This window comes from Solanum stenotomum, chromosome 10, assembly GCF_019186545.1.
Source record: "Solanum stenotomum isolate F172 chromosome 10, ASM1918654v1, whole genome shotgun sequence".
Lineage (NCBI taxonomy): Eukaryota > Viridiplantae > Streptophyta > Magnoliopsida > Solanales > Solanaceae > Solanum > Solanum stenotomum.
In genome coordinates this window covers 9,827,454-9,899,542 of record NC_064291.1, presented here as the reverse complement: position 1 = coordinate 9,899,542, position 72,089 = coordinate 9,827,454, and the positions used below count along the sequence as shown (strand labels likewise).

At 33.9% G+C, this 72,089-nt stretch overlaps 2 protein-coding genes across 2 annotated transcripts; one reads left to right on the top strand and one right to left on the bottom strand.

The window, feature by feature from the left end:
- Positions 1-19,943: 19,943 nt before the first annotated feature.
- LOC125842429 (proteasome subunit alpha type-5) lies at positions 19,944-26,093 on the top strand. The gene is made up of 9 exons (XM_049521724.1): positions 19,944-20,143; positions 20,263-20,344; positions 20,437-20,517; positions 21,650-21,763; positions 21,856-21,957; positions 22,546-22,604; positions 25,303-25,405; positions 25,655-25,720; positions 25,807-26,093. The coding sequence occupies exons 1-9, from the start codon at positions 20,130-20,132 to the stop codon at positions 25,897-25,899; spliced, it is 714 nt and encodes a 237-aa protein (XP_049377681.1). The 5' UTR covers positions 19,944-20,129; the 3' UTR covers positions 25,900-26,093.
- Positions 26,094-28,715: 2,622 nt separating this feature from the next.
- Positions 28,716-32,356, bottom strand: LOC125842422 (potassium channel KAT3-like). Its single transcript, XM_049521719.1, has 11 exons — positions 31,994-32,356; positions 31,615-31,830; positions 31,344-31,496; positions 31,197-31,254; positions 30,782-31,099; positions 30,455-30,694; positions 30,271-30,369; positions 30,155-30,187; positions 29,883-30,068; positions 29,280-29,775; positions 28,716-28,888 (listed from the first exon to the last, which is right to left on the bottom strand). The coding sequence occupies exons 1-11, from the start codon at positions 32,119-32,121 to the stop codon at positions 28,746-28,748; spliced, it is 2,070 nt and encodes a 689-aa protein (XP_049377676.1). The 5' UTR covers positions 32,122-32,356; the 3' UTR covers positions 28,716-28,745.
- Between the last annotated feature and the right edge of the window lie 39,733 nt (positions 32,357-72,089).

Here is a 72,089-nt window from a genome sequence, read left to right as displayed (position 1 = left end):
GAGTAATCTCTTGGAAATCATCCAAATAGAGATGTATCGCTCGCTCTACTATGAAATCTGAGTTTATCACTCTAGATAATGCCGGTAAAGAAGTTGAATGACTCCAAAATTTCTTGAAAGATTTTTGGCCCAAACCTTTTAGCTCCAGTATGCATACACTGTGAGAGTTAATTTGCAATAGATAGAGCATGAATCATGATGTATAACGGAAAGTCTCGTCATATATGACGTAGACATAATATCGTTAGAGAACTACTCTCTAGTGGAATTATCATAATTGACTATGTAAAGTCAAAGGATAATGTGTCGGATCCACTTATAAAAGGCCTAACTAGAGAGAGAGTTGATAGATTATCAAAGGGAATGGGACTATGGCCGAGAACAAGTCATTGTGGCGGTAACTCTAACTAGAAGACTAGAGATCCCAAGATCTAGGTTCAAAGAGATCAAACAAAGTCATTGATGACGGTTCAACATTGTCAAAATATTTTTTATGGTCCATTCTCATGATAAGACAATGCTCAATAACAAGGATAAATGCATTAGGACTTTTTAATGATTTCTAAGTTTGATACAGGGTATACCAAATGGTGTATCTACGGGATAACACATGTAGAAATCACCTATGTAAGTGTGAAGTGTAAGCCGCTTCAAGGAGAATCCGGTAAGGCCAATTCTCTACGCACTTATAAATCGAGACGTGTTCATGGCTGAAACGAACAAAACAGTGAGAACCAAAAATAGTTCAAGGGTTGATTGTGTGACTTATGTTGTCTAGGTATACACCAAAGCTTGACGGTTCAAAGATATCAAATTTACCGATTGACCGAGTATATCCGATATATGTTCACTATGGAAAGTTCAAAGGGAAACCCACTTATCCAGAGGCAATCAATCCTTAATTACGAATCACACAGTTTTTCATGCATATGTTTTAACAATAGCCATTCCCTATTCATGTGGGGGATTGTTGGGTTTTAAAGGTGTGAACAGGAAATGAAGGGTTGTGACTCTCCTGAAGAGTTGTGACTATGCCGAAGGGTTATGACCTTTATGAAAGGTTGTGTCCTTTCTAAAGAGTTGTGACTGTTTGAAAGGGTATGCCTTTTTCAAATTGTTGTGACCTTTCTGAAAGGTTGTCTACTTTCCAAAGGGTTGTCACCTTTACCCTTTGTTGGCTATAAATGAGAGGTTTTCTCTCATTTTTCTGCATCGAATTCTTTCCTTCTTTTGTACATATTTCTTACAAAATAAAATCGATCGATCTTGTTTGTATGTGTGATTCGTTGCTGTCATTTTGAGTTCGTTGAAATTATCGAAGTTTGAGGTACCGCTACTTCTTTAATGGTTAATCCATTTTATTTTGGGAGGAATTAATCTGCAACCTCAGGTACTTGAGGGGATTAAATTTCTTAAGGACACACAGTGGGTTCTATGGACTCGGATAGTTCTTTGTGTTTTTCTTTTCATCTTTTATTATTTCTGGTTTGCTAAACTGAATACAGGAGACAACAACCGCTTCAATGCTGCATTTGTCTATTTCAATTTGTATAATTATAAAACCTTTTTGGTACTTGCGGGGATGAATATATCTACTTTTAAATACTAAAATTTATTTTCTTGCTAATGTGATGAGTTTTTACAGATAATTGATGCGATTAACGTGTCAGATGAAAGTTTTCTACGAAAGCAAAACTTGTGTGTCGTGAAGAGAGATTAGTCCCAAGAGTTGGTCGTTTCAGAAGATATTGCAAAAGCTAATGAAACTGAAGTATGAGCTTCCCTCTGCTTACTCAATGTTATTAGAAGGGATACCCAAAAACTTGTATCCTTATTTTGACAAAATATTTAAGAGTGGGACATGTTTGATGTTGCTGCAAACTCAACACTATTAAATGCATCTTCTAAAGCAAGAATAATGCTAAGATACTGTGCAAGATGCAAGGTTTGAAGTTTTGTTCAAACCTAATGATATATGTAATAATCATGTGAAATGTTGCTATATATTCTTATTAGCCTCTCAAAAGGCTTCTTGGCTATTCAACATGTCAAAATATTATTCAAGTGCTAATAGCTGAATTGCTCATATTTACGACTTGGGCTTGATATATCAATACCACAATAGTTGTAATTGTACTCTCTGAGCTCTTTGTTTCAACCATTTTGATATGATATTCAACATCAAGCCAAAGATGAACGAATGTAGTGCAATTGCTTGATATAAGCTATGACAATAATTAATTACTTAGTGTTGGGACCATGCTCAACACGGGTCATGGCCATCTAATATATATATAAAAAACCACACATGTACACACAATTATATCCTTAATGAATTTCTTTATATATATCCCCATTTTCCAAATCAAATTGTCACTTTATTCTGACAACTATGAATCCTTAATGAGTTCTTTTTTACTTTGGTTGGTCAAAACTAAAATTTTATGATACAATCTTGTGGGGTTTTAACTAACACAAAATAAAATATTAAAATTTTATACTGAGAAGGTTATAAACTCACACATTAAAATTTGATTATTTGTCAAAAAAAAAATGTGGAGGTAATAACCTCTTAAATGAAATTTAATAATTTTGTCAAAAGTAATTGCTAAATGAAATATTTTTGAGGATTTTTTTGTTGTTCATCTTGTATTCCTAAGATACTTAGAACAAAACTTTGAAGAACTTGATAAGAAACAACAAAGTTTAAAGAGTATTTTCAAACTAGAAAATTAAAACTAGTAGAGAAAATAGAATCAGAAATATATTAGAAACAATATAAAAATATTTTTCTCAAAGAAATAAAATCGAGTCCACTAAATGCACAGTGTTCCCTTAAGGAAACTATTTCCCTCAAGTACCCGAGGTTAATAGATATATCCTCCCAGGATAGAACGATCTTACTCACCGGTGTATCGGTATCTAAAATCACGGTGTCAGCGAACCACTCAACGGCAGTAAAGTACACTAAGAATACTAGATTTAGTAGTAGTAGAAGAAGTCCAGAAAAAATCGTTCAACTAAAATGAGAGGAAATCCCTCAATTTATAGAAAACAAAGGGTAGTGTGAAAAGATTCTTATTGTGCCTTACCGGAAAGGTCACAAACCTTTGGAAAAGTCACAATCTTTTGGATAGGACACAACCTTTCATAAAAGTCACAACTTTTCATAAAATTCGCAACTTTTCATAAAAGTCACAACTCTTTATCAAAGTCACAACTTTTCATAAAATTCGCAACTTTTCATAAAAGTCACAACTCTTTATCAAAGCCGCAACTTTTCATAAAAATCACAACTCTTCATAAAAGTCGCAACTCTTCATTTTCCATTCACACCTTTTAAAACACGAACATTTTTGAAATCATTGTAACGGTAAATCGTGGGTTTTTCTTTATCTCAAATTCATCGAAGATGTGTCCCTTGATGAATTATTTTATACCTACAAGAAGTCTACCTAAGGATATTGTTAAATTCCGTAAAATTTCAGGCTTATAATTTTAATAATTATGAAAATCGAATATAAAATATGAGTTAATTTAGTTTAATTTAATTTATATAGAATAATTATTTTTTTTCATGTTTAACTTTTTTAATTACAAATTTGATTAAATTATTTCACAAGAGAAATTTCTTAAGTTGAATGATCTTTTTAACGTAAAATTAAATTAAATGACTTTATAAGATAATTTCTTAAAATTAGGTGATCTTTTGAGATGTTTACTCTTAAAACTGAGAAAAATGCATTATTCCCTGATATAAATAGGAATTATTTTTTTAAAAAAAACATTCCAAATTAATTCAAATACTGTTTGCGTAATTTATATATAAATACTTTAAAGAATTATTTTTATTTATTAAACATGAAAACATAAGGAATGAATCCATTTACTTTTTTAAAAAAAAATAAAAAATTGTATAAGCTACTACAATTATAAAATTTTAAAAATATGAGAATATGTTTTCTCCATACCAAGCAAACTCTTATAAAAGTACAGTAATACCAAGTTATTTGACATGTGTGTTAACATATTATAGCACACGTTGCAATAACCTAGAGGGTATACATCTACTCTAGTCTAGATACTATAAAGATGTTAAAAATTTCTTCTTTATTATTTGGAAGTTTGCAAGATTTTTTTAATCAAATAACACCTTAATTTGTATCTGAGCAAATCCTGAATAGGAAAAGTTTGCTTAAGTCACAAGAAATGTGGAGTTAGAGACAAACAATTAGGGAAATAAAAAGAGTGAGGAAGAATACAAGAGTGTGCTTCTAACAACTCCTTACTTTTAGGAGACTTTTTTTTTTTTTATCAAAATAGTTTTTCAATTTTTTTTTTAGAATAATAATTTTTATTTGACAATTCAAAAGATACTATTTTCAAGTAGTTGATAAACATATTATTATTACTATTATTATTATTATTATTATTATTATTATTATTATCTCTAGTCAATGTTTTAAAAAAACGTATTTTTAAGTGTAAACTTATGAAAAAAAAGAAGATCTTATCAAAGCTCATTTCACAACTACATACATAATTTGAAGTATTCTATGGAACACTTAGATCAAGTTTTCTATTTCGATTTAGTTAAAATATAAAACATAAAATTTTGAAAATATATTACACTTTTTAAATTAAACAATAGAAATATAGTTAAACTAAATCAATAATACTGGAGATCCGGCATGCTAATATACAATATTCATTATAAATGAAAAATACACTTTGTAGCCCAGAGAAGAGAGGTTGCAAAAATAGGTAAAGATAGTATAAAATAAAGACTATAAAGTAAATATGAGTTAATATCTCAAATGGTCATTCAACTTTGAATTGTTCTTTTAGAAAGTCACTCAACTTTGAGTTGCTCTCTTAAAAAGTTACTCAACTTTATTTTATAACTCAAAAGTCACTCAACTATTGATGTTTTACTTAGAAAGTCACTCAACTATTGATATTCACTTAGAAAGTCACTCAATCAATTCAAATATATTTTTTCATAAAATTTTATTGAAATTTAATTTCTATGTTAAACTACTTTTTTAAAGAAATAATAAGATATTTATTTTAATTATTTTGTTAATCCAAATTATTTAATTATAATTTTTTTGGAAAACGTACCGTAGCAATTGACCCAAAAAAAAAAACTTTTTCCGTTTTATCAATTATATAACTGGAATTAAATATGTTAAAAAATGATCCAAAAAAAAGAAGTTGGAATTGATAAGAAGTACAATAAAAAATAAAGACGCACCACAGTACCCTTTTTTTAAAAAAAAGAAAAATTATACTTCAAAAAAATTTAATAAAATAATTAAAATAAGCATCTTATTATTATTTTTTTAAATAGTTAATTTTTTTTGTATTTTACAAAATTTAATGAAAAAATTAATTTAAATTAGTTGGGTGATTTTTTAAGTAAAATATCAATAGTTACGTGACTTTTTAAGAAAACAATTAATAGTTGAGTGACTTTTGAGTTATAAAACAAAGTTGAGTGACTTTCGAAGGGAACAACTCAAAGTTGAGTGACTTTCTAAGTGAACTATTGAAAGTTGAGTGACCATATGAGATATTAACACAAGTAAATATNAACTATTAATAGTTGAGTGACTTTTAAGTTATAAAACAAAGTTGAGTGACTTTCGAAGGGAACAACTCAAAGTTGAGTGACTTTCTAAGTGAACTATTGAAAGTTGAGTGACCATATGAGATATTAACACAAGTAAATATCAAAAGATTTAGAGAAGCAAATTGAATTTCTTTTCTAGTATTCATATATAATGATTCAATTTTCATGCAAGAAACCAAGAGATGTCTTATCAAAACTAGAAGTTGCTAACTATGGTGAAATCTTAATCAAGTTAATTATACGAAAATTACAAGAATTATAATTAAATCATATGATCAGATTATAATCAAATCATATCAATCACTTGAGAATAAGATGATATCCTTATAAACTCCCTCGAGATGATGATCGATCAGAAACATCAATTTTGCACCTAAGATATGCAAATAGAGAGCCAGGGAGAGCTTTTATAAGTAAATTCATAAGTGATCTTTCTCAAAATGATATAATCAACCAAGAGATGCTTCATCTGGAATGAAAGACTGAATTAGCAGCGAGATATGTGGCACCCAAAGACGATGAAAATATTGTGCTAGCTTATTTACGACAAAGGCAATATCCAATATCGTCAATGCCAAATATTGTAAACTATTAACTACAATATGAAAGAGCTTAAAACCATCAAACTGTGTGTTTTTCTCCAAGCACGATGAATTTCTAGTAAACATGGAAGTATTGACTACTTTCGCACCAACCATTTATGTCTTGTCAACTGTGTCATTTTTATTTTTATTTTTGGATAAAATGGAGATATTATATTAATAGAAACTAATGTGCATTATTACAAGGGAATGGAATGGCAGCTAGTCTGCTAGAGCTATTTTCAGGGTAGGCTTCATCGTTATTACAATTTCCAGGATCTATTAGAGTCCTTTTCAACCGAACAAAAGGAGTTCCTACTTTATCTGCTTCCACCTTAGTAAGTACAAACAAAGGTGGAACTGTCCATTGCACAAAACAGTTTGCTTGTTGCATCTTTGATCCCTCTTTAGCTAATGCGTCTGCTACTTGATTTTCTTCCCGAAAGCTATGTTGGATGAGGGGGTTCCCTAGTTGGTGAAGCAATGCCCTGCAATCATTCAAAATATTGATATAAGATGTGTGATTAGTTGCAATCAAATTAATGACCTCTGTGGAGTCCATATTGATTTCCAATGGTATTAACTCATTTGAGAGAGCAATATCAAGGCCTTTTAGCAGCGCCGTGATTTCAGCTTTGGTGGCCGTTTCCGGCTTTGTCTCTGATTACTCCTCCAATTCCTCCCTTTCCTGGGTTTCCATTAAATGATCCATCAGTATTCAACTTGTATCCATTGGATGGAGGCTTCCATTGTACGTGTACAATTTTGGTTTTGTTCACTTTCTGATTTTTCCCAGTTAAATGCATGAACTCCATAGCATGGTTAAAAGGAGTATTCATTTGAATGTTGTTTTTTTTATGTTATTATGCTATTAATGGTTTCAAGCGGTTGCAACTATTTTAGTTATGGTCTTGTAAGTAGTATTGCAAAGGCCAATTGGCCGGTAATCCTTTAGGGTACATGCATTTTTATTTTTTGGTATTACAAATATGAGTCATATTAATTTCCCTAGGAATGCATTCGTTTTTTAAAGCATTCTTGCATAGGGAGATGACAGACTCTCCAACTATATTCCAATATTTTAGGTAGAAGAATGGGTGTAATCCGTCAAGCCCTGGTGCCTTCAAAGGCTGAAAAGACTTTATACCACTAACGATTTCCCATTCAGTGGGAATTTCTCCTAGTTGGGAAATATCCTCAGTTTCTAGTGTATTCAGACCTACTTCAAGTGAAGTTTTAAGGGACCTTGTATTAGTAGTCCTAAATAGATTGGAAAAATGGGAGAAAATCAGCTCTGTGATGTTATTGTGATCGTATAGCCATTCTCCAGATTCGTTTTGTAAGGCAATAATTCTGTTTCTTCGCCTTCTATTAAGTGTGGTAGTGTGGAATTTTTTTGTGTTGGAGTCTCCCTCGTTTAGCCAGTTTACTCTGGACTTAAGCTTCCAAAAATCTTCTTCCAATTTTAAGATATTATTATATTCATTAATGAGCTCGTTTTCAAGTTTTGAGAGGAAGGAGCTTGTTGTGTAGTTTGGAGAAGTTTGAATGCCATGTATGCGCCTGCTAACTCTCCTCTTTTTATAAAAAATGTTTCCAAAAACATTGAGATTCCACCTTGTAACATTTTTAATAAATTCAGGTATTGCATTAGTGATGCTTAGTTTGTTTACCCAACTGTCATTGATGATGTTGACTAAGTCAGGGTGGGAGACCCACATTGATTCAAATCTGAATATTTTGTGATGGTTATTTCAATAGTCTTGGAATAGGGAGATTAATAAAGGACAGTGGTCAGAATGGGTACGGGGCAGATGACGTACTTGAGCATTGGGAAATTTAAGAAGCCACTCATTATTTGCAAAGAAGCGGTCAAGACATTCAGAAATAAGTTTTGACCTATTTTTAAAACGTTTATTTAACCATGTGTATCGATTTCCCTTATAACCCATATCGATCAACTCACAATAGTTAAATACATCCCAGAAATCGTTCATACGGGGTGTACTAATAGGCTTCCCCCTGATTTGTCAGATTTATTCATAAGTTAATTAAAGTCCCCTCCAATAAGCCATTTACCTATATAGTTATCTTTAATAATTTTGAGATTTTGTCAGAGAATTTTGCGAATGTTTCGGTGATTGCTAGCATAAATACAACTGAATAACCATGATTCACTTGTAGAACAAATTTTAACCATGGTGTAGATTTTCTGGCTAGTAGTTGCAATGTTATCTAGCTCCAGCAAATTGTCGTCCCAAAGGACAACTAAACCACCTGATTTCCCCACTGTTGGGATTTGAATCATTCTTGTAAAAGGGAAATCATCAACAAGAGACTGATGATCTTGCATTTTGGTTTCTACGAGAGCAACTAATGGAGGTTTATGCCAGTCGTTCTAAAATTCCTCCTAAAATCATCATTATTACTACCCCTACAATTCCATATTATTTGATTCATTTAAATGTTTAGGTTTGGTGGTGCTATCCATGGTAAGTTTATCTCCAAAAGTGTTGAGCTCTCCATCTCCCTTGAGGTTGGGTTCGTCATTAGTACATGGTTTCTTGTCATTGAGTTCCACGGATGTCTTATAATCTTTGAGGTTTTTAACAGATTCAATGGACAAATAAGAATGACTCTTTTTTCAAATTTCCCCTCGAATATTTTCACCTTTATTCTTTTTAAGATTGCTTTTTCTGTTATTATTTCTATCATTAATTCTAGCACTTCTTCTATTTATTGAGTGTGCATCATCTTTGATAATAATGGGTTTATCTCATGGGTCTGGGTCTGTGTCTATGGGTTTCATTGTTCGATCATGTTCTCTCGTGCCCGAGGGGGGAAAACAAGGGTGGGAGGGGGTCCCCATTCATTATCTGGTTTAGCTAGTTGGGTCTTGGCGTCTCCCATATTGAGAGGATGGAATGAGATGTGTGGATGAGGAAAATTTGGAGGGGCTTAGAGTAAGCTCAGATTGTTTTGAGTTTGAGGATTCATCATGATTCTTTAAATAACTTACATTGTCAATTAAGTCTAAGTCAATTGGGGTAGACTCGATGGGAATACAATGTAAGTCGATCGATATACATTTGATGGGAATACATGAGGTATCCAAGGAATTGTCTCCATTCTTTGTAGTATTTGTATTAGGAATAATTTCTTTTTAGAGTTTTGAGCCATTTATTATCTTATTTAATTTAAAAAGATCATCTTCGAGGCATTGTATATTTTGTTTTGGGATGTGTTTATCATTTAAGATCTTTTCCGATTTGAAGGATTTCTCTACATTGTTTAAAATTATATTATCCAATGTAGATGTGTCACTTTGGGGCAAGGTGTTGTTATTTATGCTTATAGTTGTAGAATGGATGTCAGGTTGGTTGGATATGGGAATGGCCAGCAATGCCTTATTATATGTGGGTAGAATAGTCTTTTCCAAGCTATTGTTTGAAATACTTATAGGAGAAGATTCATAATTAGCCTTAGGGGGCAAGTCTGTAGGGGACAATATAGGGGTTAATATCTTAGCAACTACTGTTGTTGCCACCTTTGATTTTCCATTTGTGGTTTTTCATTTATTTTTTGGTTCTTTATTACGTCATTGATGATGTCATTAATCTGAGATCTGAATTTCTGAGAAGTACGTTCTAGTTGACGATCCTTTGAGATTGGTTTTGATGTTTTGTATTGGATTGTTCACTCTAATGGTGTGAGCCTAGATTTTTGTTAGAACTCTTTTTGTATTTAAAAGTTTGCGAGTCCAGGAACTTACCTGTGGTGGCATGGAACATATTGACGCTAATACCTGTTTCGATCTCTTGATTTTTCGGTGTTTGACGCTTGCTCTGTTGTTCTTCGTCTTCATTGGCTACTTCGGCTACCTGCGCTGAGACACTCTTTCCAATTATAGTTGTGCTGACTTTGCTTGTGTTAGTAGTTGGTGTTACCTTAGTTGGGATGGAGCAATTTAGAAGGGTGTGTCCAAGAACACCACATTTAACATATAAGACATCAACACCTTCATAGACAATAGATTGTCTATGGTGTCCAATAAAGACATGTTTTTTAACTGGTGTTCCAATGGGTACCTCTTCACAAATTCTTGCATATCGCCACCTAAGAGTTGTTGAAGTACACACATCCATTTTGACTAATTTATCCAACTTTTTCCCCACTTTAGGTAGTATAGATTGGCCATAGAACTCTGTAGGCAATTCTAGCTATTTAACCCATATTGGTGAGAAAATTTCCTTTGATTCGAGGCAACAACATTTGGGTGCCATCTTTTCACCAATAACAACTATCTCTATTCATTACAATAGCCATTCATTTCCCTTGAAACTCTTGTGACTATGGAAACTATGAAATCCAACACCCCCCTCAAGTTGGAGGGGAAGATAACACTCCCAACTTGTGAAGAAGGTTATGGTGAAAAGGCCCAGCAAGAGATTTTGTGAACAGATCGACAAGCTGAGAAGATGAACGAACATAAGAAAGAGAAATGAGTCCGGCGAGGTATTGTTGACGAACGAAGTGACAGTTGATTTCGACATTCTTCGTTCGTTCATGAAACATCGGGTTTTCAGCGATGTGGATTGCAGCTGAACTATCTGACTGAAGAGGAGCTGGTAAAGAGATCGGAACAGTAAGATCGTCGAACAAACGAACCAACCAGGTGAGTTCTGCCACTACCCTTCTCATTGATCTATACTCAGCTTCAGCTGAGCTGAGTGAAATCGAAGCTTGCTTCTTCAATTTCCATGAAATCAGAGAAGTACCAAGGGAGATATAAAACCCACTGACTGATTTTCGTGAATCCGGATAGGTACCCAGTCAGAATTGCAGAAAGCCAACAACTTATATGATGAATCATTGTTCATAAAGAGACCAAGACCAGGGTCCTTCAACAAATAGCGGAGAACTCGTAGGGCTGCAGTAAAATAAGAAACCCTTGGATCTTGCATATATTAACTAAGATGCTGCACGGTGAAAGAAATATCTGCTCTTGTGTGAGTAAGGTAATTCAATTTTCCTAATAAGTGCCTATAGGAAGTTGGATCTTTCATGGGGATACCACCATTTGCCTTTAATTTGACAGTAGGATCCAATGGCGCGGAAACAGGTAAAAGATGCAAACAATCAAATTCTGCTAATAGGTCTAAGGTGAACTTGCGTTGAGACAGAATCAAACCATTAGGTTCGCGAATAACTTCTAGTCCTAAAAAGAAATGCAAGTTCCCAAGATCCTTATCTTAAACTCAGCATCCAAAAACAATTTTAAGTCTTGTAAAGCTGCTGCATCATCACATGTTAATAGAATATCGTCTACATAAACTGCAATAATAGAGATAGAGTTGTCTATTTTCTTAAAAAATAAAGAATATTCATTTAGAGAATGACTATATCCTTTGAAACTGGGAGCTGCAATGAGTTTGGAATACCAATGGCGAGATACCTGCTTAAGACCATAAATAGACTTCTTTAACAAATAAACATGATTAGGTGAAGGAGGTGTAATCCCAGTAGGAAATTTCATATATACTTCTTCATCAAGATCTCCATGTAAAAAGGCGTTATTGACATCCAAATGAAACAAATCCCATCCTTTCTTTACAGCAAAAGCAAGAATACACCTAATAGTAGTCATTTTCACCACTGGTGAAGATGTCTCATTATAATCCACCCCTTCTTTTCGAATATCACCTTGAACAACCAGCCTTGCCTTAAGTCTTTCAATACTACCATCTGAATGTTGTTTCACTTTATATACCCACTTACACGGTAAAGCCTTTTTCCTATGAGGTAATTCAACTACATCCCAAGTTTGTTCAATTCTAGAGCAGATAATTCTTAATTCATTGCTTCCTACCAAACTGGATCATGTGCTGCCTGTTCATAACTAACAGGTTCATAGACACTAGAAACAAAGGTGAGTAGGACTTGATTAATAGAAGATAATTTGTTGAAAGACAAGGAAATAGGGGTAACAAGACTCAGGAAACACGTTGAACTCACATCTGTGAGTTGAAGGGCATTACAAACATAGTCTTTAAGATATGCAGGTGTCCTAGTAATTCTAGAAGACTTTCTAAGCAAATCATCAATAACATGATTGTTGGGAGAAATACTGGAATCCCTAGGTGAAGTAGTCAAAAGAGAATCAGAAATATGAGAAGAAGGTTCTGAAACAGTGGGATCTGAAAGAATAGGGTCAGAAATAGAAAAGGGAATATCAAAATTGGAAAGAACAATATAATCATCAGAATCAGAAGAGGAAGTGGAAACACGAAAAATCCTTTGAGAAAGATGTGATACATCAGATGAAAAAAGGAAGTACTCTTCATGAAAGACAACATTTCTGGAAATTGTTATTTTCTTTGTCTTTAGGTTTAGAACTTTATATCTTTTTTTCCCATAAGGATAACCCAGAAAAACACAAGGTAGAGCCCTTGGGTCAAATTTTGTTCTGTGAGGAGGAAGAGTAGAAACAAAACATAAACACCTAAAACATCTTAGAATTGAGTAAACATGATTAGATTTAAAAAGAATTTCAAAAGGTGTTTTATGGTCTAATACTTAGAAGGAAATCTGTTTATGATGTAAGTGGTTGTTAATAAACATTCCCCCCAATAGATAATAGGTAAATGAGACTGATAAAGTAAAGCTTTTGATGTTTCTAAGAAATGCTTGTGTTTTCTTTTCACTATCCCATTTTGTTGTGGAGTGTAAGCACAAGTAGTTTGGTGGATAATTCCTTTGGATAGAAAAAAATTAATTTGCAATTTCCCACTTCCCAATTCAAAAGCATTATCAGTTCTGATTATTTTAACCTTGGAATTGAATTGTCTTTCTATCATGGAAATAAAAAATTTGAGAATGGGAAAAGCATTGGATTTAGTGCTAAGAAGATGTGTCCAAGTATCTCTACTAAAATCATCAACAATAGTTAGAAAATATCTAAAACCATCATGTGTGGGAGTTTTGTAAGGTCCCCAAACGTCCACATGAATCATATAAAAAACAGCTTTAGTAGAAACAAGACTTTTGGGAAAAGGTAACTTAGATTGTCTTGCCATAGGACAGATCACACATGGAGAAGAAAATTTAGAACAAGAAGATGAAACTGGAACAATTTTCTTCATATTACTCAAAAGTATATGGCCTAATCTATAGTGCCATAACTTTTCTTTTACATTAGGATCAAAGAAACTAGAACAAAAAGTAAAAACATTTGCTACTGAACTAGGAAAAAGAGAACAATTAGAACTAGAACTAGAAAGACTCTTTGTAGAAGCAGCTGCTTGGGATACACTCTTGGTACTAGCTGTTGATTGAGATGACTTGAAAACATATAGACTACTTTGTTCCTTACTAAGCAAGGGCTCTTTAGTGAAGGGCCTTGCAACATGAAGCAATTGTTAGGAGTAAAAAGAAGAAACTTCTGAAGTTGATTGCACAATTTATGAACAAATAGGAGATTGAGCTTAAAGGAAGGAATGTAGAGGACATTATGTAGAAGAAGATCAGACAAAAGATGAGCATATCCTGAATGAGTAACAGTAACTCTATGAGAATTAGGAAGGGTGACCAAATAGGTTTGGGTAGAAGATTAAAACTAGAAAAAAGAATTCTATCAAAAGTCATATGCTCAGATGATCCACTATCTAGAATCCATGAATTACTGTCAATTTTAAACAAGTAAGCATGTGAACTGAGAAACTTAGCCTCACCAGCACAGGTAATGTTTGCAGTATCATCAATCTTTCCTCTAGCCTTCTGATTCATCTTCTGTAAAAGATCTAGAAGTTGTCCAACATTTTCTTGACTAAGTGACTTTGGATCTGTAGAATTTTCCATCACCTAATTGCCTCCTTCATTAGTGTTGAAGGCATTGTTGACCATAGCTCCTTTCTGGTACCTTTTGTTCTTGGTGAATTTAAAATCCGGAGGAAAACCATGAAGTTTGTAACATTGATCAATGTTATGTCCTACTTTCTTACAATAGTTGCATGTCATAGTGTTTTTCTTAGAAAAAAATTCCTTTTTGAGCCTTATAATCATCAAATCTCCTAGATCCTGCATTACCAACAAGAAAAGATGTTGATTCTCCTGGGTAATTGGGAGAAACATGAATTTCTCTTTGTTTCTCATCTTGAATAACCAATGAATATGCTTGACCAATGTTGGGGAGAGGGGAAGATAAAAGAATGTTACTTCTAACCCCTATGAAAGTCTCATTGAGACCCATAAGAAACTGTAATAATCTCTCATCCTGATGAGCTTTCACTCATTTCTCCTTAGCACCACAAATATAGTCACAACTACAAGCAGTAAAGGTATTGAGAGCATCCATTTCATCCCAAAGGCTTTTCAATTTTGTAAAATATGTAGAGATACTTGAGTTTCCTTGAACAACAACACTTAGATCTTTCTATAATTGAAATAATTTTGCTCCATTAGCATGACCAAATCTATCTTCCAGGTCAGACCACAGAACTTTGGCATTTTGAGAATACAAAACAAATTCAGCAATCTCTTTTGAGAGAGAATTCAAAAGCCAAGAGAGGACCATGTCATTACACCTTGACCAAGCTTTTTGAAGGTTTGTATCAATAGGAACAACTAGGGATCCATCAATGAATCCTAGTTTGTTCTTTGCTGACAGAGCAATCATAACAGACCTTCTCCAGCCTCCATAGATTCTGCCATCAAAGGCAGTGGAGACCAGATTCATGCCTGGATGATCAGAAGAATGAAGATAAAAAACATGTGAAGAATCCACTGTATATCACTTGCTTGAGTAGTTTGAACCAGAGGTGAATATTCGACTCTAGTCATTTCAGAAAAAAACAGAGAAGGAGAAGAATTTTAGACGAGAGATTAGCAAGGAAATTCAACCTTGCTCTGATACCATGCAAGAATTAAACAAGACACCAATAGAAAATTTCCTTCTCTGTATTTCTTGATGATGAAACTGTACAATTGGTGTTGTATTTATACAAATGTTTGAAGAATCTTTCTACTAACAAACTAGACAGGTGTCTATTTCTAACAAACAAAATAAATACAAGAAATAAAAGAAATATTGCAAGAACTGAAAAACCTAATGATATGTACAAATTTGTTTATTGAATCTGAGTGTATGCTTAAGCCCAAAACGTTTAGGCCCAAAGTTCAGCTGGTAGAAGTCCAAATGAGTCCCACAGTCTAAATATCTCTTTCACCAATAACAACTATCTCTATTCATTACAATAGCCATTCATTTCCCTTGAAACTCGTGTGACTATGGCAGCTATGAAATCCAACAAAATAGCCATTTACGAACCATGGGCCATTTTGTAAGTTTTTTTTGTAGATTTTCCTCCTTTAGGAACTTGACTATGAAGTAGTCATGCCCTAGATCAATCAATATTATTTCTTCCGAGACTTTCCACAGTATGGTTAATTCTTTTTTTAGATATTGGTGGCTTATTCTTTTGCCAAATACCTTGACAATAATGGAGAAAGCCCATGGTTGGTAGATTCTCAATTTCTCCTCCGACGATAAGTAGATGCTATCCTCTTCGTCTTTCTCTGTATCTTCCATACCATCTTCGAGTCGACTCCTTCCTTTGAAGGAACTTGATTCTGTTTCATCAATCATCATATCCGTTAGTTGGTTCATTGATTGGTTTTGCAGGTGTATGTTAGATTGGGGGGGGGGGGTAAGGTGTAAGTAACATATTCCTGAAGGATGTTTTGTCTATTCCAGATTGATCTTGGACAGTGACCATTATTGACTCCTTTCCAAGAGTTGAATCAGGTGGGGCAGGTGGGTTTAAGGTGTCTTGACAGGTATTCATAGCTTGGATGGGATTAGTTTGATAACTTTAGAGAGAAGGTAGAGCTTCTCTCACTAGAAGAGAGAGAGAGACAGTTAGTACGTAGAAGAGAGAGAGAGACGGTTGAGTCATTAATATACTCCTTTTGTGATAAGAAAACCCTATCAAAAGTTCTCACAACTTGAACGCCAAAAAATAATTAAGAGAGCGAAAATTTTTGATAGAGAAGTATTACCCAAGTCTTAAAAATAAACTTATCAACAACATTTTAACTACCCAAGTAACAATCTAGTCATCAACATAAATGATTAAGTAAATAGTGATATCAAACTGATTGTAAATGAAGAGACAGTAATCATTATGAGAAACTTGAAAACCCAAGATTAGAAGATATATAGCAATGTAGTTTTGAATACCAAGCTCGTGGTGCCTAAGTAAGACCATAAATTATCTTCTTGAGTTTAGAGGCGTATCTAGAATTTCGGAATGATGGATGCTGGGGCGGAGGCAGCATATACTTAGGGATGAACCCCCTCGACGGAAAATATTACTATTTATACACTGTTAAAATTATTTTTTAGGTATGTATAATAGATGTCGAACCCCCTTCCACTAGTTCGTGTGTTTACTTCTCAAATTTTGAACCCCCTTATTAAAAATTCAGGTTCCGCCACTGGATGGGTGCACTATTATGAAAATATGAATCTAATCGGTTTGACATATAGGTTTGTATCATTAAAAATAGTTAAAATTTTAAAATTATTGGTCCAAAATTAAAATGCTTAATTAATTACAACATCAAAAGTGCTACCAATAACCACTTAACGAAGTATTACCCAATTTTAGAAAGAAAATAATACAAGATACATATAAAATTCAAATTTCTAATCTCACTGAGAGGTGCACCCAATCATCATCACATTATATGATGCTTCGATTGTGGGTTCACACATCTATATTCAACAAAAAATTAAAAAATATAACTCTACTATATATGATGCCAGGACGGGAGCATGGGTTCATGTGAACCCAGTGACCCCCTCCTGCATGCTTGAGTTTGCCCACATATGTAGGCCTTGTGTGGTCAAACAATCTTTCAATCGATCCATATAAACCTTTTTCATTTTATAACCATGCAAGAAGGTATTATTGATACCTAATTGACATAAAGGTCAATTTCTTGTGAAAACCATAATTAAAATAACTCAATATGTAGTGTGTGTTCAGCAATTAAAAGGTCTCAATATAATCAATGTCTAATCGTTGTGTAAATTCTTGAGTAATGAGATGTGCTTTATATTTTTTGTAATAACCCGTCAAAATTGAGCTTCACTCAAAAATTTCATTTAGAGTCAACTAATATTTTCTTTGCAATAAATGGAACAGGCTTCCATGTACCTTGTTTTATAAAGCTTGAATTTTCTCTTCCATGGCTGCTTTATAACCAGGATTATTTAATGCTCTTGATACATATTTTGACTCAACTTTAATGTTGGGCAATAAATTGTGCTCATGCAGTACAACAGGTTGGAAAATAGAGAGAATGAAAGAAGAAGATGGTGTTATTGACAAGGACTTTGAATAGAGAATCATTGGATTGGATGTAAAAAATTGACTTTTGTTCAGAAAGAGAGGTATGACATGATTTTTGTATTAGTTTGTGAATATTATTGTTTGCCCCGGTGATCATAGGATGAGTGTTTCCTAATAAGTCCTAATAATTATCGTGGTTAAAAAATAATAAGTGAGAGAGAAATTAAGTAGGATATCATAGCTACAACCTAGTGGAATGATGATCTGAATAACTCATTTTTGATAATATATTTGAAGCCACTGAAGTTGTTAGATCAAGGATCATCTAGTAGTAGGAGAAGAAAAAATAGGTGGGTTTAATAAGTATGGAACAATAAAATGAGAATTTCACTAGTTAACAGTAGCATCACACAACCTAACATCACTAAGTTGAATGGCTTTAAAAAGGAACGCATTGTCACAGACTTAGACTTCTACTAAGCACATCGTGCGACACTTGACAACTCGCTCACGATTTTTTTACCATCTTGCAAGCGCAAGTAAGCCTTTTTAATATTACAGTGCTAAGGGAATGAAGAAAGGTACAAGAGAATTGCTTAAAAAGTTTTTGTATTGCTCAAGAGTTGGAAGATTTGCTTGATTATGTTACAAATAAATGCCCCTCTATTTATACTACACACCTAAGGGCTAATATATAACTAATGGTTATTTTATAAGCTCTTACATATTTACAAATAAGTCCTTTTTTGAATGCTTAACATAACTAGAAGATTCCAAGAATCTTCTATGCAAATTCATGAAATTCTAAAGTCTTCGAAGGAATTCTCCATATATTTATAAAAATTTCCACTAAAGACTATCCTTTTCCAGTGTAAGCCTTCCACATAGATAGTTTTATACACATGACATCTAAGTGGCATGATGACATGATAGGTCATGACACTCACCTCCACCTAATGTTGAGATGACCACGACATACTCATATATTTATAGAATTTTCCACCAAGGACTATTCTTCTTCTAATGCAGGCCTTCCACATGGATAGTTTTATACCACGTGGAATCTAAATGTCATGATGATATGGTGGGTCATGTCACTCTCCCCCACCTAATGTTGAGACGACTGCGACACACTATTGATGCATTGACTCTGATGTTATTTACAATACACCACTATAATTTGAAAGAATTAGAATTTATAACTTTAGTTAGAATTTTGTTGTTATTTTCTCTCTTGTGTCTTCCTCTCTCCGCTCTCTCTATCATCTTTCCCTCGCCTCTCTCCTATCCCTACCCCATCTCTCTTTCTCGCCTCTTTCTGCTTCCTCTCTTTCTATAAAAATACAAACTATAACAATCAATTATGTAGATAGTAATGTTCATAGTATTATATATACAAATATAAATGATAACAATCAATTAAATAAATACATTTGATAAGTGTTAACTATATAGATCCTCTTTAGTGTTACAAAATACAAATACACATTTATTTAATTTACTGATACAACATCGATACAAATGATAACAATCATTATACAAATACAAAATAGTGAACTTTATACAACATTGATACAATTGTATTCGGATAAAAATTGTATTCGTTAATACAATTGATACATCATTGATACAAATAATAACAATCAATTAAACAAATACAAATGTTGAACTTGATACAGTTGTACTCGCTGATACAATTTATTTATAGATACAAATTGTATTCGTTAATACAATTGTATTCATTGATACATATACATAAAATTACATATATACAATTATCTAGCAGATATATAAATACAACCATTGATACATATACATACTAGTACATATATGCAATTATCCAGCAGATATACAAATATAATTCGCCTCTCTCCTCTCTTTGTCCTCTCTTGCTCGCCTCTCTCCTCCCTCTCTCAATCTCGCTCACCTTTCTGCCCTTCTAACATGTGTTACAAATCGTAATAAGCAAATTATAACTATTTTGACTCATTATATTTCAAATCTTTGCTATTTTTTAAAGGACAAATTACAGAAATCACATTCTTTTAAGGCAAAATTACAATCTATCCCTTAAAATTTTATAATTATAGAAATCCCTTAAATGGATACAATAATATAAACGCTGATACATTAATCTGATGCGCGAGATACATTAATCATTAAGTAAGAAACATTACATTTTATGTATGATATACTAATCTGATGTATATTTTATACATGATACACTAATCTGATGCGCGAAAATGAGAGACTTTGGAGATTTATAAAACTTATAGAGGATAATGGTAATAAGTAAACTAAAAGGTGGAATTTTGTAATTTTTCCTTTTTTAAAAGTGCCTCTTAGGAAACCCTTATTTTGGGCCCAAATCTTTTCCCCCTTTCTATGTAAACGGGTTAGAAAATCTGACCCGGAAAATACCGAAGCAAGCAACGCTCCAAATACGCTATTTCTGCAGAAATGGCTTGTCACTCAAGTTAAAAACAAGTAGAACAAATCGATTCTCAGTCAGTTCTTAGCTATCGCGGATTCTCAAAGCTGTGACGAATCAGATCGAAGATGTTTCTCACTAGGTAAGCTGCATTTTTAGCCTTAATCTAGGGTTTGCTCTCAATACAGTTATGTCCCTTTATCGTTTTCAAATCTTTGAAGATCTTACTTCTCGGTGTTTTGGCCATTTGGGTCTTTGAAGAACTGAGTATGATAGAGGTGTCAACACTTTCTCTCCTGAAGGAAGGTTGTTTCAAGTTGAATATGCTATTGAAGCCATTAAGGTAATATTATAGCTGGATTTATCATGTGGATTTGTATGATTTAAATGGTTTATTTAGGTTAAGGTTTTTGTTGTTTTTGTGGGTTTTTAAAGTTGGGTTCAACGGCAATTGGGATAAAGACCAAGGAAGGAGTTGTTCTTGCTGTTGAGAAGCGAATTACCTCTCCACTTCTGGTTTGTGCTCTTTGTTTTCCTTTCATATGAGTTTCTGATTTTTGGTTGTTATTATGGTAACTGGGTTATATGTGTAGCTGATTTGACGGAATAACAAATCATTGTGTTATGAACTTTTTTAGTCCTTCATGGACTACAATGGGGTTGATATGAGACAATTTGCTAAAGGCAAGGGTGAATGGACCAAATACAAAACTCTAGGTGATATTTTTTCATCTGTCCTAGCCTTGGTGGACATAATTATTTGGTATATGTTGCTGGTAGGAGGTGGCAGGTGTCTTGTGGAATTAGTCGAAGTGTGCAAAAGAAGGAAGGGTGAAAGGACCATAACTGTAATGGAGGAATAAATTGAATAATTTTGGATTGTCCAGGGGCAAATTTGTACCTTTTCCTACTTTTTTTTTTATAAGAACAATTCGAGTATTTTGAAAATTAAGGATTATAGGAGCTCTTTGATGTAACGTGAAGTAATACATGTTCAGGATCTTGTTTGTTGTGAAAGAATTTTCATGTTGCTGAACATCTCTTCTTTAAGAAGCTAATGCATAGTAACTTATATCCTTTGGATTCTTTGTAAATTGATCAATCACAACAAATGAGGTGGCCTTGAATTTGAATTGGAGTTGATACACAGTTGGTGCATTTATCATTTATATGGTCATTTTCGCTGTACTATTATCTATACAATAGCTAATATGGGAGATAGAGAGGTCAAAGCCTTCTTTTGGTTGAGAGGATGTCATCCTGTAGGTCTAAACTTGAATTTTCTACTTTCTTGTGACAAGATACGCTTTAAAGAACTAAACCACACTATCTAGTGCTAGGTAGAATGTTAGGAAGTGACTTAAATCATACTAATAGCTAAAAAAAAAAGTAGTGTTGAAGTCAATACAAGAAAAGGCTGAGCTTTTTTAAGATCAGGAGTTTTGAGATTAAAGAACTTTTCTATTTGTTGCCTCTTGCACTTCTTTATGCTTTCTTGGTTATGACTTTCTGCGAGTTAATTACCGGATCCCAAATAGGATACATACTTTTTCTTAAAATACAAGAAATACTTTTTATTTTGCTAATCTCTCTGTTTATCTGTATTTTTATCATTCGTGACTCAGATTTGATATTCTTGATCTTACAGGAGCCAAGCAGTGTGGAGAAAATTATGGAAATTGATGAGCATATTGGATGTGCAATGAGTGGATTGATAGCTGATGCAAGGACTCTCGTTGAACATGCCCGAGTTGAAACTCAGGTATTTAGAGCTAAGGGTTCAACTTCAAAACATACTATGCATTTGAAAATTCACTGACTAAGCCTGCTTATCTATTCCCTCTTTTTCAATAGAATCACAGATTCTCTTATGGCGAGCCCATGACTGTTGAGTCCACAACACAAGCTCTGTGTGATTTGGCCCTGCGATTTGGTGAGGGTGATGAAGAGTCTATGGTTAGCACCTTTTCTTTGACTTAGCAGTTTTGCTATGCTAGTTGGGCACAAGCATCCTTCAAGCAAAAAACATTCAAAATCTCAATTCATTACTGTCTAATTTTGACCAAAATTATGTGTGGTTAAAATATTTTGTTATTCCCGTTTATTTTGATTAAAATCTCAGGAGCTCAAATATAGTTAGACCATTAGATTTTCTTGTTCGTGTTGCTACTTGAGTGGGGAAAAATTGTACTTCATTGACTGAATTGAGCTGTTTCATTTTATGTGGCTGGTATATATCTATAATCTGAGTGGATGTCCTGGTTAATAATGTTTTTTTCTGTGTGGATCTGGCTCATTGCATAGAAGATTTTTGTTGTGCTAACCTAGTGTCTGCTGTTTTGTTTTTCTTCTCTTGAAAAATCTATTAAACAGAAATGATGTGAACTAATATCTAAAATTCTATTAAAGGAGCAAACACGCTATCTAGAACTAAATTGACTCAACTCATCAACATGAATGGATTGACGTTCCTTGTTTTTCCTATTTCAACTAGTGGAAGATTCAAGTCTCACACCTAAATGCATTATCTTTGGTATCTTGCAGTCCAGACCTTTTGGAGTATCACTTCTCATTGCTGGTCATGATGAGAATGGTCCTAGCTTGTAAGTATTTGCTTCCCACGAGATTGTTGGAAAATATGGCAGTACACTCTATAGTTTCTTCTCTGTTTGTGTTTGATCATATCCGGTGTAGCTGCATGCTATCATCTATCAGTTTGTTCATCTTGTTCTTGTTTTGATTGTTATCATGTTCTGAATTTTCTTTAGAATGCAAGTGAATATATAACTTTTTTTTCTCCTGTACCTTCGATTTTGAGGAACATGGCCATGAAAATTGGGTCCGCCAGCTTAATAGCCAAACACAATTAAGCCTCCTATTTATGACCTTATATTCCGTGCTTCTCAAGTTTGAAAAAATATTTCGAGTTGTTCCATTGCTTCGTCTTTACAGAGTCCTATAGTCCACTTAGTTTCATGTAGTTTCATTCATTTTCTCTTTGTACAACAACATACCCAGTGTGATGAATTCCGGGGAGGGTGGGGTGTACGCAGACCTTACTCTTATCTTTGTAGGGTAGATTTCAAATAGACCCTTGGCTCAATCAAAGCGTTTTTCCTAAACAGGTTCTTTGTCAAAAAAAGAAAACGTTTTTTCCAAAACAGGTTTGAATAATAGAGTAGAAAAGAGCTATGATGGAAATATAGACCTCTATCACTATTCCTTAGGAGTAGATAATCGCTTAAAGTCTCTGCCATCATACTACGAAAGATGACCAACTGCTCCTAGTTCTGAAACTCGAGTTAGCTATCACAAAATCAAAAGACCTTGCAAAATCCAAGAGTGTAACTCCTCCTTTGTTTCTACCAGTGTTGTGACAGGCGATCGCCTCATTGCCAATGGCGAGAGGCAAGGCGAGGCGACCCTTCATCACCTTTCATCACCTTTTAGCTTTGTGGCGAGGCGATATTCAAAAGGTGACGCCATGGAGACAATGGTGACAAAGGCGAGAGGCGAGAAATGTGTTGCCTTTTGTATTTTCTTAAAAACAGACCAATTTAAGGTTTAAAAGTGAGAAGGTAATTTTAGGGTTTTCTTTGGAATTTGCACAGTTGCACTCTTGGACTGCGACTCCAACAAGTCTACTCGACTAGACTTCTCCGGCGACCACCCAGACTTTTACGGGCGACTCCAATGTCCAACTAATACACATTTCTTCTTTTCTTCTTCTTTTCTCTTCTGTTTCTTTTTTCTTCTTCTTCAGTCTTCAGAGTTACTTCTACCTCTGTTATCTTCTCACTGTATTGACTTTTGTTCTGTTTTTTTCAAATTCAAGTTCTAGACTTTTAGTATGAACCACCTATTTTCAGTTTTTGAATTGAAATATTTGGTAATATGTATTGAGATTTTGATTATTTATATATATGCAATTAAGCATTTTAATTTTTTGGTATTTATTGGTGCCACACTTACAAAATGCGAGTGCCTCGCCGCTTGCCTCACAGACCCTTGTCACCTTTCGCCGTCCAAAACATTGGTTTCTACCCCCAAAACCAAGATCACCATGCACATCATCATAGCCCCTGTCTCAGTGTGGCCATTGAAATCTTCGCATGAGAATATCTTCTTGGTGTGAGGGATACCTTGTATTATCTTATCCAAATTCTCCTAAAAGTGCTTTTTGACCTCATCGTTCAGGTCCATTTCTGATGCGTAAGCACCAATTATGTTAAAAGTAAGCCCACCAACAACTAGCTTAATAACCACCATCCTGTCATGCACCCTCCTTACCTCTACCACTTGCTCCTGATGTTCCCCTATTTCTAAATGCCTATTCCATTCCTACTTCTCGAGATTCCTGAGTACCACAATTTATACCCATATACATCCCTTGCCTTATTTCTCTTTGTAAATAAATGAAATGATATATTGTGCTTGTCCTGAACGCTAGTGACTTCTTTGTATCATGAGTACATGACTGCTGCTTCTTCATGGTTTGTGCATTAGCAAATCCCATATATTTTCTGCTGATAAAAAAGTTGGTTGCCTGCTAGTTCAACCCCTTACCAACATGGAATAACTTTCTGTGGACATGTTGCGCTGCAGTTTCTATCCCAGTAATTCTTGCCATTCATCAAATCTGCATACAAGATTATGATCCAAGCTTCCTCTTTTTCTTTCTTTCCTTTTTCCATGTAACTTCCTTGAATAATTAGCTTTATGTACATGTGCACACACATGCACGCATGTCAGTAGGTCTTAATTCTTATTTCATTTAGTGAACCTGACTGGGTTTTGAAAAGGGAAAAAAAAATCACTTTGGTGCGACGTTTCCCTCTTCTTTCCCTTGTCTCAATATTCTCCCATTTAATATTGCTTAATTAGGTAGTCAGTTGCATTTTCTGTTAGCGTGGACTTCCTCACAACTTATAATGAGCTTGTGCTACTCTAGGCATGGATGTGACTTGCCTTATTTATATTTATTTCATGGGAAACACAAGACAACTGAAACCAGCAAACAATGATGATACTATAATTCTAATGCTAGAAGTAGTTATATAATTCTCATATTCTGGTATAACCTTCTAACATGAAAATTGTAACTATTACATTTATGTTATTTCAAGAATTAAGTGGGCTACTGTGTATTGTACATATACTTTGAAGGAAATATAGCCGTACTGAGCTAGTTGGCTGTGCAGCCATTAGTTGAAATCCTAATTGCTGTTATCCTTTAAATTCATCCTAGTGGCCATCTGGTACCTTGTTGCCACTAACAACAATAGGCCTTTTGATATGCAGATACTATACTGATCCTTCTGGCACTTTCTGGCAATGCAATGCAAAAGCCATTGGTTCAGGTTCAGAAGGTGCTGACAGCTCTCTTCAGGAGCAATTCAACAAGGTATATAAGTTTGATTTTTATTTTCTAGTTAAACTGTCATATCTTTTGTACATTGTTTATTCTTCGTGGATTTGGATATTTTTATGATCTTAACCTCCCCTAAAACCTTCGTCCTCTCAGAAAAAAGAGAAAAAAATCACTGACAATTTACTATGACTAGAGTAGTAGATCAACTATTTCTGGACCCAAGTAATTGGTATACTATGGTTTTGAAAGCCGATCTGAAGTGAATTATTTGCTGTTCTGCAGGACCTTACCCTCAAGGAGGCCGAAACCATAGCGCTGTCAATTCTAAAGCAAGTGATGGAAGAAAAGGTAATCTCCATGACACTGCATTTTCATTATCATCTGTATGCTCTACCTCTGCTATGGATTGAAAATCACATATCATTCGATTTCAGGTGACTCCCAATAACGTTGATATTGCGAGGGTATCACCAACTTATCACCTCTACTCCCCTTCTGAGGTGGAAGATGTTATCAGCCGCCTATAAGAAGAAAAACGCTCTTGTTATGCTTGTACTCGATTCTCTGTTATGGGCAATGTTTGCTTTCAGTTGTTCTAGAATTTGTGAATTGTTTTTGCCCCTTCAAGCATGATACATTTTTAGCTTTGAGTTACATTTTCCTTCAAGGACAAAACTCAAACCCTTTATGTTGCTTGACGAAATTTGGTACAATGGGATAAAGATTATTTGGTGATGAGGCTTAAGATTGCAGAAAAACTAAAATGTTTCATGTGTTGGAATTTTTTTTCTCTTCATTTTAAAGCATTTAGTTTTTCACAAATGTTGGTTCATTTTGGAAAGAAGAAAATCATTTTCTTGAAAGTGAATTTGGATCCAGCTTTATTCAACAAAATAAAAATTTCACTTGAATTGGTGTCTCTTTAGTGAGGGACTACCACTATACAAGCATTTTATCCCTACTTGTATGAGTGTTTATCTTAGTGTTTGAGCTGGGTTTTACTTTAAGATAATTCGTATCATTTGCTAAATGTAAAAATAAAAAAAATAAAATAGAATTGGTTCTTCGATTTCAACCTTTTTGGGTTCTTTTATCGTTACATGAAATTCAAATTATTCATCGTCATTCAAATATATAATAGTTACATGTAAATTTACCCATAAGTTGGTATTTTTTCTTTGTTTGTGTGCTCTTTATATATATATATAGAGAGAGAGAGAGAGAATTTTAATTAAGAAGCCATTAGATAAAGCTACTCTAATTGTAGCTTAGGAGAATTGGGGAGATTTTGGGCATCATTGGGGTATCAAGTTGAGGAGGTTAACGGAGTTATTCGTTAGATGAGAAGGGATAGGGCGATTGAGCCAAATGAGATTTCGGTGAAATTTTGGTAGGACACATGAATAGCAGGTATGGATTGACTAACTAGGTTGTTTAACATCGTTTTTAGGCATGAAGGTGGAGTACAATGATCTCAAGTCAAAATTGCAACAGCTATAGGGTTATCAATTTTCTAAGCAACATAATGAAAGTTTGAGAGAGGGTAATGAAGATGAGTATAAGGAAGAGTATCACCGCGAATTAATTTGATTTCATGTCAGACATTCAACTAGAAAATCCATACATCTTTTAAGGAGATTGATGGAACAATATAGGGAGAGGAAGGACTTACATAGAAAAAGTTTACAACAAAGTTTCTGGAGTGAAGGGTTTCTATGGAGATGTTTGGAGGCTAAATATGTACTAGTAGTTTACATTAGAACATAAGGATATGTATAATGGAGCCAAGACGCAAGTGATGACAGTTGGAGAAGACTCAAACACTTTGCATTCATGATGTGGTTATACCAGGGATCAACTCTAAACCCGTTTCTTGTTACCTTGGTGAATGTGATAGATAAACTGACACAACATATCTAAGAAGAGGTGTCATGATGTATGCGATTTGCGAATAACATAATTTTGATTGACGAGGCTTGCGATGAAGTTAATGAAAGACCCAAGGTTAGGAGACATGTCCTGAAATCTAAAGGGTTCAAGTTGAGCAAAACTAAGATAGTACTCGGAGTGCAAGTTTAGTGACGTAACACACGTGGTAGATGTGGAAGTAAAATATTGATGCACTATTCATCTCTAAGAAAAAATGTTTCAAGTATTTGTGGTCAATAATCCAAGAAAATGGAGAGATTGACGATGTGTTACACATCATATCGGAGTAGGGTGGATGAAATGGAAGCTTACATCCGGTAACTTGTGTGATAAGATAAGAATGTACCTCCAAACTCTAAAGGTAGGTTTTATAAATTAGTGGTCAAACCAGCTATGTTGTATGAGGCAAAATGTTAGTCGGTCAATAACTCGCACGTCTAGAAGATGAGAGTAGTGGCAATGAGTGTTGGAATGGATGTGTGAGCATCGATCCTAGGAGAGATAATTTCTCGAGAAGAGATGGAAAACATGTTCAATAACATTTGATTGAATAGTTGACGCAGTCCCTTATTGTTTGAAGAAACCCTCCACTAAAACAGAAATGAAACTATTTGGGACATGATGGACAAGATGTGAGAAGCGAGATTGAGATGGTTCGGCCATATGAAGAGAAGATGCACAAATACCCCCATTGAAGAGGTCTGAGAGGTTGACTATAGTGAGTATAAAGAGAGGTAGAGGAAGACTGAAAAAGTCTTGGCCTCTTGGGGATAGGTGATTAGACAAAACATGACACACCTACAACTTACCAATGATATGATCCTAGATAAGAAGATTTGGAGTCAAGAATTATTAGGGTAGAAGTTAGTAGATAGTCGAACATTGTCTAGTTTCCTTATTATTACCTGTTACTGTTATTATTACTCTCCAACTATCTTATTCTTGATTTTAATACTACTCATTGTTTTCTTTGTTGTAGTTACCGTGTTTTGTTCATTGCTACTTGTTTTGTTCTTAATTGTATTTAGTATAGCTCCGGTATTGTATTTGTTTTACAAGATTTTTGACATGCTTTGCTTGAGCCAAGAGTCTATCGGAAATCGCCTCTCTATCTTTCACAAAGTAAAAGGGAGTAAAACTGCATACACACCAAGCTAACAGAGAATCAAAGAGTCACATATGATAGACTGCCACTGAGATTATTGTAAGAGATATGTGCCACCTTGACAGCAATATGTTGTTCAGTTTTCATCCTCCAGTAATACTTGGAAGAAAGTCTTGTAATTTTGTAAATGGTAATAAATAAGTCTTGTAATTTTGTAAATGGTAATTAATATTTTTCCGATTTGATTTCATCCCTTGGAGATACCATGATCAATATATAATTTTTTGGGTTTGAAACTCTGAGTGTGCAAACAAACAACATATATAGTGAATTATGATGTCACATTGTACTAGTTTCTACACATGAGCAATCAGTTGAAAGAAAGAACAAGTGATCTCCATCTCTAATGACATTTATCTCATCTATTTCTACATCTTCTGCATTTACAACTTTCTTGAGATTGTACTCCCCAAATCTTTGACCTGCAATTAAACCAAGTTATCATTAAGTTGGTACTTATCATTTTTGCTCAAATTTAAGTGGGATTTCAAACCTATTAAGGTTAAAACTTGATTCATAAGTTTATATTATATAAAAAAAGACAAATGTTCGACATGAAGAGATTGTCAGTATGATGTAGATGAATTATATTAAGAGAATAATTAGTTATTACTATTGTTGAATAGTGAATCTTTGTAAAATTATGTGTATTCGAAAGTCTGTTATAGCACGTAATTGCAAACATTTATTTGTAAACAAACGTGAGATATGAGATTTAGGATATTCTGGTACCTTGTTTATGAGCTATGATTTGCTCATTTAGTAAGATCGTATAAGAGTTCGGAAAGTTTTAATAGTTTTCATAAAACTCACCTGCCATTCTGAATAGCTCTTCTAGTGTATCAGGTAGTATTATTAGCTTCCCATTCTGCTCCTGCAATGAATTGATGTTGTTTCTCTTGTGAATAGTAACTCTCTTCTTGATGGATTTTCCCCCCTTTGCACCAGTTTGACTTCTATTACCTGAATAAGAACAGCAGGGGACCTCATGGATGCTTTTGTTTCCTCCACGTTCTGTGTCGAGTTGATCTTCTTTCCACCTTCTTTCTGGTAGACTCGGAGCCATTTCAATATGCCCCTTGGGAGCTACAGAATGATCAAGAACTGTTTGGCGTTTACGTCCACAACTTTCACCTTCATTTTCAACTTGTTTCTTGGTTCTAGCTTCTAAAGTTTGGATATTTATACTAATCAGGTCTCTAGGATTGGTTGGCGTATGTTTCTTAGAAACATGAGAACAGTTGTTGAAGACTAAACTTGGATCGCTTTCCTCGTCCACATTATCAAAGCCTCCAAATCCTTGCAGGTTCTATTTATCAAAAAGAAAAAGGATCAAAGAAAGTTGAGTGTATATTACAACTTTTCTCATTATAGTTGTGTGTCGCGCAATTTGTGATCATATCCTTGTACACATACCTGAATAAGATTTCTCATTATAATCCGTTCATCTTCTTGATTGTCGCGAAGAATGTTCAGAAATGTTTTCCTACTCAGACATAAAATTTGAGAAATTTCAGTTGTTCTAACAGCATATGGTTGTGGCCTTCCAAGTAAAACACCTATTTCTCCAAATGATTCTCCAGCAACAGCCTTCCCAATGATCTGTTTGTGAACAGATTTCAGAAAAAATAAGTTAAGGCTAATGTGTTTGAAAATGATATAATGATTGTTGAATGTGTTATACTTACTTGTTCACGTCCATCGATATCTACTAGTAGATCCTGCAATAGTATACATAACTGATTAATAACACGAACAACAAATTCGATGTGTTCAAGTAATTGTTCTCAACATATTAACTTACCAATGCTCCTGAGACTATTATGTAAAAATCTGTTTGAGACTCATTCTGTAAAATCACATCTTCCTTGGGAGGGTAGTATTCAGCTTCCATTTCAGGAACCTTAAAAGCAAGAAATAAACCATTGAATATACGTTGTATACGCCAACTGAGAAGGGGATCAGAGCAATGTAGAAAAAGAAATTACCAGTTGGAAAAGTAGGTCCCTTGAAACACCTCGGAACAGACTGACATTTTGAACTATTGGTAAAAACAGGTAATGTGCAATGCTTGATCTGATAGCTTTTGGCAGAACTTTGATGGTCTCTTTTTGTTGCAGTGATTCAGTTTTGAACTTAAGACAGATATGAGACAAAACCTGATCTTGTATCCTTGGTGACAACTGATTTCGTTTCGCGAATTCTTGTGCTGCTTCTACATTATCCCTCTGACACAACAAAAATCATGAAGTTCAATATCTTTTACACGATCAGAACGTATAAATATGTTTAGAGACGGAGAAAAGAGAGTATACGAAGTTTCTTGTGTAGCCGGTCCAGTGAACTACAAGATTTGTCATATTACCAATGATGTAAGATGTCAATCCCAAGTTGAACAACATGTAAAAGATGTCAAAGAGCATTTCCCTTGTGTTCTCAGCATGTAAATCTCCATAACCAGTTGTTGTTAGTGTTACAATAGACCAATATAATGAAGTTATATATCTATCCCACAGGCTATCTTGTTTGAAATTGGGATTTGCTGCACCAATCCATGTTCTTTTAGTATCAGGATATCTATCTGCAATCACATAGTTAAAACATCCAGCACAATGCACTGCAAACAAAGTTACCTGAAAAAATCAAACAAACAAACAAAAAGAAATGCATTTTCTTAGTGATGAAATATCAATATTATCGATACATCATCTTAAATGAATCGTGACTTACAGATGTCAGTTTTGCATATCTTGTCCAGAAATAGTTAAAACGGATGTCCTTCTCAAGCCTGAATTAGGAAAATACTACTACTTATATATACTGACAGTGTAAATAATTTTTACGGTATTGATGTAAATTTTGTAATGTGTTAGGGACCTTGCAAACAGGGCACTGACTCTTCTAAGACGCCAAAGTCTGAGCATACTGAGCAACTTAAATCCAACGCCGCTCTCTTTGTGATCAATAAAGAGGAAATCATGAAATGGTACAGTGGAACAAACATCAAATATGAACCAGGTTGACAAGTACCTGTTAATTAATCATGTACAAAAATTTCATATATTAGAATTATAAATCTTGATTCTTCTATAACTTTGAGATAGAGAAGAAAAAAAAGAGAGAATCTCTTAATGTTACATAATTTTACCTTATTGCTATCTTTTTAGGATCATCAACAAGAATATAAGATTCTTTATCAAGATAAGCCATGAAGAAGTTAAGGAAAATGTCAATAGCAAAGAAGCAGTTGACAATGTTGTCAAAGATGACCAAGGCATCTATTTTGCATATCAGAAATGCAAACTCGAATGGCGTAATCCATGCCGTGTAGATGACAAGAAATAGTAGAAACATCTCCCAAGCCCTGCAAAAGATTGACAAAGTAGTCAGAGCTGAGAGACAGATTCAAGATTTAATTTCAATAAGTACTTAGTATTTGTTGAACTTCTAGTGATACTATTTTTAACATATTTATGCTCCGTGTAAAAAGTAATGAGACGGAGTTAGAAGGGCTATAAAATTACTACCTATAACGAAGATCCAAAGGCGAAATGATATATTTTCGAAGCTTTGTTTCGTGGTTGATTTTGGTTCCAAGAGAAGGAAGGAGATCACTAGAGAAGAAACCAGAGTATTTAGCATAAGAAAATGACATTGATGTTCTTTTTTTGTTGGTGGGGTTTTGAAATTTTGAAGTTTCTTGGATGCTATAGTACTAGAGTTTAGTTAAAAAAACTACTCTATATATTGATGGTAAAGTCCCTTTTGAAGAGCCTTATATATAGATGATGAAAGTGAAGTTGTTGACTATATTGCAAGTTTAGTCAGCCTCATATTTTCTTTAAAGAATGATTCTTTTGATATGCTTTGAAACTTATGGAAAGTGGTTATGTAACTTATGTATTGGTATTATCACAAAGGAAAAATAAAGGAATTGTAAATTGTAGTGTTTTAAGCTAAAATACTAGTTAGGAGACTTAGGGGGTGAAAGCGGATTTGGAGCAACCACGACTCGTGTCACTGGTCATCGAAAAGTTTCTTTGTCCACAACCTAGATATTTTCTAGGAGATGCCAAGAATTCTCTTGGATAACTAACTATAGCCATAATGGGGAATACATATTAATTTGTTGAGTAGTGTTTGAACAAAAATTAAAGGTAACAAGATTGTTATTGGGTGAAGAAGGTTCTCAAAATGGCAGACATGCCACTAACTTAATGTAGTTTGTAGAGAAGAGTTTCTTAGACAAGGAAGAATAGAGGAGGGAAAGCAAATGGTGATGTAAATGACTAAATGGTTTAGTGGTGGGAGTTCCACCATCAAGAAAGTTGTGTGGGGGGGTTAGAAATGAAACAATTATAAAGCATATTTCAGAAGGACAAGTTTGAGTGATAAGATAGGTGAAATCTAGAATTGGATTCACATAAATTTCATGCATGGCCAATAGGTGAAATCTAATTAGTAAATCTAGCAATATTAGCAAGATTTTAAGTAATACTCTCTCCCCCCCTCCCAAAATTAACGTGAGACACTTTTCTTTTTAATATATCACATTTCTATAATTGAAAATAATATAACTTTAAAATTATCCTTTACACTTAATGAAATAACTTATAATCATCACAAATTTCAAAAGTTTTCATTTCTTTCTTAAATTTTGTGTAAAGTTGATTGGTGTCATATAAATTCTAGGGAGTAAATGTTATCAATGTAACGTTTAAATTGAACTCCTTCTATTTTTGTGTGTGTCTTAGTTTGATTGATTAGCAAGGAATTTAAGAAGAAGATAAGATAGACCTTTTAATTTTATGGGCTTAAGCTAAAGATGTATGTAATACAAAAATATCATTTAAATCTTGTGATTTTGAACATGTCACACAAGATATTAAAATTTAAAAATTATACTCCATTTCAAAATAAGTGAATTGTTGAGATTTTTTCCATAGTTCAAAATACGTGAATTGTTCAAAGTTTAAGAGAGTTGTTGGAAGTTCCTTCCATTTTTGTCCCTCATTTACATTTTCTAGGTGATAATTTCAAGAAAGTTAATTGTTCATATTTATAATTTACTTTTGAATTATTTAAATTTTAAGGATAGTTTGAGAATAACTAAAAAGGCAAAAGTGGAAAGTGAGGTTCAATTTATGTCCTAATTTTTTTAAATAGGTGTGCATTGCCTCTACATTCACTTGTATTTTGAAATTGAGGAAATACTAAATATAGAAAATGACATTATTCTTTAAAAGATCTATTAAAAAGTAATCAATATAAGCTAAAACCTATATAGTGAGTAATATCAAATTTCTTAGAGTTTTTATTTACTATGTTATCAACTAGTACTCCTTTAACATAGAATTTCACCTTTAATAACCTTACAAGTGACCTCATTTTCTAAATATTTCATATCGTCATTGCGTCGAACTTGATGAATTTTATAAGGTAAACATCATTTTGAACTATTAATATTGTTTTAACATATGATAGTATTAGTAGGTTAATTGTCATTTTTATTAAATTATTGATTAGTACTCGTATCATATAAATGATTTGATCGTATAAAGATAATTGTCGGTGTATAAAACTTAAATAGACAGATTCCCAGCACATATTCAGCCGCAAAAATTCATAAATTTTGGTTTTAGATTTTGTGGAAAACCCAATATTTCTTCTCACCATTTCCCTCTATGTGCTTTTCCCTCTTATCTTTAATCCATAGTTTATATGTTGGCTCGTGTTTTTTCTACAAGGAGAGATGAAATATTTTGATGTAGGTTCGTTACGAAGCAGTTACTAATATTTATATTATATTTTTTATTTTTATTTTTATGTGAAAATGGAATATTTTATATATTTTTCTTATTTTTCATTTCGGCCGACCTCATCTTCTTCTTGATAGCTTGCATGTGACTTTTGTATGGGCTATTCCAATCATTTTCGCATAATTCTTGGAACAACTTGTTTTATAGATACTATATTTCCTTGTCTTTTGAAGGATTTTTACACACCTTTAAAGAACTAGTGGTAAATGTAACCTTATTCTAATGATTTAATTGAACCTAATAGTTTTAATATATGTGTGTAAAACAATAAATTTTTAACAAATATCATATTTTGAATACATAATTCTAAAAGTATAATAAATTTCATGCTAAGAACTTTATATTTTAAGTAGACAACAACAATATAATCCGTGTAATTTTATAAAGTGTGGTCTAAAGAAGGTAAAATGTACAGAAATCTTAGTCCTATCTTGAAGATAGAGTGGTTGTTTCCGATAGAACCTTATTTCAAAGAAGAACAGTACAAGCAAATAGAAAAAGAAATAACGAAAATGAAGAAATCATGAAAATATACTACAAAAAACATGGCAAATCATTATGAACGGTTAGTACAATAAAGCAATACAATAATCAAAATATAAGAAACGACAGATAATCTGAAATGGTAATGCTACCATCCTGTAAAACTTGCCTTTAAACTTAGGTAACACCTCTTTATCATACAAAACTCTAGAATCTGGATGTTAACCTACATTTCATTCATTTTGTACCGATACAACAAGTGAAATCAACATCAAATTCCCTATTTCTTTTAATAATAGAAGTCGACCTAAGATATTTTAAATTTCTCCTCTTTTAAATAACTTGTATAGCAAACCTCATTTCCAAATCAACCTCTCACATAAATAATAATATGCAATTAGAATATGTATTTTTGATGTATTATTTGATATTAGTTTATCTTATTGTTGAAAGGGTGGCGCGACATGTGTTGATGAGGGGTGGGGGTTGATGACTTCATATACATATATTTAATAATCACATGTATGCATGAAGTTTCTTTGAAAGTGAAATTTTGTCTTGGTCGAAGAAGAGAATTAAATGGAAAAAAGGTATAATTTAATTTATTTGATGAAGGGAAAGCGAAGGGCCAAGAGGACCCATTTGATACGCCTTAAAAAAGACATATTAATTTTAATTTTATGGAATTCAAATTTTATGATGATAATTTTTAAATGTTTATAATTAATTTTAAAATTTTAATATTTATACATATTTAACAAATTACTTAATATATATATTTAAATAAAAAATATTGAATTTGATTGAACTCATACCCTAACTTGTAGCTCGATATGGGCATGGGCATGGGCATATATTTTTCTACTTGCATAGTAGCAAATCTATCCTTATAGGTGCGCAAGACTAGTGTCCAACAAAAGATTCTCAGTATTAAAAGTGTATATGAATCAGGTTGGTTTAGATTTTTTAAATATTAAATCACGTTATTTATATAGGATTTCAAATTTATGAATCAAATCAAACTAATAAAATTCGAGTTTTGCAACCTTGAATTTTTTTTGGATTTTTTGATTTCTCGGATTTTCGGATTTTTTAGGTAATTAAGTATTTATATCAATATATAATTAATTTGTACTTCAAATATATTTTTAGTCTTACCAAAATACAACTATCTAAGGTGTTTCTTAAGAAAAAACACAAAATATGAGATGAGATGACACCAAAATATTCAACAAAAAATAATAATGAAATTGCATAATACAAATATTGCAAATTATTGAGTCATAATGAAAATAGTCATAATTTAAAAGTACTAAATGATGCTAAAATAAGTTTAACAAGTATTAATTAATTACATGACTAAATATTAAAGAAAAACTAAAATTAGGTTATGTATTTAATTATCTAAACCAATGTAAAACTAAAGAACAAATATTCAATATTATAATATCATTTGTTGAATTAATCTTTTTTGTTAGTGTTAGTATTGATTTGATTTTGTTTGCCCTTTATTAGAGTTACTAATATCTATGGACTATAATCTTTCATTCAAAATTCTAAATCTCAAACTTGAAATAATATGTTAAAAAATAAAATCTATGAAAAAAGTATAAGAAGTATTCATTATTTATGAGGATGGAAAGTGGAAATACAAAAACTCTATATATTAAAAAGGATCCTTCCTCTCTCATAAAATAAAGTCTTATTCATCAAAACTATATATAAAGTGTAAGGCAAGGAAGAGAAATAACTTCTGAAGAACAATAAAGAAAAAACTTCAACTCAAGTCAAATCAAGATTCTTGAAGAATTATTGATAGGATTAATGAATGTTTAGATTGTTTCTGTTTTCACAATCTCTTAAATCCTTACGGTATCAACTTAAAATATCTAAAAATCATATTAAAAATCAGATGGACTTTCCAAGTCACATAAATTGAAAGAAAAAATAACATATATTGGGTTCGTGTTAGTACTGGCTTTTGAATCTAGTATATACTCATAAGTTATAACTCCCTCGGTTCACTTTTACTTGTCACTTATTTTTAAAATAGATTTTTATTTTTACTTGTCATGCTTGACATATCGAGAAAAGACAATTATTTTTCATATTTTATCCTCAACATTAAATACTTATTCAATAAAATATTTTTCCAAGTTCTAATATTAAACATCATTTAATAGGGATAGATTGGGACCAGTCGATTTCTTAGCGTCAAATTGATGATGATGATTTACTTTGGAATATTAAAAAGTAAATTAGGTCCACCCTTTTATAACAACCACTCCTCTAATTGGGCATAATACATTGAACTCCCTTCCCTAGTCCTATTTCACACTTTTCATCCTTGTCAACATCCTACATTTTGGGAGACTCTTTTAACTCACCAATTTCCTCTCTGATACCACACAAAAATGAAAAAAAAAGGTTTCGTTAAGGGTGGAGCAATAGTAAAGTGACACATTTGATATAATTCAATAATTTTGATTAAAATTTTAAATTTATTTAAAAATTATTTAATATATATACAGAATAATATCTCAAAAATTTAATAAGAATATTAAATATATTTATGATACAAAATCTATAAACTAAATTTTTTTATTCCAATTCTTTGGCGTATGTTGTACCCATGAAGTCTTTTTTTTTTTTTTTTTCATAAAAAGAGAAGGGATCAATTAGATTAGAAAAGCTAATAGTAGTCCCAAGGTGATCAAGAAAGGGCCATTTGGATGGTATTTAATTTTTGTTCTTCTACCATTTAAGTAATAAATAAATGGTTGAAAATATATTTGATACTAAAAGAATAAAAAAAAAGTCCCTCAACATAAGTACATAATTTGTCTTATAATATAATGCAAATGATGTCTTTGAAAGCATAAGAAGTTATCTTAATTCCTATAAAAATTTATATCGATTAAGGCATAAGTATCAATTCAGAATTGATCACAAGCTATGTCATAAAAAATATAATTTAGTTTCTATAAAACTTATGCAAGTATAACTTCAGTTTCAGAGGCATAACTTAGTTTCTATAGAATTTATGTCGATAGAGACAAAAGTTTTCTAAAGTTATGCCAAAAAAAAAAATAGATCATAAATAAGGATACTTAGTCCAATAATTTTCATTAAATGAATAGAAATGTCAAAAATAAAAAATCGTTATATTTTAGGATTTTTTTTTTAATAATTATTTAAAATAGACATAATCCTTGAAAAACTTCATCAAGAAATGCTTGATCCTTTTTGTGGCTATTCAAGAATATATTAAAAAAAAGTTGTACAGCTTCTTTTAGATCAAATTTTCAAGATTCACGAAAGGGAAATCATTCATGCTCAATTTTAAACACTAGCCAAATATTTATTTTTATTATATTGTAAGATGATAAAAGGGAATATGACTTGTACATTTTTATGAAGTCCTTGGGAAAGCATATAGGATTAGAACCACTAATTGAGAGAGAAAAAGAGAGATCCCTTTAGAAAGGGAAACTAAATAAGTTACCACTTCTATTTAATTTCAGAAAAAATGTTTCTTTTCTAATTTTGTAATTTAATATTCTATATGACAATTTTAAGACCATAAAATTAAAAATTATTTTGATAAAATATATATCTTTAATTTAATATTATAAGATTCATTGCCCGAACAAACTTAGATAAAAAATTGAAATGTAGAGATTATGATAAATTTTAATTAAATAGAAATCCAAAGGTTTATCTAGAGTTTAATCTCCTGCCAAGGTGGGGAAAACAATACTAATAACATTCAAAAGAATATGAAGAAATTTTAAATTTGAGGAAGTTCCTCAGCTTTCTATACTTCTCTATATTACATGGATGAAATTCTTAAGGGTAGATTGTGATACCATTAAAGGACGTGGTGCAGTAAATATGACTATTTTTTCTTAATCAAATGTTTCAGATTTAAGCTCAAGATATAAAAAAATTCTTGGTAGAGAGCGTTTGCTCTTGAATGGGACTCTATGTGGCGTAAATTTAAATTAATCAAGCTTCAGTATAGATACGAGTCATGAAATCGAAAAAAAAAAGAACAAGAAGGATAGATTATGATAAAAGAGTAAAAGAGAGAAAAGTCAAATAAGAACTAGCCAAGTAGATTTAAAATATCACGTAATTTAAAGTGAAAATACTCTTATCATTACAAATTCTTTTATTTCCATTGCTTGCTTCTTTTTACTTCTAATAATTAATTCCATTCCTTATTTAAAATGGAAAAGGAACACAAAGGATAGAACATTTTGTACTTCAAGAAATACTACTTATATGATCAAATGCTCTCCTCCCTTTTTTCTTTCCCTTTCATTAATTTTGTCCATCAAAATAAAACCATAAAGTATTTGACCATAAAGTATTTGATTTGATTACATTAATATACTTAATTAGGGGTGCAAAATAAAGATATCTTATATTAATTTGAAAATATTGCAATGCTAAATACTCTTAATAGAAAATTCTTACCGACATTATTCAGTGGTGGAACTAATATTTTCACTAAGAAAAATTAAGATATAAAAAGATAAATATACAATAAAAGTCGAAAAGATTTAATATGTATTATATTTACATATATATAAAATAATTTAATCTTTTATGTAATGTAATTTAATATAACAGATTTTTAATTTAAATATGACGTTCCAATATATGGAAATAAAATATCTCTTTTTTTAATGCATGGTCACATTTCGGGTATATAAATGGTATCATGACTAATTCACTATAAACTCTTTGAGGAGATGTCTATAACATACATACATATATATCATACATGCCAGATTTATATGACGACATGGTATGCGTTAAACACTTACCTTGAATCCATGATTATTCATTATATATTGTTATTGACATATCATATAACCACGGTAAATTAATTTAATCTGGTGTAAACCTTGAGGGTGTGTTTAATTTAAAAGTAGGAAAACTATTTTCCTAAATTCTCTTTCAACCTCCCCCTCTCTTTCAATTTAATCCACCCAAACACCCGGACCCTTAGTCCCTCAACTTACCACCTCATAAAGCAACTCATCCCACCCGGCCAACCGACTCGGGACTCATCCCCTGATCTCCCAATCTAACATCCACCTTGACTTGAGACTCGACTCAAGCTCGACCTTAATTTAGGATTTGACACCTGTCGAGAACCTCCGCCGACCTGAGACTCGATCCCAGCCCGTAATCCAACCCTAAACCATAATATAACCCCGACCCTAACTATGAGTCAACCCCGAATTAATAAAGGACCAGATCTCTAATCCCATGCTAAACTCAATCAAGTTACCGATATATTGGTATCAAGGTCGGATCTCGAGTCAGGGTATAAGTCTTAGGGTCGAGAGTTGGGGTTGGGTCTTGGGGTCAGGTCTGGTCAGGTCTCGATAACGGGATTGGGTCTCAAGGTTGGAGTTAAGGTTGGGTCGATGTACGGTCTCAAGTAGGGGTCAAGTTGGGATTGAGTCTCGAGGTCGAGATATCCGGCTCGAATGAGAGTAAAAGTCTTAAGCTTATTGGGTCTTTTTGAAATGATCTTGATTTATTTTAGTCTTATACAGTGCAGGTATTACTAATTTCTTTGCGAAATGTGTCAGGTGAAGTTAGGTCGGGAAATTAGAGCTAAGCGAATTAGAAGATGGAGAGAGTTACACTTTATTGGAGTGAAAAGGCCCATGCAATCGAGCATCATCAAGTTTAAACTGCGCGGGAAAGAAAGAATGGGAGTTGGCAGCCCTATGCAGTCGGCTACACAAAGTGACTCCAACTGCGAAAAGCTCAACAAAATAAGTCTAAACAAACAGTATTTTTGAGATTGTAAAGAGGATGACCCTATGCTTTATAAGGAAAACTGGTCCCAAAGTATAGGGTATCACTAGAAGGTGGCTAAATCAGAAGGAGCAAGTACAAGAAGAAAGAACGAAAAAGGGTACACGACTCTAATCCAAAATAGAAGTTGGGTTTAAGATTTTTTTGTAATGTCTTCTAGTTTTTCCTATATTTTTGTGAACTTGTCTATTTTATGGAGTAAATTCTAAAGGGGGCAAGGACAATATGATGTAGGGTTGCTACTATTGGATTATGCTTTTGTTCGGATGCATAGAATCGTGAATTGCTATTCATATTGGTATTAAAAAGTTAGTTATTCGTTTACATTTTAATCGGAAAAATGCCTTGATTATATCTTTTCATTCTTACGGTTAAATTCTCGATTGATAGTTTCATGAAATAATCGAAAGAGATTGAGAATTGTTGTTTATGATTGGAGTTAGAAAGTATTCGCAAGAAGATTTCCAAGGACTAGTTTTCCTGTACATATGTGCATATGTTTACTTTGTTTACATTACTTGTCTATTGGAAGTCCAATTTCTTTGAAAGAAGAGTTTTACTTATTGATAGAAATAGTAACCAACTTTTGTATTCGTAAGAAGTAATAATATTTATTTGTGAATCTTGAGCTATATCATATCCTTAGATTTGCAACCTTGCCATCATATTGCCTATGTTCCTAATTTTTTTAATTGATTATCAAATTTTGATATTTCTCTCAAGTTTTGTTGTCTAATCAGTGCTAAAATAATTTACAATTTTCAACATAGAGATTTTACAACACAATTCTCAAGATTCGACTCTCTCAATAATAAAAAAAGAAATTATATTGAATTTCTACTGAAATCTATCCCTGTGGATATGATACTTTACTATACTATCTTTGACTAGTGAAGTCGTTAGATATATTTTATCATGCGCTTAAAAAATTTTGGCCCCGTTGCCGGGGATTGACAACAAGTAGTTTTTTGTGTATTAATTCAAGTTTTTTTTTTCTTTTTTTGTTAACATCTCAAGTTCGTTATTATCATAGGCAACCACAACTCTAGTGTATGGCAGAATCTTACTCAAAACAAATCATCGAATACAACCTAGAGTTGAAAAAAGTTACGTTACTTAAGAAGGAACTTGCAGAGAGGATTTCAGGATAGTCTAATAGTCAAAATACCATGACTAATAATATTGGATACATAACTTCGAATGTATCACTCAACCTGTTAATCTAAATCACCCACCTGGAGTGCAAGATAATGCTGAACACCAGGGGGTTGATAATCAGAGGAACAATCACCCTCCTACAAATATTGAGGACTAAAATAGTGATTGGACAAGGATATTGTTGGGAGATTATGCGAAGCCAAACTACAATGGGATGCAGTCTAGTGTGAGATGTCCTATTATTGTAGCCAACAACTTTAAGATCAAGCATAGTATTCTCCAAGCAATCCAGAATACCTATGTTTTCAGAGAAAAGCAAAATAAAGACCTGAATGGTCATTTGATAGACTTTGACAAAATCATAAATATGTTTCACCATTATGGGGCATCAAATGACACAATATATTCAAGGGCATTTCCATTTTCTCTGAAAGATGATGCGAAAATATGATTGAGGAGTTCAACCCTTTCAACCTTACCAGTTTTAAAAAAAAAATACGATTGAGGAGTTTACCATCAAGATCAATCAGAACTAGAACATGTATGAAACTTTGAATAAGTTCTTCTTAGTGGTTAAGACAATAAAGATGCAAAAAGAAATTAGCAATTTCACACAGTTAGATACAAAGATCGTATTTGAAGCATGAGAAAGGTTTAAGGAATTATTGAGACAATTTCACACAATGGGATTGAACCTCAGATACAATTGACTTATTTTTTTTGGATGGATTGATACCAACATATCGAAGAATATTGAATATTGCAGTTGGAGGGGGGGGGGGGTCAAATTATGAAGAAAACGTCAGAAGAAGTTGTTGAAATTCTGAACGACTTGGCGGGGGATGCTAAATCAATGGGCTGCAGACACTTCAATAAATAAAAAAAATAGTTAGAATACACTAAGTCGATGCTTACACTACATTACATGCCAAAGTTGCAACTATTGCAAAGTGAAACGATTGACTGTAGCATAAGCTTAGACGACACTACCGACTATATGTGATTTATTTGGGAATGGACATCCAACTCATGAATATAAACAAGAGATAGGGGCATAAAAAAGGTGACTGCCATTGGTAAATATAATAGGGAAAACTATTAGGGAGACAACAACTTCAATATTATGGGTCATAAGCATCTAAAATTTTCATGGAGTTCACCAAATGGTAGTTTGAATGAATAATAACAAAATAGCTCGAGAGGTCAATCACCTAAGGGATACCAAAATCAGAAGAGACAATAGGAAAACCAATCACGTCTGGAAGATCTTATGAAACTTTCATAACAAAGGTTGATAAGAGGTTTGAAAGTCGAGAATCTTCTATTCAAAATTTACAAAAGCAGATTGGACAAATTGCTAATTAGATATCTGGGAGACACCTTGAAACTATTTCAAGTGATACAGAGAAGAACCCTAAGGAACTAGAGGTTGTGACTTTGCGAACTAGAAAAATATTGAAGGATAATAAAGCAAAGCTTGTGAAGTAAAAATGAGCTAAAATGGTATACAAAGAAGTAAAAACATAGTAGGGGAGTCGAGCGAAATTCAAAAAGGAAAAGAAAAACCAGTATTGAAAATTGATTCTAAACACATGCTTGCATTGCCTTTTTCTTAGAAGATGAATTGAGAAAAGCTTGACAAGTGATTCAGTAAATTCTTAGAGATGCTGAAGCTACTCTATGTGAATATTTCTTTCACTGAGCAGATCACTCAGATGCCTGCATAAGCTAAATTTTAGAAGAAGATTTTGTCTAGAAAGAAAAAATTGGAGGAAACATCTGTTGTAAAAGTTGAATGCTTATTGTAGTGTTATTCTTTAGAATAAGTTACCTCATAATTGTTCTTATCTTTCACCATTCTTTATGAAATAGAAAGTGCTCGATTCGAGAAATCATTAAGTGATTTAGATGCCTCAATCGATCTTATATTATTGTCCATTTATAAGAAATTAAAAGGAGAACTAGGGTAATAAAGTCAATTCCAATGTACCATCATTCTGAAGGTACTGTTGAACATGTCCTTGTTCGAATTGATAAATTTCTATTTCTAATGAATTTTATAGTGCTGGATATGCAAGAGAACAAGGAAGCTCCCCTAATTTTTGGGATGCCATTCTTAGCCACGAAGAGAGCAATTCTTGATATTTCCAAAAAGACAACTTATGCTTAGAGTTGGTGATGAAAAAATGATATTCAACATGAAGAAGAAGATGAAATTTACCATAAATGAGGAAAATGACTACTCATGCTTCGGAGTAGATATTTTGAATGACCAAGATGGAGAATACAAAAATGACAAGTTGGTTGGGGACTCTTTGAAAAGATGCATAGCCTAATCCTGTATTACAAAGGAAAAAGATTTACAGATTAAAGATGTAACAAAGGTACTTAAATATGACAAAATAGAGGGCATTGAAGAAGAAAAGCAGAAGAAGGTAAATAAACCAAGTCTAGATCTCAAAGTGCTATCTCCACACCAGAACATTTCTAGAACATGATAGTTTTCCAATAATTAATTTAGTGTATCTTGTAGGTGAGAATAGACTTGGGTAGATAAATGTTGGAGGAGTTTAGACGAGACACATGAAAGTTCAAGGATATTCAAGGAGAAATCAAAGGTGTGACATGATCATCTCATCAAGACAAAAGAATTTAAGGAAGGAGACAAGGTATTACTCTACAAAAGAAGACTGCATCTATTCTCTAGAAAATTCAAGTCAAGATGGACGGGACCATGCGTGGTTAAGAATGTTAGTCCCTATGAGTCAATATCAATTTCAAACACTCAAGGTACTGAAAGCTTCAAGGTAAATGACCACCATTTAAAAGTAATATGTTTGTGGAGGATTTGAAAAACAATAGTATAACATAATCATTCCATAAGTCCGATAATCACTTTTTACGTTGTGCCATGACGTTAAATCACGTGCTTCTCGGGAGGCAACCCGATGGGTAAGATTTGTTTTTTCTTTAACAAAAAAGGTGCATGGTCGCGAGGGCAATAACGCGAGGAAAGGAAAACGTAACATGGTCATTACCTATGTTGCGTGGTCGGACAACTCGATATGTGGCGTGTGAAACTTTTTGCAGAGAATATTTTTTGGTACTCACCGCGCGGTCGCGCGGCTAAAGGGTAATTTGCATAGGGAAAAAAAAATTTGATCATTTTTTATTTATTTAATCGAAAAAATAAATTAATTAATATAGAAATTTTAACACCCATAAGTTTTCTTCCCTTTCTCTTCTTTTTCTTTTCTTTCTTTCTTTTAACTTTTCTCCTAAACCTCTCAAATCCTAACATCTATTTTCCTCATTTCTCCGTTAAAAGACCTTCTACTTTTGACTTCATCTTCTTTACATCAAAAGAAAAAAATGGATCCTGATACCGCATCTGACAAAGAATGAGGAGTTTCAGGGATAGTTTTCTTTACTATTAATATTTTTTATGTCATGGGGATTTGTCATAATTTAAGTATGGGTGTGAGGAATTATTTGTACACATATGCTATCAATTTTTTTATTTAGGTTCATTTGAGCAAAAGTATATATATTATTGGGAGTAAAATTGAGCAGCGATATGGGGGAGAGTTCAGACAACTCACAACCCCCATAAATCATGTCTTGCCAACATAAGTACAATATCATACTTTTTAGACGAATCTTTAGTGCCTTCGGGCAGAGCTTAGTGGATCCACTTAGTTGAAGTGTTCTATATCCCGACACGATATGGGACAGTTTTGGCTGTGGACAAGACGTTAAACCATCACTTAGCTCATAGTGATGGCTGTCAATTAGAGAATATCCCAATAGAGTTGAAGTGTATTTTTATGTATCACTTCTTATTTTAAAGTCCAGAGGATGAGAAAGTATTTTATAAAGTTAAATTGTTTCATTCCTTTAATTCTTTATATTTAGTTGAGTTTATGTTATACATATTGCAGTCCTTTCTTTCAGTTATTTCACCTTGGATATATTACATACTCATACATTCAAACGTACTGATGTCATTCGACCAACATCTTTTATGATGCAAATATAGATGTTCAGGATTATCAATAGGCGCTTCGTTGAGATCATTTGACACTCCACTTAGCTTTGGTGAGCCTCCTTGCATTCCAAAGGATTCCCTTTTTTTCTTTTAGTTTAGTCCTTTCAGGGCATTGTGGGTCTTGTCCCAACATCCATGTTGAACAATAGAGACTTCATAGATAGTTAGAGTTGAGGAGTTACTCAGTACTTTATTTCCTTTAAAGATTGTTTTGCAAAGTATATTATGTTACGACCGAGACCGTCGTGAGTGACACCCACACTAACCCTCTGGTGGGAGAATCATTACTACAACCCAAACAAACAGATTTTATGAAAACTAAGGCATTTAAAGATACGGAAACAGGTTTAGATGACTATAAAAATGGAGTCCCCATAAACTCCAAGGTTTTAACAAACAACTAACCAACTAATGCGTAAGAACAACCCTTAGAGCCTGAAAGTCATTGTACTAAAACTCTACTAACGACAAGTCTAAGAACAAGGGGTACAACCCTAAAACTAAATAACATCTTAAACAAATAGTCTGAGTCCGAAAAGAGTGGACTTAAACAAGAGAGATCCATTGCAGCCTGAAAGGACTGGCTCACCCTTGAATCCGGTCACGCTCAATAGTCACTTAGCTGAGGTCTATCAATAGCCGCCTGAAGATGCCATGTACTCAACAAGGAACAAGCAAGTTCAGTATCATTACACAACCACAGTATACTGGTAGGATCACACGGCTATCCCAGTAAGTGAAACACATGCAGGTAACCACAACATTATAAAACAGGCATATGCCGAACATATACAATATTAGTCATCTTTTCACGATCAATGTAGCATTTCACGTTCTCAATAATACGCATTGGTTATCAATTTAGAGTAACATACAATCTTCCAATATAAATTATCATTAGATATGAACCAAATCATTACAAGTAGATACACAACACAATTCAATGGTCCTCTCACGGAATCCAATTCGATGGTCCTCTCATGGAGCCCAAACCCAAACTGTTAGTGTATTGGTTCGTGGTACCCAATCCAATGTTTATACCGGAACGTGGCAACATATTCCATATTTATGCCAGAACATGACAACCGATCCCATATTTATACCGAAACATGGCAACCGATCCAAGTTAGTGTGTTGGAACGTAACACCCGATCCATTCAACAAACCACAATCACAATCACAATGTATATTCTCACAATCATACAATAAGAGGTGATTCATGACATACTATTATTCAATTATCTTCATTTACGATTTAGGGTGATCAATAATGCAACATTCGCTTACATACATGCATTATAGTGAGCAACTACAAACATATATCACACCAACATGAAATCACAACCATCACCTACCTTGAATCCAAGCTTGAACCCCCTAAGACATTTAAATCTTCCCTTTTTGGATTCTTTCCACTTGTTCGTGGTCTAAAAACATACAATTAACGCAAGTATCAATTAACGAGGCCTAATTATTTGGATCATAATAAAAAATATCAACCCTAGGTCACGCCTTGATCCCCATAACCAGATTAGGGATTTTTCCACCATTAACTTCAGATCAAAACCTTTTCCCAATGATAATTACCCAAGAAACTACGTTTTACTGATCGAAAAATGGATTCAGGCAGTTAAAAGCTTCCTTTAGCCTCAAGAATGGTGAAAAAGGGTCAAGAACTCGTCTGGGGTCGTTCCTTAGCTCTCAAAGTCGAAAAGTACAGAATAAAGACATTTTGGGGTTTATTTACGACCTTAAGTCGGGTTGTACCCGCCACAGCGATCCTCACCCTGCTACAGCGGCCCTGCCCTAGCGGTAGAAATCCCCGCCAAAGCCGCTTGCATGAAACAATGAACTATTTTAATAATTACAAGACCCCATTTCACAACACACATTCAACCAACGACACTCATAAATTATCCGTTCACGCCAAGATCAGTTTCGGGAGTTCTACTAGTCCGAATTTAATTTCGTAAAGTCGTACGGGTTCCTTAACTTCCTAGCTATCCATTCATGTAATCAAATTTATTAATAGATATCTCATTTGTTAACAGATTTCTCTAGACCTCACTGACTCCAATTTCGTCCAAATCTGGACTAGGCTAGGAAATCTCAAGTTACTACGAAAAAGTTTTTTGGCCTTAATTCTTTCCCCATTGGCTTTTCCATAGCGATGGAAATTAGGTCGTTACAATAGATACCAATTTACCCATCACTCGTTCCCGAGTGATTAACTAGGAAAGACTGGCTAAAGTAAGGGTATAGTAGTATTTGAACGTCGAATTACAGGGGATACTTGTTGCACATGTCCTTAGCTTCTGGACATCGTGATCAAGAATTTCAACCGGTTCTTCCTCATACAGAAGGTCTTGTTTAACAAAACTGAGTCTCACTTTATGATAATATCTTCGTCCCCAAACCAACCAATTGAATACCTACACATCCTCCCATACAATGTCTCAATGAAGTCATCACAATACTCAAGTGAAAATTATTGTTGTATGCACACTTAACTACAACAAAAGAAATTCCCAACAACCACCAAAGTTGATCGTACACATATCTACAACATGTTATCAAAGACCTTGACACAATCATCCGGACGAATCCTTTAGCACTTAAGAGGGATAAAATTCCAAGTCAATACTTGCTACAAATAGAAGTGAACCTGAATCAACCAACACTCACTCATAATACCCAAACAATCATAGTTCTTAACAATATCTCCATCCCACAACATAAATTTCCATAAGCATAAGTTATAACAAATTTGATCTTTAGAAATCAGATACTCATCGAGGGATATGTCCAAGCATACAACCCCTCCAATAACACTATCGAAATGCTAGATTTAGTAATTGTAGATTACATCTTAAGAACAATAGAATTGGACCCAATAATCCCCACATTCAACCACACATAATCGATATATGACCTCGACGACTAGAGAAATATTAAGATTGCCAGACAACCACAAATACGCATGGTAGCTCTTCTATTAATTCTCATAAGCAAGGTGGTACATATGAAACCACTAAAGTACTTTAACAACTCCAAGACAACACCAATTATGCCATTCGAAATAACCAAATCTTCCCACTCAACCAAAAGAATATCGCCGAATTTGGTATCCCTGATCCACTAGTAGGGATCCACCCACAAAAGTGAAAACACATGAGAGCATAGCTAGTGAATCATACTCACAATACTAACAACCATCATTCCAACTATTTACCTTATTATAACCCAACACTTTTTAAATGAAACCTTTCTTAGGTACTTAACAATTAATAGTAATAGACTTTACAACTCAACGCAGGTGTAAGTCCTTTCAAATGCTCAATACCGGGTAAAATTGATCATTTCTCACCTTGCCAATTCATACCTTGACAAAATAATCACCACGAATGTAGATTCACAATGAAAAATCTGAATTGTAATTTCCACCATATAACACAATCCCTTTCTTTATCAACATTATCTTGTACCTTGAAGATTTTTATGAATTCATGGATCTCCATTTATCATTGATCGCATCTCCATTGATCTTACCATATATTTCGCTAAAATTTCAATCATACTCATTACTAGACTCAAAAACAAAACCAAGCACTTGTCATCACACTCAAGCTAATGTCCGTACACTCCTTTCTCAAGTCTTTTTCGATAGTTTTTGACCAACTTTATGGGTCCGTGACACTATTGCCATAGCTACAACAAAACGAATGAAATCACGTGTCTCTGAACCTAATTATCTACCCCTCTAAAGATATCTCTCTAGCCTTTGTAATCAAATAAAATATTCTTGCTCTAGCCTCTCTCTAAAGGTTGTACTACATTCTACTATATTTTCCTTCATTATAACTCTAGCTCTTTAACATTCTATTCGTGTGATGTCCTACCATCTCTTATAATTTTCCATACAACCACGTTACTCACCAAGTATTAGAAAGCCACGACCTTGGATACTCGCAAGTCGTAATTACTATACAAAATTCGCTTAACCAACAATCTTATTATATAGTTGCATCCTGTCACAATCCATCACGAACTCTTATTTCGATTACGCTTCGTCAAACTTGACTATCACTACGAAGTCAACCTTTTTCATCAACACGACGCCTCAAACTCAGGTAAACTCATCAAATTCAAAGGACTAACCCCATTTCATACGCACCTTCTTACTAAATACTTCAATTTCCTTCACCCAAGTATCCTCAATGGAACTTTATTTATCAATAAGTTTGTCATTCTGGTATTAATCCACTCCCTTATGGATTAAGATAAAATTACCAGTCCTCATATTACCCTCATTCTTCGTAACAAACAAGACATGAGCACCCCACTTGAAAACACTAGGACGGATGAACCCTTTATCAAGAAGCTCTTGGATTTGAGCCTTAAGCTCTCTTAATTCTACTGGAACCATACGATACAGAGGGATGGAAATGGGGCAAGTGTCAGTTTCCAAGTCAATGAAGAAATCTATATCTCTATATGAAGGCTTACGAGACAAATCCATAGGAAACACTTCCTTAAAACTCAGATACCACATGAACAGAGTCAATAGAGGGAGACTCAACCTCAACATCCTAAACATGAGACAAATAATCCAAACAACCCTGCCCTACCAGTTTCCTTGCCCGAAAGGAGGATATGATCTTAGCTAGCTTAGGCTTGTACACCCCTTCCTACTCGAATCTTTCCTTACCAGGGATCTCTAGAGTTACCAACTTAGTATTACAATTAAGCCTGATATAATAGGGGGACAACCAAGTCATGCCTAAGATTATATCAAGTCAGTCATATCCAACATAACCAAATCCACCAAAATATGAAAATCCATAACCACAACAGGACAACACGATACGCATAGGCGATTACGACTGACTTTTCAACTGGGGTAGTAACATAGATGGGGGAATCAAGTATATCACAAACCACATCAAATCCCAAGGCAATTGAACTGACACATATGAATAAGTAGAACCCGGATCAAACAAAACAATAGTCATCCGGGCATACACAAGAGTAGAACTTGTGACTACTGCATCACACCCTCAAACTCGGTCTTACCCGAAAAAACATAAAATTGAGCCCCGTTATCTTGACGGGCAACCTTCTCGCCTGGCTGCACTACTCTTCTATCTGCATTACCATTTCCTTTAGATTTCCCGGCTATAACTTGGCATTTAAGAAAAACCCTTTAGCTAGGACAATCATTGTCTACCGCCCGGTCAACCCAATGAGGTACACACTTTAGAATCCTTTTACATCGTTTCAACACTACCACACACATATCCCCAGGATACACCTAGACTCTCACACGGTATTAGTTGGTTGCAATGCACGTTCAGATTTCTCACTTACGAACCACATCGTAATTTATCTAGACCCTTGCACCTAATCCCGTGATGACTTTCTTTTCACAACAAGTTTCACGACACTCAAGCAATTACAACTTGCAGACAAGTCCAAATTCATTAATTAGTTCGTTCCATAGACGACCATTACTGATCATCTATGCCTTATATGACCCCTAAGGCCAGATACCAATTGGAACCTTCTATGTTCCAATTAACTTGCTTGTGTCCCTTCAGTCGGAACTACGACGTCTAGTTCACTTCGTTGAGATACCAATTGGATTCAACTCATACCACAAGCGACAATAGTAGCTAGCGAGCCCTACAAAATGCTAATTTTAATCACAGAACTTTGTCGAACCCAATTCTTATCACCTCAATCTTTAACTGATGGTAACCTGACCTTAAATCAATCTTAGAGAAAATCGATGCACCTTGCAATTGGTCAAAACTGTCATCTATCTGAGGCAATGGATACTTGTTCTAAATGGTGGCCCTATTCAACTGTCGATAGTCTATACACATCCTCTCTTGCTAGTGATGGTGTTACCACTTTTATTGCTCTAGTTCGGACCAAAGAGTGAAAGAGGACAAAAGCCAATATGTATCACCCAAATACCAATTGGATTCAAGTCATAGCACGAAGGAGTAGAAAGACGTGAGTTTTTCCTAAAGTCCTATAGCCTCTCAAAGAAAAGTACGGACGTCATCGTACCGTTCCGCAAGACTCTATTAGACTCGTTTTGGTACAATGATATCAACGAACCTATGGCTCTGATACCAACTTTGTCACGACCCAAACTGTCGTGAGTGGCACCCACACTAACCCTTTGGTGGGAGAACCATTACTACAACCCAAACAAACAAAATTTATGAAAACTAAGGCATTTAATGATACATAAACATGTTTAAATGACTATAAAAATTGAGTCCCCATAAACTCCAAGGTTTTAACAAACAACTAACCAAACTAATGCGGAAGAACAACCCCTAGAACCTGAAACTCATTTTACTAAAACTCTACTAACGACAAGACTAAGAACAAGGGATACAACCCCGAAACTAAACAACACCTTAAACAAATAGTCTGAGTTCGAAAAGAGTGGACTTAAACAAGAGAGATCCATGGCAGCCTGAAAGAACTGGCTCACCCTTGAATTCGATCACGCTCAATAGTCACTTAGCTGAGGTCTATCAATAGCCGCCTAAAGATGCCCTGTACTCAACAAAGAACAAGGAAGTGCATTATCAGTACACAACCACATTGTACTAGTAGGATCAAACGACTATCCCAATAAGTGAAACACATGCAAGTAACCACAACATTATAAAACAGGCATATACCGAACATATACAATATTAGTCATCTTTTCAGGATCAATGTAGCATCCCACGTTCTCAATAATACACATTGGTTATAAATTTAGAGCAACATACAATCTTCCAATATCAATTATCATTAGATATCAACCCTAGGTCAAACCTTGATCCCCATACCAAGGATAGGGATTTTTCCACAATTAACTTCAAATCAAAACCTTTCCCCAATGATAATTACCCATGAAACTACGTGCTCTAATATCAACTTTATCTCGATCCAGACCGTCGTGAGTGACACCCACACTAACCCTCTGGTGGGAGAACCATTACTACAACCCAAAAAAAACAAATTTTATATAAACTAAGGCGTTTAAAGATATAGAAACAAGTTTAAATGACTATAAAAATGGAGTCCCCATAAACTCCAAGGTTTTAACAAAAAACTAACCAACTAATGCGGAAGAACGACCCCTAGAACCTGAAAGTCATTGTACCAAAACTCTACTAACGACAAGTCTAAGAAAAAAGGGTATAACCCCGAAACTAAACAACATCTTAAACAAATAGTCTGAGTCCGAAAAGAGTGGAATTAAACAAGAGAAATCCATGACAGCCTGAAAGAACTGGCTCACCTTTGAATCCAGTCACGTTCAATAGTCACTTAGCTGAGGTCTATCAATAGCTGCCTGAAGATGCCCTGTACTCAACAAAGAACAAGCAAGTGCAGTATCAGTACACAACCACAGTACACCGGTAAGAACACGCGACTATCCCAATAAGTGAAACACATGCAAGTAACCATAACATTATAAAACAGGCATATACCGAACATATACAATATTAGTCATCTTTTCAGGGTCAATGTAGCATCCCATGTTCTCAATAATACACATTGGTTATCAATTTAGAGCAACATATAGTCTTCCAATATCAATCATCATTAGATATTAACGAAATCATCATAAGTAGATACATAACATAATTCAATGGTCTTCTCACGGAACCCAATTCAATGGTCCTCTCTTTGAACCCAATTCAATGAACCTCTCATGGAACCCAAACTCAAACTATTATTATACCGGTTTGTGGTACCCGATCTATGTTTATATTGGAACGTGGCAACCGATCCCATAGTTATGCCGAAATGTGGCAATCGATCCAAGTTAGTGTGTTGGAACGTAACACCCGATCCATTCAACAAACCACAATCACAATCACAATGTATATTCTCACAAACATACAACAAGAGGTGATTCATGGCATACAATTATTCAATTATTCTTATTACGATTACGGTGATCAATAATGCAACATTCGCATACATATATGCATTATAGTGAGCAATTACAAACATATATCACTCCAACATGAAATCACAACCATCACCTACCTCGAATAGAAGCTTGAACCCCTAAGGCACCTGAATCTTCCCTTTCCGAATTTTTCCCGCTTGTTCGTGGTCTAAAAACATACAATTAACGCAAGGATAAATTAATGAGGACTAATTACCCGGATCATAATCAATAATATCAACCCTAGGTCAAACCTTGATCCCATACCCAGATTAGGGCTTTTTCCACCATTAACTTCAGATCAAAACCTTTCCCCAATGATAATTTCCCAAGAAACTACGTTTTACGAATCAAAAAATGGATTCGGGGAGTTAAAACCTTACCTTTAGCCTCAAGAATGGTGAAAAACTGTCAAGAAGTCGTCTGGGGTTGTTCCTTAGCTCTCAAAGTTGAAAAGTGTAGAATAAAGACGTTTTGGGATTTATTTACGGCCTTAAGTCGCGTTAGACCCGCCACATCGGCTTGTACAAAACAATGAGATATTTTAATAATTCCAAGACCCCATTTCACAACACACCTTCAACCAACGACACTAAAAAATTACCTGTTCACGCCAAGATCAGTTTTGGGAGTTCTACTCGCCCGAATTCAATTCCGTAAAGTCGTACGGGTTCCTTAACGTCTTAGCTATCCATTCATCTAATCAAATTTATTAATAGATATCTCATTTGTTACCAGATTTCTCTAGACCTCACTGACTCTGATTTCGTCCAAATCTGAACTAGGCTAGGAAATCTCAAGTTACTACGAAAAAGTTTTCTGGCCCCAATTCTTTCCCCATTGGCTTTTCCATAACGACAAAAATTAGGTCGTTACATATTATTATTGCAATTAAGTATTTTCAGGCATTCAAATTGGGTTTATATTGAGATAAATGCATGTTTTAAGCCTATAATCACTTGAGTCAGTCTTTCGCTTGGTATTCAGCAAGACCAAGGGTTTGCTTGGAGATCAGAAATGGTTCGCGAGTGCCGACCACATCCAGGGTGTAGGCTCAGTGTGTGACACGGGTTGTGAGTCTCACGGGTTGTGAGTCTCACGTCGATGTTGTGGTTAGATCTTTGGTTGGGGTTGCGATCGTGTCCCAAATTGAGGTCGTGTAATAAGTCAATGCCATGCCATGGGTCAAGTCCTGCATTGGGTTATCACACTTTTTTAGGTCTAGGGTTGTAGTATTTTTCTAAATTATTTCTAAATGTCCATGGGACAATATCTTTTTTCTTACTAATTGAACATTAGAAAATAAGTAAGAGAACTAATTTTTCACGAAAATATTTTCTAGAAAAAACATATATGTCGGGGATTATTTGTAATTATTGAGGCTACAAAGGAAAAAATTAATCTGGTTTAGAAAGAATGGTCATAACTAGGAGTGGCAAATTAGCCTATAAAAATATGACTTGCCTAATCTATTCAATTCTGATTAGGATATTGACTTGACTATTTTTTATTGACTCAACTCATTTCGACCCAATTCTGTCTATATCTAAAAGTTGGGCTGATATGTAGTTCAAATTTACCTACGAGAAACCTATTCAAATATTTTTACTTTTCTTTTTTAAATGTTATATATATCCATAATAAAGAATTGTTTTTAGGTTCTTTCTTTCTCAAAAGAATTGTTTTTAGGTACTTAAAAATTACTGTTCCCTCCATCTCATTTTATGTGGCACGTTCCGTCTAAAAAGGAATGCCACCTTACTATAATTAGAAACAATTTAACTTTAAAATACCCCTTTTACCCTTAATGAAATGATTTTCAACCACACAAATTTCAAAGGATTGTTTTAAACCACAAGTTTCAAAAGTATTCTTTTTTGTCTTAAACACTGAGCCAACTTCAAACGATGCCACATAAAATGGAATGGAGGGAGTATAATAGAATAAACGAAGAAATTAAAAGTTAGTAACAGTTGAACGAAATAGATTATGACCCACACTTTAAACTATTTTTATTCCATCCCAAGTAACTTTTAGACGGATCCATTTATTAACTCAATCCATTTTGATTCGTCTAAACCTGCATATTTGACACCCTAGCCACAACCTAAATTTGAGATGATGCCATGGTCCTAATTCCTAAGGAATGATGGTCCAATATCTCTATACAAGAACCAATTCCCTTACTCTCTATACATTCACCATCTTCATCTTGTGGTCCATGACTACAAATGCTTAGCTATATTGTCAAATATGTCTTTAGTTGAGAACATATATAGAACTGTTTTTTTTTCTTACTGTTTTTTTAATTTTGTTAGGAGTTCCTTTTACATTTACATGATGTATCTTTTTGTAATGAAAATGCTACTTCTGGAAAGTATTGGGCTTTTTTTTTTTTATATATAGTTTAAATTTTTTATACACCGACTGTGCAAAAATATATTTTACACTAATGGGCTTAGGGTGTAGCTAAAAATAAAATTAGGGGATTATATGGAGAGTGTTATGAGGCAATTAGTGTGGTTATTCATGACTCTAGAATTGAATTCTCATTATATGTTATGTTTTTTTTTTTTTGGTTAAGTTCTATTATATATAATGTCTATAACTCCTATTATCACCTAATTCATGATCTCAAATCTATCAATATAATTTTATGAATTTTGATATTGAATATCACATTCTAGACCCTTGCATATGTACACTTGAATGGAAAAATATCTATACTCTCATATTTACATGTTTTATCTATATTTTTTCTTGTTTTATATCACTCTAATTGTATATTATAATCAGTTTGTACGCATTATGAATTAATCATACATAAGGGTGGATATATTAGGATGTTATAAGCTTTGTTATGCCTTCTGAAGATAAGGGAAGTTGAAGATAAGGAACAAGTTGAATAGCATGGTACAATAAATTATAACTCATCTTAGTCGATTTTAGTTGACACAAGACATAGTAATCTAGTCGAATAATTCGTCCTAGTCGACTTCAACTAACACAAGACATAGTAGCCTAGTCAACTTCACTAACACAATAGCCCATAGTTCTAGTGCGACTCTAACTCTATAACCGACAGTTGTACACGTTGATTATACCACATTGTTCAACCTGTTCCTTATAACAGTGCCCTCTACAAGGGTTAGTATACTAGATTTGGGCAACATAGTAAACTTGTTTTTTTACTTTTTATTTATGTTTTCTTTACCAAAAACAACGTAGGATTTTATTTTGTGTTTCGTTTTTCTTTATAATTTTGATTATTAGAAATTCATAAACTTTAAAGGTTGACGTCTGTCGCTGCCGGAAGATCAAGAAAGTTGGTAACCTAATAATAAAGGAGCAGGCGACCCTGAATTCATCTCACTGATAATAAAATTATTATATACTCGTGAATATACACAACTATAGTTACAACTTACAAACAACAATAGCTATCAACAAATTAAAGGATGTGTTGTAGGGGAGGGGCTGCTCTTCCCTTAGCCAAAAATCTCAAATTTGAGCCCCGAGTATGAAATTTTTTTTGGTAAATAGTGCTATCCCTCAAATGAGGCACATTCCGGTGCGAATTAGAATTAGTCACAGTCTAATATAGGCATGAAACACCGATGAAAAAACAAAAAACCAATAATAACTAGACAGATGAATTTCTTTTAGCACCATGACTAAAAATGTCAAGATCCCATAAATGAAGTTGCTCAGTGAGCTTTGGGTAGGGGAGGGGGGGGGGGGGACCAACAATACCCTCATATTACCATGTTGATTAGTGTGAATACATTAGGCATTTCATGTCACGTACAAGAAAATCAACTTGAGGGCATGCCCCATATATATTGAAGTGATTGGCATGTCTGCAACATAAATTACATTTGTGAATTTTGTTGTGCACTCTGGTTGTTGCTTTCAATTGACAAAGGTGTTAAATAGGCGGGTCAGATTGATCTAATAAATGAACATATCATTGACTTTTTTAAAAGTTACTTGGTTGGAATGAATTGGACTAAAATTTGCTAAAAAGTTGGTCGTAAGTCGATCCACCCAAATTCGTATTAAGTTTTAGTTTCTTTGTTTGTCCTTTAATTACTTTTTAAGTACCTAATAGGACAATTTTTTTAAAAAATTATAAATATATTTAACATATTAAACAAAAATGTCTTTCTAAAATTCTTTATAAGTTTTCTCATTGATTAATTTAGACTATACTTATCAACCCAAATGATTTTGAGTAAGTTAAAATAGGTTGAGCCAATAAATAATTTAGATGAACGAATCATATTTCATAAACTATTTTAAAAAAAAACCCTAATTACAATATTCGTGCCATTAGCATGTTGCATGTGCAACCAATTGAGTGTTATTGTGGGTTTCAAGGCACTTTCATATATGGTCCACACTTTTTTTCCATACTTCTTATCACCATAATTAATTATCTTTTCACTAATTTGGATCAGACGTCTAAGTTTGTGAGTGTATAAAAATTGTTGAAACACATCGATCAAATGCACCAGTAATAACATGTGCTTGTTAGATTTATGATGGATGCATTTTATTCTATTTTTATTTAAAGATTTCATGTATATCGTAAAAGCATCGATAAATCATATATTAAGGTAAATGTGGTAAATTCTCTTGGACTGAAAAGAAAATATGTAATAAATGTTTCAAAATGATGTAATGACTCCTAACTTTGAGGCTTTGAGCTCAAATTATTCTTCTGAAAGTGTATATAATATAGGGTAAAAATTGTTTATTTAACACTTGTCGTTAAAAATCAAAACTCTCATTCAAACTTTAAACCATACACAATATTGGTGAATGATTTTATTAATGCCCTTAATATATTATAAACGACTCAAAATGTTTTAAAAATACCCTCAACGTATTATAAATAGTTCAAAAATGTTCCTACTAACTAATTTCAGTTGTTTCAATAAAATCTCAACACTCTATCGACAAGATTAAAAATAAAATGAAGGAAATTCAAATAGTTAGTACACTTAAGTCTAAAAATAGAAACCGTTTAGAATATAGTGGTATATTTTGTAGCAATTTTATAAAAGAATTTCTCTATTTATATTCTAAGTGAATTTAGAATCACAATTGAGAACAAGAGATGTTATGGAAACATTTAAAATAAGAGTATGGGTGGAAAAGAGGAAGGAAAATTTCATGATATAAAAAAATATTTGCATGGGAAAGTAAATGTTTTTTTTAAAAATTTTTTAATGGAATGGTGATAAAAAAAAGGGTTAAATAGATATTTCCCCCCTTGTTTGCGCCAACCATATACAAGACAAAGCATGCACCTAGTATATATATCCACATCAAATATTGGACATGATAAAGATGATTGAAGAAAATTAGTGGTCTTTCTCACTAACAAAACAAATATTGGATCCACCTTGTCTTTTGTACCTTTGTCCTACCATGAACATTATGACTATTTAGTCAACAAAATGAGATGACATTACTTGGTGAAATGGTTTTGATAGATCTTATATTTGTTTTGAATTATTATGTTTCATAACCTGAACATGTTCTAAAAAGATATTTCTAGCCCCTCTAAATTATTTGTGTGACACTCACTTACTTGAAGTAGATGACAAATTAGTATCCACATGAAATTTTATGCCAAAATATTATTACAAACCCATCCAAAAATACTTGCAATAGAGGATTAAAAATTGCATATGAGAAAAGTTAAATTTAAATTATACACTAATAAGAAACTATACTATTGAGGGTTATGACGTTCTCACTATTTTGATGATTGATAAAATAATTAGGAGGATTCAAATCCTTTCTCTATGAATTTTGGTCGATTTACACACTTTTGAAATATGAATTTTCAAATCTTGTTTGTGAAAGGATGAAGTTTAGATAATTTTGAAATCTTGAAGAGTAATGGTGTATACTGAAAAGTTGAAAAACTTCATGAAGATGCTTGAAGAATAACAAATGGGTTTTGTAAATTTATGAAATTATGGGGATTGTGTTGGTGAACTTTAAGTGTAAAAAAATCATGTCAAGTAGGAAGAATTAGATCAATTTGACATGAATTTATTGCTCAATTATGAGCAAATATGAAGAACATGATATTGAAAATTTTAATGTGCAAACTTTTTTTTATTCTTATGTGACATTAAAAATGACATGTAATTCTGCAAAATGACATGGAATTTTATGTGTAAGTAGTTGTGCTACACTCACACACATCAAATGAGGAAGAGGTTTAAAATATCGCGTTTTAGTGAGTTTAAGAGTTGAGTTGGCAAAATCGCGAGTATAAGGGCCCAACTGACAAACAAAGACAAGTATAAGGGTCTCCCAAGTCATTCCACCAAACAACTATAGGAAATAAATCATTTCATATTATGTCAATGTCACGACCTAAGGTAGCCCCTAGACGTAACATGTCGTGTAGGACCCCGAGAGGCCCTATAAAGCCACTTAGCATTCATCATACAAGAAATAGAATAGAGAGACTTAAAAGACAATTTCAATATATCAAAGTTTTATAAAGCAAAGCGAAAATCTAAACACCGTCTCCAAGCCATCTAGTACATAAGAATTAATGTGGGCCTAACTCATACATCATGTTTCAAAACTGAAAGTAAGGAAAGACTGAAAACAATGAAAGCCCTGTCATCGAAGCATGAAGACTCATCAAAAAACTCGGAATCTCCTCAAGAACTCTTGCCACAAAACTGGGAACCCTGATTGTCGGACCCTACATTTGGGAAAATGTACGCAAGAGTATGTGTTTCAACCCCTATACCTTGTCGGGATATAGGACACCTCAACTATGTGGATCCACTAAGCTATGCTTAAAAACAATAAGGAATCATCTATAAAGTATGACCCTTTACCCATGTTGGCAGACATGGTTTATGAGGATTTTGAGTTGTCTGAACTCATCCCCATATCGATGCTCAATACTACTCCCAACGATATATTCTCATGCTCATATGCTTAAAAAACATAACTCTTCCTCTAATTTGAGATAATTGCTCAAACTACCCTCTTAAAAGAGGTAACTGCTCTTGAAATATCTTTTGAACTCATATCTCATTTAGAAATCTCAGATTCTTTTTGTCAATGTAAAAATTTATACCTCTGGGAATACATAGTCCTATTATACTCTTACTCAACTCATACTTGAAAACTCTTTCTCAAAAACATATCAAAATCATATTATAATATGATCATTGATGACTCGGGAAGTCATACTGCATAAACATTGACGGTATCTAGATACCATACTGCTCATACATTGATGGCATACTCGATTGTCATACTAATCATGTTTTAGAAAACTCTTTTCTCAAAACTCATCTTTACTTTCTCAAAACTCAGTTTAAGAACTCAAGTGTTGGCTTTAAAAAGATTTTCAAAATTTATAACTCAAATCATAGGGTTCATGCGAAATTATTGACATGAACGACTCAACTCAGGATCTTAATAGCAATATCGAAACTCAATACTAAGATGTCAAGAACTCATAACTCAACGATACTACTCATAAAAAAATACGCAATTCATAGGGTTCATGCTGAAATATAGACATGAACGAATCAACTCAAGAATCTTAATGCATATCATATAAAAAATTCAATAATTAGGAATAGATTTTAAAAAAGAAATAGGAACTCAAGAACTCAAATCAACTTATCTCAAGAATACTCAAATCTAGGGATAGAATCCTAGATTACTCTTTTATTGATTTGAAAGTAGATGTAGGGCGTGAGGATGAACTAGTCCAACACTATGATGGCCTTGCATACTTGAAAGAACAAGATTCTTGAAGAATCTTGACGAAGAACTTGATTAGAAGCCTTGAAATCCTAGTTTGAAGGAGAAAATCAAGAAAACATTTCTCGATATTTCTTGAATTAGTTTCTTAAAACTCTATGACCAAGAATTAGGATTCTCATTAATGATTCATAATTGTATGAAGAAGAGTTGGAAAGAATGGATTTCTTGGAGAAAGACGTACCTTGAAGAAGAATCTTGAAAAAGATTGAAAGAATCTTGAATGGAGTCTTCTACTTTGATTTTTCCTTAGCATTTGAGAGAGAAGATGAAAATCTAATTGTTTTGGGTCTCTAATTAGTCAAGAAATTAGTTTAGGGTTTTCTTAGAGGTAAAAAGACAAAAATGACCCTTCTTAATGTTTTCCCGTTGGCTCATTCGTCACTGCACTGTATCAGGTTACTAAAATGGTCATAACTTTTTACTCAAACTCGGATGGACGTTGGAAAGAAGATTCAAATACTTTTAATTTGATAAGTTATGGGCCACATAACTCTTTATATTCTAAGGGGAAAATGCATAAGTACCCCCCCAGCCTATACCCGAAATCCCAGAGACACACCTAACCTTTACTAAGGTCCTATTACCCCCCCGAACATATTTTATATGTAATATTCTAGCCCTTTTTGGCCTACGTGGCACTATCAGGTGGGCCCAATGCATGTTGACATTTTTTTCAAGGATAGTGCCACGTAGGCCAAAAAGGGTAGAATATTATAGATAATTAAGTTCGGGGGGGTAATAGGACCTTAGTAAAGGTTAGGTGTGTCTCTGGGATTTCGGGCATAGGCTGGGGGGGTACTTATGCATTTTCCCTATTCTAAGAGATAAGGTCATTTGAGGTTGACCCAGGTAGAATCTTACTTAAAAATATAATCGATAAGGAAACTTTTCACTCGACTTTGTGCTAGGAGACTCTAGTGATCTTAATTCATATCTAAATTAATTCCCACACACTAAATTGAATTTAACACCTAAGAAAATTAAGAGTCACTTAGTACGACCTTATACGCAATTCAAGAATGGTTAGGAGCTTAACTTAGAAATTTTTGGGGTGTTACATAACAAACCTTGGATAAGACCCTTAAATGACTAAACTATCTCCTTATTCTCTTTCCTAATTTCTTTTATAGTTTAATTTCCTTTATTTATATTGGAATGATTATAAATGTTCTTTTTAATTATCCAAATCCGTTTAGTGTAATTTAATAATTTTACTAATATTTGTTTCTCCATTTTTTTTTGAATTCTTTTTATTCAATGTAGTTTGTCGATTAACCACTTGAACTATTTGTTTTTTTTTTTTTTTGTAATAAGAGTTAGATATTGAACTATTTAAGTAGTCTTAAATCTATGTTAAGTTTAAGATATATTTGACCAACAAAAATTTATAAATACACCGCGTCATCAAGGATCTCCTTAGTGGTACATCACACCTTAAAATTAATAACAATTTTTTTGAACTTAACTAGTTAAATGGAATAGAAAATCCTACACAAAAAATAATATTGTTCGGCGGTTATCTACCTTGACCCAATTACATGAAATAAATAATCTCATAATAACACAGGGTATAGTAGGAAATAATTTTTTTGTACAATTTTAAATCAAACATACGATTAAGTGGGGAGCAATGAACCAAACACATGACAAAAAATAATTCATACATTGCTAATCCTGCATTACTAATCCCTGTATTATCAATGTTTGTACCAAACAACCCCTTATAGCCATGAGTGATTTTTAAAATGCAAAGCATGTCTAAAAAAGTAGTTGATTGAAATAAGCATCTAATAAAAAAAAAGACAATTAAATTTAATTGCTTAACTTGTATACATAGGTCGACCGCATTACACTTAGCATGAGGATTTGTCAAGTATAATTGTGAATATAAAGTTAAAATATGAACTACAGTTTGCCTCTTTCGAGGATAAGCGATAGGAAAAACAGTTATTGAAACACCAATGGATGATGTTCATGTATGGAGTATTGCGAGTAAAAAGATCATCGTGAAAGGAATTTAGTTCGTGAATTAACTTCGTTTTCCAGTGAATCGAAGTGAAATGACATTTTAATATATTTTACATGCCATATTTAAGATCACAAAATTAAATGATATTTTGATATATTATGCATAAATTTTTAATATATACCATAAGATTTAAAAGGATTCTATATTTTCTTAAACTCCGTGCTCAATCAAACTAAGACAAACTACGAATTAAAACAAAGGCAGTTCTACTATTTCATATTGTCACGATCCATACCGTCATAATTGACACCCACAGTAACACTCTGGTGGGAGAACCATTATTACAACCCAAACTAAACAACTTGACCAAAAACTATGCATTTAAAGATACGGAAGCAAGTTTAAAGGACAATAAAAATGGAGTCGCCATAAACTCCAAGGGTTCAACTAATCAACGAAACATAACTAATACGGAAATTCAAACCTTAGAACCTCAAAGTCAATGTACAAAAACTCTACTAACAACAAGTCTAAGAACAAGGGGTATAACCCCGAAACTAAACAACTACTAAAACAATGTCTAAGTGCGAAAAGAGTGGACTAAACAAAATACGAAGGATCCATGGCAGCCTGAAAGAACTGGCTCACCCTTGAATTCGGTCTGGATCAATGATCTCCTAAATGAGGTCTGTCAGTAGCCGCCTGAAGATGCCCTGTACTCAACAAGAAAGAGCAAGTGCAGTATCAGTACACAACCATAGTGTACTGGTAGAATCACGCAGCTATCCCAATAAACACAACATATACCAGAATTACAACAAGGTAAGCACATACATGCACATAATATATATATATATATATATATATATATATATATATATACACACACACATCGATTATCATTTCAGGAGCAATGCACGATTCCACATTCTCAATAACAAGTTAATATAACAAATCAATGGTTCTCTCATGGAACCCAATTCAATGGTCATGGAATTCATACCCAAACTGTTCGTGTGCCGGATCGTGACACCCATTCTTAGTTAGTGTGTCGGATCGTGACACTCGTTCCAATGTTTATGTCGGTACGTGAAAACCGATCTCAATTAGTGTGTCGGATCCTGACACTCGTTCAAATGTTTATGCCGGTACGTGGCAACCAATCCCAGTTAGTGTGTCGGATCGTGACACTAACTCCATTCAACAAACCACAATCACAATCACAATGTATATTCTCACAATCATACAACAAGAGGTGATTCATGGCATGTAGTTCTTCGTTTATACTTATTTACATTAGGTGTGATCAATAGGCTTCATTCACATACATACATGCATTACAATGAATCAATTACTAACATATATCACACAAAACATGAAATCACAACCATCACCTACCTCGAACAAAGCTTGAATCCCCTTGATTCTTTCCTTTTTGGATTCCTTCTTCTTGTTCTTGGTCTACAAACAATCAATATAATGCTAGGATCAATAAACAAGACTTAATTACACAGAATATAATCAACACTATCAACCCTAGATCAAACCCATGATCCCAATATCCAAATTAGGGCTTTTCCCACCATCCAAATAGTTCCAAAGCACTTCCTCAACAATAATCACCCAAGAACTAAGTTCTACGGATCGAAAAACGGATTCGGGGAGTGAAAACTTTGCCTTTAGCCTTAAGAATGGTGTAAAACTATCAAGAAAAAACCTGTGGTCGTTTCTTAGCTCTCCAAGTCAAAACTTGCAGAATAAAACGTTTTTGAGGTTTATTTACGACTTAAGTCGAATCTTTTCCGCCACAGCGGTCCTCACCCCGCTATAGCGACCCCGCCCTGGCGGGAAAATCCATCCTTAGCGGCTTGCACGAAAACACTGAGCAAATTTAAGAATTCCAAACCCCCATTTCCCAAAACATCTTCATCCCATGACACTCAGAAAATACCTGTTCACGCTAAGATTAATTTTGGGAGTTCTACTCACCTGAATTCAATTTCATAAAGTCGTACGGGTTCCTTAATGTCTTAGCTATCTACACATGTGATCAAATTCATAATTAGATCTCCCAATTGTTACCAGCTTTTCCTAGACCTCACTGACTCAGATTTCGTCCAAATTTGGACTAGGTTAGGAATTCCCAAGTTACTACTCAAAAGTTTTTTGGCCCCAATTCTTTCTCCATTGGCTTTTCTATAACGACGGGATCATGTCGTTATAATAAATACCAATTTACCCATCACTCGTCCCTGAGTGATCAACAAGGAAATACTAGCTAAAGTAAGGGTAGAGTAGTATCGTCGAATTACTGGGGATACTTTTCTCGCATGTCCTTCTCGATTTCCCAAGTAGCTTCCTCAACCGGACGATGCCTCCATTGAACTTTCACGGACATTATCTCCTTGGTCCTCAGACTAACCAATTGAATACCTACACATCCTCCAGTACAATGCCTCAATGAAGTCATCTCAATACTCAAGTGATAATTATTGTTGTATGTAGACTTAACTAACAACAAAAATGATTCCCAACAACCACCAAAGTTGATCGTACAAACGTCTACAACATGTTATCAAGGACCTTGACACAATCATCCGGATGAATCATTTAGCACTTAAGCATGATAAAATTCCAAATGGAACCTGAACCAACCAACACACACTCATAATACCCAAACAATCATAGTTCTTAACAACAGCTCCATCCCACAACATAAATTCCCGTGAGCTTAGGTTATAAAATTTTGATCCTTAGACATCAAATACTCATCGAGGGATATGTCCAAGCATACCAACCCCCTAACAACACTATCGAGAAGCTAGATTTAATAATTGTAGGTTACCTCTTAAGAACAGTAGAATTGGATCCAATGATCCCCACATTCAACCACACATAATCGATACATGACTTCGACGACAAGATGAAATATTAAATTGTCAGACAATCATAAATACGCATGGTAACTCTTCTATAAATTCTCATAAGTGAGGTGGTACATGTAGAACCACTAAAATACTTTAACAACTCCAAGCCAACACCAATTATGTCATTCGAAATAACCAAATCTTTCCAATCTTCTCACTCAACCACGAGAACATCACATGATTTGGTATTCCTGATCCACCACTAGGGATCCACCTACAAAAGTGAAAACACATGAGAGCATAACTAGTGAATCATACTCACAATACTAACAACCATCATAACACTCCGACCATTTACCTTGTTATAAACCAACACTTTTTAAATGAAACCTTTCATAGGTACTTAACAATCAATAGCAATAAACTTTATGACTCAACCTAGGTGTAAGTCCTTTCAAATGCTCAATACTGGGTATAATTGATCATTTCTCACCTTGCCAATTCATACCTTGACAAAATACATTACCATGAATGTAGACTTACAATGAAAAATCTGAATTGTAAATTCAATCGTATAACACAATCCCCTTATCTATCAACATTAGCTTGTACCTTGAAGATTCTTATGAATTCATAGATTGCTTATCATTGATCGCATCTACATCGATCTTACAATATCCTTCGCTAAAATTCAATCGTACTCATTACTAATCTCAAAAATAAAACAAAGCACTTATCATCACACTCGAGCTAATGTCTGTACACTCATTTCTCAAGCCCTTTCCAATAGTTTTAACCAATCTGACGACTCGTGACACTATTACCATAGCCATAACAAAACGAATGAAATCACGCATTTCTGAATCCAATTATCTACCCCTCTGAAGATATCTCTTTATCCTTTGTAATCGAATAAAATATTCTTGCTCTCTCCTCTCTCTAAAGGTTGCACTACATCCCACTATTTTTTCTTCATTATGACTCTAGCTCTTTAAAATTCTATTCGAGTGGTGTCCCACTATCTCTTAAAACTTTCCATACAACCATGTTACCCATCAAATATTAGAAAATTACAACCTTAGATACTCGCATGTCGTAATTACGATACAAAAATTCGCTTAACCACCAATTTTATTATATAGTTGCATCCCATCACAATCCATCACAAACTCTTATTACCATTACGCTAAGTTAGTCTTGACTATTACTACGAAGTCAACCTTTTCATTAACACGACGCCTCAAACTCAGGTAAACTCATTAAATTCAAAGGACTCACCCAATTTTATACATACTTTTTACTAAAATACTTCAATTTTCTTCACCCAAGTATACTCAATGGAGCTTTTCTTATCCATAAGTTTTTCATTCCAGTATCGATCCACCCCTTTATGGCTTAAGATAAAATCACCAGTCCTCATACTACCATCATTCTTTTTAACAAACAGGACAAGAGCACCCCATGGGGAAGCACTAGGACGGATGAAACCTTTATCAAGAAGCTCAGGGATTTGAGCCTTAAGCTCTCTCAATTTTACCGGATCCATGTGATAAGAAGGAATGGGGATGGGGAGAGTGCCAGTTTCCAAGTCAATGCAGAAGTCTATATCTCTATCTAGAGGCGTACCAGGCAAAGCAGTGGGAAACACTTCTCTAAATTATAACACCACATGAATAGACTCAATATAGGGAGACTCAATTTCAACATCCCGAATATGAGCTAAATAAGCCAAACAATCCTGCCCCATCATTTCCTTGCCCGCACGAAAGATATGATCTTAGCTGGCTTAGGCTTGTACACCCATTCTCACTCTAACCTTTCCTTACCCAGGATCTCTAGAGTTATCAACTTAGTATTACAATTAAGCCTGTATAATAAGGGTACAATCAAGTCATACCTAAGATTATATCAAGTCAGTCATATCCAGCATAACCAAATAACCCAAATCTCAAAATCCATAAACACAACAGGACAACATGATATACATGGGTGACTATGACTGACTCTTCAACTAGAGTAGAAACATAGATGGGGGCATCAAGTATATCACAAATCATATCCAATTTAGAGGAAAATTAGCCAACCGATCACAAACAATAATAGTACTTGTGATCATTGCATCAGTCCCTCAGCCTTGGTCTTGCCCGGAAGGCATAAAACTGAGCCCTGTCATCTTGATGGGCAATCTCCTTGCCTGGTTTCACTACTCCTCTACCTGCATCTTTAATTCCCCGACCTCCACGACCTTGATGATTTCCTCCTCGTATGTCCAGGTTCTCTACAATTGTAACACGCTTAATAACTTAACCAAGTAAGCATTGTTGCTATTATAGTAGTCGTATCAGGACTCTCTTTGATATACTATCAATCCAGGAAATCATAGTATAACTTCTAACTGCAATTGACATAACTTAATTTCATCATTCACTAAACAACCCATACATGTTATGACAACAATACTAAATGCATTTTCCAAAGTAATGGTGTTCATTATCTAACCGTCCCTTACCAAAACTTCTTGAATGTTGTCACCTATAAACTCGAATATGCAAATCTGACCTTAATCCCTTTACAAGCGACGATAGTAGCTAGCGATCCCAACAAAATTTTTAATTTCAGTCACAGAACTAGGCCAGACCCAATTTCTGACTACTTCAATCCTTTGGGGATCTTACCATTACCCCTTCCCTTGAAACTATATGCCCAAAAAATGCAAGCGAAGTCAACCAAAATTCACACTTAGAAAATTTGGCATATAACTTTTGTTTTCCAAGAACACTTAGAATAATACGAGGATGGTCGGCATGCTCTTCCTCACTTTTCAAATAAACTAAAATGTCATCAATAAACACTATAACAAACGAATCAAGAAATGGTTTGAACACACCATTCATCGAGCTCACGAAAGCTGCAGGCGTATTTGTCAACCCAAACGACATAACTAGAAATTCATAGTTCCCATAGCGGGTACTAAATGTCGTTTTTGGTATATCCTCAGGCCTTATATTTAACTGATGATATCCCTGCAACTGGTCAAAAGATCATCTATCAGAGGCAGCATATAATTGTTTTGAATGGTGACCCTATTCAACTGTCGGTAGTCTACACACATCCTCTTTTGCTAGTGATGGTTTTACCATTTTTGTTGCTCTAGTTCGGACCATAGAGTGAAGGAGGAAAGATACCAATTTGTATCACCCAGATACCAATTGGATTCAAGTCATGGCAAGAAGGAGTATAAAGAAATGATTTTTTCCTAATGTCCTGTAGCCTCTCGAAGAAAAGTACGGACGTCTTCATACTATTCCGCAAGACTCTACTTAACTCGTTTTGGTACAATGAGATTAACGAACCTAGGGCTCTGATACCAACTTTGGCACGACACAGACCGTCGTGATTAACACCCATACTAACCCCCCGGTAGGAAAACCATTACTACAACCCATACTATACAACTTAACCAAAAACTATGCATTTAAAGATACAGAAGTAGGTTTAAAGGACAATAAAAATGGAGTCCCCATAAACTCAAAGGGTTCAACTAATCAACAAAACATAACTAATGCGGAAATTCAACCCCTAGAACCTGAAAGTCAATGTACCAAAACTCTACTAACGACAAGTCTAAGAACAAGGGGTACAACCCCGAAACTAAACAACTACTAAAACAATGTCTAAGTGCGAAAAAAGTGGACTAAACAAAATACGAAGGATCCATGGCAGCCTGAAAAAACTGGCTCACCCTTGAATCCGGTCTAGATCAGTGATCTCCTAAATGAGGTCTGTCAGTAGCCGCTTGAAGATCCCCTGTACTCAACAAGAAAGAGCAAGTGCAGTATCAGTACACAACCACAGTGTACTGGTAGAATCACTTGGCTATCCCAATAAGCACAACATATACCAGAATTACAACAAGGTAAGCATATACATGCACATAATATATATATATATATATATATATATACACACACACACATTGATTATCATTTCAGGAGCAATGCACAATTCCACATTCTCAATAGCAAGAAAATATAACAAATCAATGGTTCTCTCATGGAACCCAATTCAATGGTCCTCTCATGGAACCCATACCCAAACTATTAGTGTGCCGGATTGTGACACCCGTTCCAAGTTAGTGTGTCGGATCGTGACACCTGTTCCAATGTTTATGTCGATATGTGGCAACCGATCCCAGTTAGTGCGTCAGATCATGACACCCACTCCATTCAATAAACCACAATCACAATTACAGTGTATATTCTCACAATCATACAACAAGAGGTGATTCATGGCATGTAGTTCTTCGTTCATACTTATTTACATTAGGTGTGATCAATAGGCTTCATTCACACACATGTATGCATTACAATGAATCAATTACTAACATACGTCACACAAAACATAAAATCACAATCATCACCTCCCTCAAACAAAGCTTGAATCCCCTAAGAAACTTGATTCTTCCCTTTCTGAATTCCTTTCGCTTGTTCTTGGTCTACAAACAATCAATATAATGCTAGGATCAATAAACATGACTTAATTACCCATAATATAATCAACACTATCAACCCTAGATCAAACCAATGATCCCAATATCCAAATTAGGACTTTTTCCACCATCTAAACAGTTCCAAAACCCTTCCCCAACAATAATCACCCGAGAACTAAGTTCTACGGATCGAAAAATGGATTCGGGGAGTGAAAACCTTGCCTTTAGCCTCAAGAATGGTGGAAAACTATCAAGAAAACACCTGAGGTTGTTCCTTAGCTCTCAAAGTCAAAACTTGTAGAATTAAATGTTTTTGGGGTTTATTTACGACTTAAGTCACGTCTGTCCCACCACAACAGTCCTTACCCAGCTACAACAAACCTTGCCCTGGCGGGAAAATTCCGCCTTAACGGCTTGCATGGAAACAATGAGCAAATTTAAGAATTTCAAACCCCCATTTCACAACACACCTTCATCCCATGATACTTAGAAAATACTTTTTCACGCTAAGATCAGTTTCGGGGGTTCTACTCACCCGAATTCAATTCCGTAAAGTTGTACATGTTCCTTAACGTCTTAGCTATCTACACATGTAATCAAATTCATAATTAGATCTCCCAATTGTTACCAGATTTCCCCAGACCTCACTGACTCAGATTTTTTCCAAATCTGGACTAGGGTAGAAATTCCCAAGTTACTACTCAAAAGTTTTCTGGCCCCATTTCTTTCCCCGTTGGCTTTTCTATAATGACGGGATCAGGTCATTACACATATACTTTGATAACTTGATAAAAACTTCTTCTGCATATATCAAAAATATTACTCCACATGTTTCATATTGGGAAAAGAATAACCTTAAATAAAAGATAAAAACTCTCAAAAAGAAGACTCACTATTAATTTTATTCTCCTAAATGCGATCCAACAATACCGCAATATGTATACCGTACTATCCGTGATTCAAATGATATTATTTAATATTTGAATGTAACTTATATCAAGAAAAAGTACACACGTTTGGAATTTAATTTGTGTGAGAGAAGAATATCTTATATGACACAATTCTTGTCAAGTTGATAACATTCCCATAAAGTTACTTATCAGAATCCCACTTATAATACTTTATATTGATGGTGAGTTTAATTTGAAAT

What these genes read in the sequence shown, in the direction of transcription:
- LOC125842429 (XM_049521724.1), top strand. An exon ending in ATGCTATTGAAGCCATTAAG is followed by an intron (nt 20,345 to 20,436) that starts GTAATATTATAG and finishes GGGTTTTTAAAG; the next exon opens with TTGGGTTCAACGGCAATTGG. An exon ending in TTCAGGAGCAATTCAACAAG is followed by an intron (nt 25,406 to 25,654) that starts GTATATAAGTTT and finishes GCTGTTCTGCAG; the next exon opens with GACCTTACCCTCAAGGAGGC.
- LOC125842422 (XM_049521719.1), bottom strand. Translation starts at nt 32,121, where the DNA reads ATGTCATTTTCTTATGCTAAATACTCTGGTTTCTTCTCTAGTGATCTC. An exon ending in GTCAGTGCCCTGTTTGCAAG is followed by an intron (nt 31,255 to 31,343) that starts GTCCCTAACACA and finishes TTCCTAATTCAG; the next exon opens with GCTTGAGAAGGACATCCGTT. An exon ending in GATATGCAAAACTGACATCT is followed by an intron (nt 31,100 to 31,196) that starts GTAAGTCACGAT and finishes TGATTTTTTCAG; the next exon opens with GTAACTTTGTTTGCAGTGCA.